The sequence below is a fragment of the Panicum hallii genome, chromosome 1 (genome assembly GCF_002211085.1).
Source record: "Panicum hallii strain FIL2 chromosome 1, PHallii_v3.1, whole genome shotgun sequence".
In the NCBI taxonomy this organism is placed as follows: domain Eukaryota; kingdom Viridiplantae; phylum Streptophyta; class Magnoliopsida; order Poales; family Poaceae; genus Panicum; species Panicum hallii.
Window position 1 is genome coordinate 27,849,660 of NC_038042.1, and position 71,570 is coordinate 27,921,229.

At 46.3% G+C, this 71,570-nt stretch overlaps 3 protein-coding genes and 1 long non-coding RNA gene across 5 annotated transcripts in view; 2 read left to right on the top strand and 2 right to left on the bottom strand.

Annotated features, from left to right (window-relative positions):
* Window positions 1–14,260: 14,260 nt before the first annotated feature.
* LOC112896661 (L10-interacting MYB domain-containing protein-like) lies at window positions 14,261–15,516 on the top strand. Its single transcript, XM_025964715.1, has 2 exons — window positions 14,261–14,832; window positions 14,923–15,516. The coding sequence occupies exons 1-2, from the start codon at window positions 14,524–14,526 to the stop codon at window positions 15,514–15,516; spliced, it is 903 nt and encodes a 300-aa protein (XP_025820500.1). The 5' UTR covers window positions 14,261–14,523.
* A 20,515-nt stretch (window positions 15,517–36,031) lies between these two features.
* Window positions 36,032–40,218, top strand: LOC112875755 (70 kDa peptidyl-prolyl isomerase-like). 2 transcript variants are annotated; one of them, XM_025939733.1, is made up of 13 exons: window positions 36,032–36,337; window positions 36,371–36,602; window positions 36,684–36,770; window positions 37,523–37,783; window positions 37,871–37,945; window positions 38,035–38,115; window positions 38,200–38,394; window positions 38,481–38,746; window positions 38,832–38,957; window positions 39,049–39,195; window positions 39,288–39,415; window positions 39,595–39,715; window positions 39,811–40,218. In XM_025939733.1, the coding sequence occupies exons 1-13, from the start codon at window positions 36,272–36,274 to the stop codon at window positions 40,015–40,017; spliced, it is 1,992 nt and encodes a 663-aa protein (XP_025795518.1). In that variant the 5' UTR covers window positions 36,032–36,271; the 3' UTR covers window positions 40,018–40,218. The 2 variants fall into 2 exon arrangements, with proteins under 2 accessions (XP_025795518.1, XP_025795510.1); XM_025939725.1 differs by having other exon boundaries at window positions 36,032–36,602.
* Window positions 40,219–66,136: 25,918 nt separating this feature from the next.
* Window positions 66,137–68,393, bottom strand: LOC112879834. The gene is made up of 2 exons (XR_003226187.1): window positions 67,865–68,393; window positions 66,137–67,009 (listed from the first exon to the last, which is right to left on the bottom strand). It is a non-coding gene; the product is annotated as an uncharacterized LOC112879834 (long non-coding RNA).
* Window positions 68,394–68,874: 481 nt separating this feature from the next.
* Window positions 68,875–71,570, bottom strand: part of LOC112903752 (U-box domain-containing protein 73-like) — a 3,425-nt gene continuing 729 nt past the window's right edge. Inside the window, exons 1-3 of the mRNA XM_025972970.1 lie at window positions 71,272–71,570; window positions 70,855–70,911; window positions 68,875–70,181 (exon numbers count right to left, since the gene is read on the bottom strand). The exon at window positions 71,272–71,570 is cut by the window's right edge and continues 729 nt beyond it. Of these exons, the coding sequence (XP_025828755.1) occupies window positions 69,123–70,181; window positions 70,855–70,911; window positions 71,272–71,570 (1,415 nt within the window). The 3' untranslated portion in view covers window positions 68,875–69,122. The remainder of the gene's footprint in view (window positions 70,182–70,854; window positions 70,912–71,271) is intronic.

Genomic DNA, 71,570 nt, shown 5'->3' on the forward strand with positions numbered 1-71,570 from the left:
ATTACCGCTGTACAGACAACGTTAACATACGTTATCAAAACAACGTATTCACGGGGGTACCGCAAAATGTGGGGGTATGAATGGCGATCACCATACCCTGCGCCTAACCATATACTCCCATCATAGTCAACCTAAGTTGATATATTGGCAGCATCTCAAGTAGGCCACTGCTTGAGAAACATCGTTCGGTTCGCATCACCGACAGGAAGGCTAACTCACCAGTTAGCTGAGGATCCTTACCTTCTTACCTCATCATCGAAAACGTCGTTACAGAATGTAAGGTTTGGTTGTGCATGAATTTAAGTTTTAACAGAAAGGTAATGCTGGAAGTCAGAGTTTATATACATATATATTATAGCCACCTTTACCTCACTTATTAAACATTACCCTAGGGCTTTCACGTACTAAGCATAGTCCTTAACGAAACCAACGTAGTTTTGCAAAATACTTTGTTGATCAAATTTTATACTAAAAACATTCTTAGGGTCAATCATATCTCCGGGGTACTCTTGTTAGCTCTGATACCAGTTGTGGCAGAACCAACCTAAATTACACCGGCTCAAGTGCGCTGATCCTTTCTTGGAAGGTAGTAAGGACTCAACCGCACTTCAAACGGTTAACCCCGTGGTCTGTCGGGTAAAGTCCCGATAAAACCACCTAACTCAGGATCCAAATAAGGTACCTCGCACGAAGGCGAGTCCAGAGATACAATCACCGATAATTTTACATCACAGGCATAATATTACATTAGTATTCAAGCATAGTAGCAAGACCTAACTAGTACAAATTTATACAAAACTGTTCAAAGTTAGAGTATCTGCAGCGGAAAATAAAACACGACACTACCAGACGTCGCGGAACGGATATTGAGCTAAGCCCAAGCTCAACATCACTCGGAGGGACCTGTGTTGGCCGGGGACGGATCCCACTCCACGGACCAACCATCAGAAAGAGCATAGGGCCAGGGCACAGCCAGAGCAGAGTCCTCAGGGGGATTGCCTGAAATATAGTTAAATTTGCAAGTCTGAGCATTCTAATACTCAGCAAGGCATACCCGTTTCATGGTATACTTAGCCATGTAGCTAGACTATGCAGGCTTTGTGAAAAGTTCTGGGTTTATCTTTTGCTGAAAAAACCAAAAAGTAGGTCCTTAATTTCAAATTTTAGCTTTCAGATTCTAGTTGATTATTAATTCTAGGTAAGCAACTATAACTACTCAAGCATGGTAGAACTTTTTTAAAAAACATCATCTTTGATCATCATAAGGTTGCTCTTATTACTCTATGTGGCAAAGGGATTAAGCAGTCTCAATCTCCGCGAGAAACGGACGATTCTTGAATCGAATTTCAGCCTTGCAAGGGTAAACCTAACTCACACGCTTGGAACATCCAACTATTGTTCCGAAGCAACCGTTTGCCTTTCATTCCAACTCGTGGATCAGTGCCACCACAAGCGACTGTAGGACCATACGCACATCCAATATGCAGGACGTACGCCTGTAGCGCGACTACATGACCGTACTCCTATCCGCTGTGTCAAACGTACTCCTACAGTGTGTGTGACTGTAGGACGTACTCTCAGACGCTGCGGAACATACTCCCGCATGTTGGTGCATGTGCGAAAAACCAAATTACGAGTGGTGGGGGGTATGTCCACTCCTCAGGCCGATCGGTTACTAGGCTTACTGCTTACCATATTTCGTGACATATGGCTAGTAATTTCAAACACTTAACCACCGCTACCACACACTGCGACCTTATCAAATTTTCATCAATACGGACGGGGTTTTTGCCAAGATCATGAATCATAATCACAACCCCATCCGTCATCCTTACAGTGGTTGCAGGAATGTAAACATTGCAACTCCTATAAAGCTCGCGAGTGACAGGGAATCACTCGACTTCTACGGGTCCTATTAGCTTAGCAGCTAGTCGGACTCAGATTCTAGTATTCAATACATAGGTTCCTAGTAATATGCAACTAAGGTTTCAATACAATTCCTGAAAACTTAAATGCACAAGTAGATATACATGAATATATAAATTGTAGTGTAGTAAAAATAGTGGTTTATGTCCGGGCTTGCCTTCGCTGGTGGGGCTGGGGTCAGAGATGTCAACACTAAAAGTTTCCGAACCGGGGTTCGGGGCTTCTGTTAGATCTCTGTTGACGTTCCCGGGGTCTTCAGAAATTCCTTCTTCTGGTTCCGGGATCAGCAAGTAATCTCCGTCAGCGAGAGTTGTCGAGTCTATATGATATGCAAACATCACAGTTGAGGAAATGCATACACTTCCATTTCATTTCATGATAAAGTTGCAATCTAATAAAAGCCAATATATCATTTATCGAGTATAAGCATAATTACCTAATTGCATTAAATGGCATGTTGAGTTACTCTAAGAAACTAAGCTAATTACATTAAGTAGCATTGGAAAAGATCCTAATTTGTCTAACCAATTCTCTTAAACATTATTAGTTTACTTTATCAATTAGACTAATGGTCTTTTTAAGAAAAAGGGTTATTATTATTAAAAACCTCTATTTTTGATCCAATATTCAAACCCTAAGTGAGGAGTGCTTATTAATATTACAAAAATTAGTATCAATAGGTCTATTTGAAATAAGCTTATCATAACATTTTTAGAACATTTCATGCAGCATAGCAATCAGAATAATTAATTCAATCAAACAACATTTAGATCACAAACTATTTTTCTAGTTTGATCTACAGCAAACCTAAAAACTTTTACAAGAAAAAAAAGTTGATCTGAATCTAAGCTACTGTGATTTTACAAAGATTTTTATCCTTATAGCAATTATGCTATAAAATAAACTAAAATAGCATTGTGATATTAAGATCTATTATATCAGAAGTTCTACACAAGATCTTGTGCTAAAATTTTGTGAACATATTACACTACTCAAAAGTAACACTCTAATTTAATTTCATAAATTTTCATAAACCAGAACTATTATTCATGAATTATCTTTGATTCTAAGCTTAAATTTATATCTTAGTCTAACCTATGCTACTACTCCTCAAACTTTTACCATGGGTTACACATGTTGAAACAAAGCTAAGGTGAAATGTTCAGCTATGAACACTAACAGATTCATGCTTGAATAAATCTTAAAGCTTTCATCAACATAAAGCAAGAACATTTAAACATCCTAGTTAGGCAATAGTTCTAGGTCTACAAATTTTACACAAAGCTATTTATCTGATATACATTCTATGTTTCCAATTTCAACTACAGAACATCTATGAATCCAAAGATCTAATTAAAGCACTCACTTTCTACTATTTAATCTACAGCATAAAATAAATAGATTCAGCTTATGATCATAACACAAAAGTTGCAGGGTTTAGTACAAAGATTCAAACAAAACTAGTTTGACATTTTTATAAATTTTCTACCATTTCTTACAAATTTTGAAAAATTAGGGATTTGAATTGAAGGGAGGGACTGGAATCTTGCAGCCAGGCCCTCAGAAAGATTTAGATTATTGCAATCGAGTCCCTAGCTCACCGGGGAAGAAGAGCCGAGACTCGCCGGCCGAATTCCGGTGACGGTGGTCGCTGGCGGCTAGGGGGAACCGGCCAGGAAGGATCAGGAGGGGCTAGAGCGGACCTTGCTGGGGGTGATGTGAAGGTCGGGGTCGACCGGAGGGGGTGGAATGACGATGACCCGAGGTGGTGGCGATGGTGCTCGACTACGGCGGCGGTGTTCTGGCGTGCTGGAGATCGGAGAGGGGTGGGGGTGTGGTCTATGAGATGCGCCGGGGTAATGTGGTTCGGGTGGTATACTTGTCGAGGGCGGGGAACGACGGATCAATGGTGAGCCTAACGGAGGCGGAGAAGAACCTCGACGGCGAGCGCCGGTAGGGGGATCTAGTAGGGGATTGGCGTCGGGTTAGGTTTGGGGAGCACCGGTAGGCCATGAGGAAGCTTGCTCGGGGATCAATTTGAGCAGGGGCAGGCTGACGGCGCCTGCCCACGGTGAGCAGAGCTCGCCGGAGATGAAGAACGGGTGGCGATGGTGGATCCGGGGCTGTGATCTTGCTCTGCGCTTATGAAGTGGTGAAATAGCACAAGAGTGAGCTCAGGAAGCTCCTGGGCAAGAAAAGAGAGAGCTTTATAGGCTGCTGGGGTGCTAGCCACGGCGACAGCGAGGTGGCGGCTCGGTCGGGCGGGGGAGCGGCGTGGCGCGCTCAGGGAAGTTCCGCAGGAAGGGGCTAGGGCGGTGTGCAAGCTCGGGGGCGACGCGTGGAGGCTAGGAGAGGCGGGGGGGGGGCATCGGGCGGCGCGGCACGGGGGCCAGCGGCGGCGCTGCTGCGCGTCAGAGGGGGAAGCAGAGGAAGAAGAAAGGGGGGCTCCAGGGGCTGATTTGCAATTTCAAAAATTCTAGGGTCCTCGATGTAAAACAAGATTTTCTCACTGTTTTATATCTCAAATGAGAAAATGGTCAAAATAAGAATTGTAGAACCTTTCAAAACCTACAACCTTGATTTAGGGTTCAAATTCAAAAACTCAAAGGATAGAGCATTATTTTAAAACCTTGGACTTAATTCAAACTTTATAAAGTTTTTGTCCTTATTAGGGTAAATTTCATGTATTTTTGGACTTAATTGCAAGTTTTATGTAATGCAATGATGACTATTATTCTTACACTTAAACCCCTAGTAAAATTTAAGAGTTACCTTTGTAATTCAAATATTTTGCATAAAAGGACTCATATTTTTGAAAAATTACACATAAGTCCTTATTTCCACACATTCACTCAATTTCATTCAATTTAATGCATACATTGCACATTCTTTCCTAATGTGTTACAATTTTGACACCTAGGGTGTCATAGCAGTGCCCGTGGCGGTGTACCCTTGTGGGCCCCCGAGCGACCCGGGCCGAGAGTGCTCAGGCCGGGGCGCTGTAGGAGTCATCGTTTAAAAGAGAGCACGTGAAAGGACTGAATTTAGGGAAGGAAACAACGTAACTGCTCAATGTTCCAAATGTTGGTGAGGATGTTGCCATAGCTGTCCTTCAGTCGGTAGGCTCCTGGCCGGACCACCTCAGCGACCTTGTTCGACTGCGCCCTCTACAGCACCAAGTTGCTAACTTTGAGGGTTCTCCCACCGATCTTCCTCTCATGGTACCTACGAACAGTTTGCTGGTAGCGAGCAGAGCGGATCAAGGCCGTCTCCTAGGCCTCCTCCAACAAGTCGACCGCATCTTGCTGAGCCTCCACGGCTCGATCGGGTTCAAAGGCTTTGACCCTTAGGGCGCCATAGTTTAGGTCAGAGGGAAGCACCGCTTCTGCCCTGTAAGTTAGGAAGAATAGGGTGAACCCCGTGAACCGATTGGGAGTTGTCCTTAGTCTCCAGAGGACGGTTGGGAGCTCCTGGACCCGCCGCCCAGCAAACTTGCTGAGCTGGTCGAAGATACGAGGCTTGAGTCCTTGGAGGACCATGCCATTCGCCCTCTCCACCTACCCATTGGTGCGAGGGTGTCCGACTCAGGCTTAGTCCATCCTGATCCCATATCCATCGGCAAACTCCAAGAACTTCTTGCCTGTGAAGTTGGTCCCATTTTCTGTGATGATGGTGTTTGGCACACCAAATCGGTAGGCGATGTCCAGGAAGAACTTGACGGCCCATTGGGAGTTGGTTTTGGTGATGGGTTTCACCTCAATCCACTTGGTGAACTTGTCCACCGCGACGAGCAGGTGAGTGAAACTACAAGGGGCCTTCCTGAGAGGCCCGACCATATAAAGACCCCAGACCATGAACGGCCAGTTGAGGTGGATGGTCTGAAGTGCCTGCACTGGCAAGTGGGTCTGCCGAGCATATAACTAACACCCCTTGCACGTGCAGACAACCATATCTGCGTCGTGCAGTGCTGTCGGCCAGTAGAAACCTTGGTGGAAGACCTTGACGGCTTGCAACCACGAGGCCGTGTGGTGTCCACAGATGCTAGCATGGATCCTGAGGAGGAGTTCCTTGCCTTGATGGGTTGGGATGCATTTCAACAGCATTCCCACCACCGATGGGTTGCGCTTGTAAAGCCCACCGTTGACGATGACGTACGTCTTGGCACGTCGGGCGATCCTTCACACCTCGGTTTGTCGGCCGGCAGGATCTCGTCAAGGAGGTAGGCCAACAAGGGTGCCCTCCAATCGGAGTCGGTCATTGACGTAGTGGTCGCTAAGGTTGTGGCCTCCACCGTGAGGCAGTTGGGCCCCCGAACCCTCGGTCGGGAGGCACCAGAGTGGGGCCCTCGGGTACCGGGTCAGTCGGCCCCTGAGGCGAATCTGGCTTGACCCAGATCGAGGGTGCATGGAAGTCGTTTAAAAAGACCCTATTGGGAGCGGGATCCCGCTGGGCTGCCATCTTGGTGAGTGTATCGGTGTTGTTGTTGTTGTCCCTCCGAGGGACACAATGCAGCTTGATTCCTTGGAGCTTGTCCTCCAACTTACGCACCTCCTGGTAGTATGCGTCCACAAGGGAGCTTTCGCAGTTGGATTCCTTCATGACCTGGTCTACCACCAGCTTGGAGTCACCGTAGGCAGAGAGTCGGGTCGCTCCGAGCTCAATGGTGATGCGAAGGCCGTTGATGAGGCCCTCGTATTTGGCGATGTTGTTCGAGACTGGGAAGTGGAGGCGGATCATGTAGCGGAGCCTGTTCCCCTCAGGTGAGATCAGCACTACGCCGGCCCCGGCGCCTGGTGCCATGACCAACCCGTCGAAATACAGGGTCCAGTATTCATGGGTGATGTCCGGAGTTGGGATTTGGACCTTCGTCCACTCGGCCATGAAGTCGGCCAAGGCCTGCAACTTGATGGCGGTGAGGGGGCGTACTAGATGTTGTAGCCCATGAGCTCGAGTGCCCATTTGGAGATCTGTCGTGTATCATCGCGGCTGTAGACGACCTCCCCGAGCAGGAATGAGGTGATGATGGTGACCTCGTGGTCGGTCAAATAGTGCTGCAGCTTCTTAGTTACCATAAGCATGGCGTAGCCTTGGTCTCGGTGAGTACCTCACTAACAAAGTACACCGGTTGTTGGATCATCAGCGCAAGGCCTGATTTCCCCCCCCCCCCTTTCGACCACAAGAGCAGCGCTGACCACGTGGGTGGTCACCGCAAGGTAGAGCAGGAGGGGCTCTCGTCGCTCGGGAGCAACGAGAACTGGGGCCAAGGTTGGCAACGCTTTAAGGCTATCCAAGGCTTGCTGGGCCTCTTCAGTCCAAAGGAATGTGTCCGGCTTCTTGAGGAGTTTGTAGAGAGGTATACTCCGCTCACCCAGTCGGGAGATGAACCGACTTAGGGCGGCCAGACAGCCGGTGAGCTGTTGCACGCCTTTCACATTGCATATGGGGCCCATCCTGGTGTTGGCCATGATTTTTTCAGGGCTGGGTTCGATGCCACACTCGGACACTATGTATCCGAGTAGCTTCCCCTTCGGAAACCCAAAGGTGCATTTTTCGGGATTCAATTTGATGCTAAACCTTCGGAGGTTAACAAACATGGCATCTAGTGTCGTGATCAGGTCTCCCGCACGAGTTGCTTTCACCACTATGTCATCTACGTAGACGGCGATCGTGGATTTTGATGGCCCAAGCTAGTCGGGCTGCCAGGACAGGTTAATCTGATCAGTAAAACACTTCTACATGCAATGCTGGTAAATGGCACCAGCATTTTTCAAACTGAACGGTGTAGTGAAGTAGCAATACGTGCCAAAAAGGGTGATGAAAGAGGTCACGAGCTGGTCGGACTCTTTCATCATGATCTTGTGATAGCATGAGTAGGCATCCAGAAAAGAGAGGATCTCGCATCCTGATGTCAAGTCGACTCTCCGATCTATGAGCGGCAAAGGAAAAGGATCCTTAGGACACGCCTTGTTAAGACAAGTGTAATCAACACACATTCTTCATTTCCCATTCTTCTTCTTTACAAGGACGGGATTGGCAAGTCAGTCGGAGTGATACACTTCCTTGATGAAGCCAGATGCCAGGAGCTTGGCGATCTCCTCGCCTGTGGCCCTACGCCTCTCGTCATCGAAACGGCGCAGGCATTGTTGCACGGGCTTGGAACCTAGTTTGATGTGAAGCTTATGCTCGGCGACCACCCTCGGGATGCCTGGCATGTCAAAAGGCTTCCATGCAAAGGCATCACGATTGGCGCATAAGAAGTCGACGAGCCGCTCACCGTAATGACGTCGTTCGGCCCTAGCATCTTTAGTTTGAGGTAGGTGTAGTTGGGACCGCCATGAATTTGGCATAGCACGGATGCCCGAGGATGGCGTGGTACTGTCACACCTAAAATATTTAATTTTAGGATGTGAGTATCTTTTACAATGTGTTCGTCTATCAATAGGGTTTTTCGAGAATTTTACAGATTTTTCTGGCAATTATTCTCATTTATCCAAGAGCTAGATCCATTTTTTTGGAAGGCTCTTAAATCTTTTTTATGTCCCAAATATTTTATTTGGATTCCTCGTGTCCAAAATTAACTCCAGAGTTTTTCTTGGAATTTTAGGGATTCTACTGGATATATTTTTCATGGTTTAAAATCTTTATCTGGACTTTTCTTGATTTATTTTAAGACTGAAAATGTGTTTTGGAAAATGAATTCTTTTTCGTTTCATCTCAAGCTGGACTTAATTTATTTTTGGTCCAATTCGCCCCAAGACCGTAGAACCGTGCTGTTGAGCTCGGCCACTGCCGTAATCTCATCATCTGTCGCGTTTTGACGACAACAAGTAAATCAAAAGCTTCTCCTTGAGGTATCGAAGCGAACACCCATATTTTCGCCTTTTGCCTTTCTTTTCCGAAGCTTAATAGCTCGTTGAAGCTGCTCACTCACCGTCGATCATCTTCCTTCACCAAGTTGGAGTTATCCAGAAGCTCTCCCGCTGGTAGTTGGACCGAGCCGTTTCTTTGTTGTCCATCCTTTTAACTCTATCGTATCCGACATACTAAAATGCCCATTCGAGTTCCCCATCCTCTAATCCTTCTCCCTCATCCAATTACGCTCGAAACGGAGCCGTAGCCCGACTTCGGTGTTTTCCAATGATGTCTCTGGTTTCGTAAGTGCCAGCTCTAGCGACCTGCATCGCCGTTGCAAGACCCAAACTGACCCACGAACAACCTAGCCCGATCCCTCCCTCCCTACCGCTCTCTCTCTCAATCTCTGTCTTTTGTTTTGTGCTCTCAAATGGCCCGTTCGCGTTCAACATCACTGTCAGCTCGTTTCCATGTTCGGCCCTTACCGGAACATGTTTCGGCCCATAACCGAACTTGCTCGCCACTCTAGTCCCGACGCCAGGTCGTTTCCTCCTTCCTTTACCTTTTCCTTCCTCTCCTTGCTCGCTAACTTATGGGGCCCTCTGGTCAGCCCTATCTCGTCTCTCCCATGGGCAATCTGGACTCAAAAACGTGTCCCAACCCGACGTGCCGCCATTCTGGGCGTGCGCAGCACGCTAAGCCAGGGATCCGAGCGCCGAGCCCCTGCGTTCCCTGCTCCTATGTCACCTCGTCCCTGCTCGCTAAACCCTCAAACCCGCACCCTCCACCAGCCAGCCTCGATCGAGTCTGGGTGCTGCACCGCGCCGCTGCCTCCTTGGCGTGCGTGCCATGCTGAGCCAGGATGCTAGCCCTATAAAACTCTAGGAGACAAGCCCGTCCCTATCTGTTCCTCCTGCATAGCTGCCTCCATCGCCTCCTCCCCGTTTCCCCTGCATCGCCGGCCCTGGCCTCCCCTCACGCCCCTGCTGCCTACACCGTTCTCCTGAGCCCGCACCGCCACTAGGAGCCCGAGTGCTCAAGTCTCCCCCGGCGCCGCCCCTAATGCTACGCCCCTCCTGCCGTGCGGCACCAGCTAGCTGCCTGTGACCCTATCTGCTCGACTCCTTGCATCGCCCCTTCTGTGCCGCCCGAGATTGAATCCCCCCCCCCCCGCCTTGCGCCACCACCAGGAAGCTCAGTGCCCAGGCCTACCGCACGCGAGAGCATCGCCGCCCCTAGCCCCCTGCGTGCCTTGGCCCTGCACGTCCCTGCAGCCATGCCCCCCGGTTGCCGCACCTCTTGCACGTCTGCTTCCATGAAGTAGACCGTCGCCGCATCTTCTCCGTCGAAATCCAGCCACCACGACGCATCTCTACTACAAGTAAGGTATAAAATCGAATCCCCTCATCATCCTTTTTCTTTTGCCCTGCTCCCCGCGCTGTCCTATGGCCAGAATTGCCGAGAATCTGGCCAACAGTGCCACCGACGGCCATGTCCAGGAACTCCCCAAGCTTTTGAAATTTAGCCCCATGAAAATCTTGTAATTCCTGCAGTTTTTCATGTGTCTTGCGAAATCTATAGAAAACCCCCTATAAGTTCAGATCTGTTCAACCCTAACCCAGCCCTGATGATTTACAAATCTAACCCTAAACTTTGATCTATTTGCGAGCACTATTTCTGTGTCTTGCAGATCTTCCCTGCTAGCCCCTATCTATAGTTAATCACGTATAGGTCCTTGCAACCTTGTTTCATGCGTAGTTTTCGCGTTTTAGATCCATTTTGATTCATTCTTTTTGCGTTAGTCTTCTAAAATCCTAAGCTATCATTTAGTAGTCTTGTTGTACCATAGTTCCTATTTTTAAAATTAAATATAGATTTAATTTGATTAATGACCTCTCATCTAGTTTTTCAATTAAAATCCAATTAAGTCTTTACTCCGGTTTTCTTAATTAATGTTAATTTGATTAATACCAACTATAACTTGTTTAGTTCAACACAAACCATAAAGTTCGATGTTTAGATGATCTCTCCAGTTTCTTTTCTAATTAATTATTTAATTAGTGTAATTTGTACATAGATAATTATATATAAAATTTGACTAAGTTCTACTTCATTTTTATTAATGCAAATATAATATGAGTTAATTATAATTAGAGATATTTTCATTTGAATATCTTTTATATTTGTTTTCCAACTAAAATAAATGAAGCTTATAGTTATTTTATTTTATTTTATAATATAAATCTTCCGATAGTTGTTTCTTTTCAACCATAGCTCCGTTTTCCGCATTTCTTGCGTTCTCGTGACCGTAGAAATGAGCCATATCCTTTTGTATGCTCCTTTTAAGCTTTCTTTTTGTTTGGTGTACCTTTACTTAGTTGTTCTTATTTGTTTGTTTGTTGTTTTGCTTGGGTTTGTTTGTTGCTTTGCTTGGGTCCGAGGCTTCTGTGATGTTAGAACGAGTGTAATCCAAAAGCTTTGAAGATTAAGAGTTTTAAGAACAAGAGTTGAAGATTTTGAGCAGCTATTCTCTAAAAAAGCAAGTGTTTCCTTGATCATGTTTTTGTCCTAATAATCGCAATAAATATAACTTTCTTTTATGCATGCATGTGTCTTAACCTGATGGATCCTAATTAAGGATATGTCTAGTCTTTATGATCATCCCTTGTCAACCTGGGTTTTATCTTTCTTGTTAGGTAGCTTCTGCTTAGTTGCTATAATTGGTTTTGGTTTGGGAATAATTTATAACCATGATGATAATAATGATGATGCTACACCTATTTTATCCATGTTCATGCTCTTTGTGTTGTTAATCACAAGATCATATGGTTAATTGGAATATGGAGAACCACCCAGGAAAACAGTTTAACCACAATACTATATGGCTCTGGTCTTGGCTAATTAATCAGAAATTCTAGCTTGTGATGATCTTACCGAAAGGGCAAGAGGGGAGTGCGTTGATGGGGTATAGCCCGGTCCTCTTGAGGCTTAGATATGATCTTGGTTAAGGCGTCTTCCTCATTAGGGAGGGTTATGACCACTGCGGCCTGAAACCTTAGCGGATTGTAATAAGTTAGGGAATCTTTGCAAAGGCCTCATAGTGAATCTCTTGCCACTCACCTCAGAAGTATTTAAGAGGCTAGCTACCTCGGGCAAATCGGGAGACACGAATTGTGGGTAATTGTACAACCTCTGCAGGGTGAAACCTGATATATTAGCCGTGCTCATGGTTAAGAGCGGCTTGGACCCTCACATGATAATTGAACTTGCAGATGAATTAAATCGTAGACCATATTTATGGTTATGGTTATGTTTCTATTATACCTCTTCTCTTTCTTTTAATGTGGGTTAGTATGAACTTATACCTTAGTAATCAGGTGCTAATAAAACTTGACCAACTAAGATTGCTTATCACAGTAAGCCAATCGGCCTTTCCTTACTTTTGGCCTTCATGTCATATAATTCCAACCACTTGCTGAGTACTGTTGAAGTAAAAATCTACACACCAAGCCTGAGAGTACTGTTCACCAAGCTCAGACCGCAAACCTTCAAAGCAAGGCTTGCCAGTCAATTTGACCTATAAATTGACAACAAAATGAACAAGGACTTAGATTTGAGAGCTTATCGGCTCGGTATTCCGAATGTCTCTCACACAACGTAATCGGCAGGCTTTGCCGATTACACGCAGCGTAAATGGCAGGCTATGGATCGATCGGCCAAATCTAACTGATACGAAAAACAACAAATCGGTTCGGGTGACCGATTGCAAGCACGTAGCAATATAGATCGTGTAAAGGAACTACTCCGACCTATCGGCCGGATTTCAGCCGACGCACAAAACGACAAATCGGCCCAAATAGCCGACTGCAAGCGTGTAATGATATGAAAGCTACGAATGTGTAACTTAAATAAAGCCACTTGAAAGCCCCTGAAACAGATCGAAATCGGCTCTATGATATTTTAATAAAATTAAGAGATCTCGCAACCGATTACACGTGTTTCAAGGCGGATAGATCTGATAAAAGCTAAAACAACAGGAAAAACCTATAATTCTAGCGGATATCAATAAAATATGAACTAATCTAGATGAGACAACAGCGATACGCTAGAAAGTCAAAACCTAGATGTAATTAGATAACTTTGAACAAATCTAAACGAAGTAACAGCGATGTGCCAGTTAACTAAGGGTCTGTTTGGTTCTGCTTTTGCAGCCTGCTTCTGCTGTGAAAAAGCAGAAGCCAAACCAAACAACCTGCTTTCGCGCTCAACTTCTCCCACCGCAGCCTACTTCCGCACATGGAAATCACGAAGCAAGCGGCGAGCTGCTTCCGCTGCGTTGGAGGCGATCCAAAGTCGGTAAAATTACCCACTGCCACTCGTTACGCATACCGATTCGTTTCTTTTTCCTCCTCCGTTCGTTCTTTTCCCTTCTCCAACCCGACGCCGCCACTGCCCCTGCTGCCCTCCCCCCCGCCGCCTCCCTCCCCCCCGGCGCCGCCCTCCCCCCCGGCGCGGCCCCCCGGCTCCCCCCCCCCACGGCGCCGCCCTCCCTCCCGGCGCCGCCCCGCCCCCGGCGCGGCCCCGCCCCCGCGCGGTCCCCCCCCGCGCGGCCCCCCCCCGGCGCGGCCCCGCCCCCGCGCGGCTCCCCCCCGGCGCCGCCCTCCCTCCCGGTGCCGCCCCGCCCCCGCGCGGCACCCCCCGGCGCGGCCCCGGCCCCGCGCGGCTCCCCCCCGGCGCGGCCCCGGCCCCGCGCGGCTCCCCCCGGCGCCACCCCGCCCCCGCGCGGCTCCCCTCCCGGCGCCGCCCCGCCCCCGCGCGGCTCCCCCCGGTGCGGCCCCGCCCCCGCGCGGCTCCCCCCCGGCGCGGCCCCGCCCCCGCGCGGCTCCCCTCCCGGCGCCGCCCCGCCCCCGCGCGGCCCCCCCCAAGGCGGCGCCCTCTCCCCCGCGGCCCCCCGGCGCGTTCCCCGCCCCCGACGCGGCCCCCCCCCCGGCGCGTTCCCCGCCCCCGGCGCCGCCACTGCCCCTGCTGCCCTCCCCCGGCAAGGTATATGTTTTTATGAATTATTCTTTTGATCTTGGTACTTGTCAAGAGAAATTGGTGATCCTTGATATATGAGATGAGATCTTTGTCTGCTGGGTACCCGTTTTGCCAATTCCCATAGAAAACCGTAGCCTGGAGTGCATGTGTTTTAGATGTGAAATTGGTGATCATCGAATGCATGTGTTTTAGATGTGAACTCTTCAGTAGAAGTGCAGCCAATTCATAATTGCACTACGTTGCAATGAAGGAATTCAGTAATCTGATTTGTGGAGGCTGTCCTCTGTGTTAGATCATTGTAGTAGATGATTTTCCTTTATCTGCTCGTGAACGATGAGTAGTTGCACTGGTCATTTTGACATCCCACTTTGGGCTCTGTCCTCCATTAGATTCCCATAGTTCTGTGAAGCACTTTGGGCTTAAGAAGCAAGTGGTACAGCTGATTGGTGAAAATTTGAGTGTTTTTCTAGTAAAGCTTCTAGTGTTACATGTAAAGAATAGATTCTGAACATTATTAATTCTACTTTTCTTGGTTATATAAGAGATGGTAATTCTAGGTTCAGTTTCACATAACTGTTCAGTATACGTCTTATGCATGTATTCTTTGGAAGTTCGTTACTGCATGCTGTTGGTGTATGCTGTTGGTGGTGAGATTCCGGTTCGGATAGAGGACCTTCTAATGCAACTATTGTTTATCTTTACAAAAGTATGGCTGAGAAGGCAGTTTGGGACAATACAAATGTGAAGCACTTGATTGACATATGCAAGGAGGAGATTTTAGCTGGGAATAGGCCTGGAGGTTGTTTCACTAGAAATGGTTGGAAGAATATGGAGGACAAGTTTTTGGCAAGGTGTGGGGTGAAATTAGTAAAGACACAATTGAAGAATAAATTGGACAATTTGAAAAAAGATTACACACAGTTCATGGAATTGAAGAATGCTGCGACTGGTCTTGGATGGAATGAGGCAAATCAAACGGTTGACTGCTCGGACATATGGTGGAACGAACACCTTGAGGTAAAATACGATGTTATTTCAATTTAATACAAACTGCACTCCTAATGTAATATGTCTGACTGAATCTTTCATTTTTTTCATTTTTTTCAGAGATGCAACAACAGTGAGAGAGGTGTGAAGTGCAATCATGTCAGATTCCGGAAACGTGGTCCAAAATACCTTGATGATTTGCATTTCTTGTTTGATAAGGTGCATGTCACTGGAGCTACTGCATTCTGTCCGGGAGATATTTCCTCTGGTGAATCCTCAAGTGACGATGTGTTGGAGGTTGCACAGAAAGAGGATGACAGTTCTGCAATCAAGCTTAAAGCTTTGAAGAAACCAAAAGCAACCGGGAAGAAGCGCAAGCAGACATGCGGAGCAGCTGAAGACAAGGAGGAGAGAAGTCCTTTTTTTAGAATGTATAAGAACACGTGCCTGAAAATTGATAGTGTAGCTGACAAGATTGGATCAAGTGTTGAAGCATCATCAGTTCAGCCATCCAGCAATGTCCCTTCTCTTCCAGATGCTATGAAGTTGGTCAAGGAGTGTGGTGTGCAGGAAAAAACTGCTATGATGCACACAGCTGCGTTGTTGATCATGAAGCCAGAATTTAGGCACATCCTTTTCTTACTTGAAACGAAAGAAGGCAGATATGACTTTATTGAGAGAGAGCATGAGAAGGAGATGAAGAAGGCTGCGTGAAGGCATCTGAACTATTATTTTCTTATAATAATTATGTTGTGAGCTATTCTATGCTTTGAACCATTAGTTGATTTGAACCATTACGTTTTGTACCACTATTTGCTTTGAACCATTACGATTTGTACGACTATTTGCTTTGAACCACTGTTTTCATGTGAAAGAATATATGTCGCTTATGTATTTTTCAATTTCTGTTTAGATGGATGCAAGCATGGAAGATTTAGCAAAAAAAGAGCAGCAGTCTCCACTACTTGTATCTCAACTATCTGAACTATCACATCATGCTGCACTTCTTGGAAACTTGGGCAGTCTATCACATCATGCATTGTCAAATTTTGATTCCTTTCCTGTCCCACCAAAAGGTACAAATGTGAGAAAATTTTCTTCCGTACATAACACTTTCTATATTCATACTAATTTTATTTTTTACAGATAAGTATTATCTTGTGGACTCTGGATATCCCAACAAAATTGGATATCTTGCTCCGTTCAAGGGGAGCACGTACCATCTACCGGAGTTTCATCATCGTCGTGGTCGTCCACCGCAAGGAAAGTACGAGATATTCAACTACTTGCACTCGTCCCTTCGTAATGTAATTGAGCGATCATTTGGAGTTCTAAAGCAAAAATGGCGTATATTAAAAGCTATGCCACGTTTCTCAACTCGAAAACAAGCAAAAATCATCATGGCTTGTATTGCATTGCACAATTTCATTCGTGATAGCTATTTGAGCGATAAAGAGTTTGATAGATGTGATGCAAATGAGGATTACATGCCTCGAGCGGCACATGCAGCAGCAGCACAACAAGGTGACGAGGTAGAGGGGCATAACGAGGTTACCATGAACAGTATCCGTGAGATGATAGCTGATGGTTTGGTTAGTCAATAGTAGCATAGAGATATGTCTTATATTTTAGTTATTTTATTTGAACTTTAAATTAGTCACTGACAAGTCATGTAAACCGAACAATCTATGTACTGCGATTATTTTGAGTATAAATATAGTATATCAGGGTTTCAGAGCTATTACAGCAGCTTTCTCAAAGCAGGGCGAACCAAACGACTTTCAGCTTTTTCACAGCTATCAGCTCACAGCAGCTTTTATACAGCAGAAAGTTCACAGCAGCTTTTTCACAGCTCACAGCTAAACCAAACACACCCTAAAGCTTAGATTTACTCGATGAACGAAAACTTACCAGCAGATCAAGTCGCTGGAATGTAAGATGTCCTCGATCAACTCGAAAGAACTCGCGAAAAGAGAAAATAGCGAAGTCGCCGACAAAGAAAGTAAATTGCGAGAGAATTGTAAAGCTTTGTTTATTGGATGTGTATCCACCCCCTTAGGTCTCATACAACCTATATTTATACCCTAAACTAATGAGTCCTAGTCGATTACGGCAGGCACGTATCTTGAGAAAAAAGAAAGAGATTTTCTAAAAATAAAACAAACGGTCCAACGACCACATCATCCTAATCCTAATCGCATCTGGAATATTCCCTCAGCACAACGGTATAGATATCATCGGCCGATCTCCAAACTGCATACGCCAGTACCTCCCAAATCGGAGCCCCATGCCCATCGGCATCAATAAAACTGGCTCATTTCTGCATCACGTGCGCTGGCTCCATTTCGCCATTTATCTTGACACCTGTCAAAAAAGGCGTCAACACATGCCCCCCAGTTTCGGAGTAATATATCTTTTACTTCGAAATCATTCCGGTCATGATTGCCTTTCCTGAACCAACACCTTGAATCGCGTTCAAACAAACCCTCATTCATGGTCCAAGCGGCATGTCAAATTCCCGTTGTGCCCTTCCAGGAAAATGGTATATATATATATATATATATATATATGGATCCCATTTCACCACTCCATCTTCTTCTTCGTCTGCATCTGTTCCACAGCTTTCCTTTTCTTTTCTCTTTCCAAGAACTCCGCCACCGTCAAGAACTCTGGCAGGGTACTCTTTTTAGGATTTCAAGAGCTCTCCTTCCTCAGCGCTCCAGGATTTGCTTTCCTCCATCGATGGCTTCCCTCTCTAAGATTCCCCAGGTTAGGCACCTTCTTCATTCGTTGTTTTCTGCCACTTTATTTCTGTACTCGTTTATGCCATCTCTCTTTTTCTTTCTTCAGAGCATCAACAACCTCGGAGGACCTTGGTGGTTTATCCAATTGTGGCTAAACACTTACATGCATAAAGCCATAGGCCTGGACTTGAGGAAAATCTCCTTCCCATCGGAAAGCTATGCAGAGGGACAGCCGATTCAGCTCCGCCGATGCACCTCCTTTGGAGAAGCTACAATAATGATAACCAATGACACTTTTGGCGTAACTGATTTCTTCAGATGCTTCTACAATGGTTTTGCCGATGAGGCTGTTATCTGCTTTGCATACCACGACGATAATCATGACTTTGAGAATCCAGTCAAATTTCAACTTGACAACTGGATCGACGATAAGTACGCAACCAACAGTTTGCAAGAAGCCATAGCTCCTAGAATCTTGCCTGCTAGATTCACATCAGGTCGAAGCCTCCCCAGCTATGAATTTTATCATTTCTTTGCCAACAAAATCCAAGCAAGAGACACTATCAAAAGTGGTTTAATCTACAATCGCTTGAAGGATCTGGAGCTTGATGCAAGCACCATTGATCTGAGCAACTGGCTGATCACACCCATTACATCGGTTCCCTTTACGAAATGGTGGTCAGAGTGGCAAGATCACCTTTTCTATCTATCAGCCAGCATTTACTGCAAAAATCTCGATGCCGATTACATAGAACCCGAAGATGAGGTGTGTACTTTTCCCAAATTTTTCAGCAATCAACTCCATTATTTCCTTTAATTAATTTCCTGAAAACCATCACTACAGGCTCCCAATATACCTGCTCCGACAATGAGCAGGAGCGGCCGATCAATCGTATATGCCCCTCCATCGGAGAATCCCCTCATCGGCCATGGAGCTCCATCCTTAGAAGGTATTATGGCAGGGAGAAAACACAAGTCCAGCACCAAGGTTACCACTCACAAACTCCTGGCCCAAGGGTTCTCAAGCCATCAGGCCACTCCATCGATGCCATCATCATCGGCGCAATCAGTCGATACCCCAACTGTAGATCCTTCACCAGGTAATCAATTCTTCCCTTGAATTCTTACATTAGAGTGATTAATATCATTTGACCCTGGCTATGTCATCAGCTGAAGAATATGCTGCAAATACGCCCATCGGTGATCTAACAAGAAGGAGAGATCCTCAAGATGACTCACCATTATCTTCCCCCTCTGCTCGAGTAACAATACTCTGATACTATCCCCCGCTTAAATCGCTTTCTGCTCTTACTAACATCTGCTGATTTATTTCTAGATTAGGACTCTGTCTCCAGCGCCCAAGAGATTAAGAACAAGTATGCAAGCGCCGGTTGGATCTTCCAGTCAGCCGACCCCCTCTCATCCAGCCTCTTCTCATGACCCTTTCGATGACGGAGCTGCTGCCCCCCAACCGATGCTCACATTGCTTCCTCCTTCTGGCTCGAACTTCGATGAAATGAGCTTGAAATAGGTAAAAAACTTTCCCACCCGATTTTATAGTACAGAAAACACTATCGGCTAATCTTGTTTGCTCTTTTCAGGAGCAGGACTCTCCAGATAACAGTATGTTCTCCTTTGCAATCGGAATAACTCCATCAGAGGAAGATCAACCATCAGCTGAACCGGTGGGGCTTGCGGATGAAATCAAGTCAAATCTTCGAGAAATCCTTCCCCTCTTGAGTCAAGACATCGGCCAACCGGTTAGATATGTTGAACTGATTCGCGCTGCCCTAAGGTCCCTGGAGGGTCAACTCCCTGAACCCATCGAAGATGCGTTGACTCCTGCGGCATTCATCAAGAGTCATCGGATGCAAGTTCTCAGAGCCCAGAAGCGTCTCACTGACCGCATCCAACAAGAGCAAATCGCCAAGCAAAAGAATGAACTTAAAGGTCATGTGGATCGACTTTTCAGGAAATCGATTCGCTGACCCGCCATCAAGCCGATCTTTAGAGAACCAAGGGCGAGTTAGAAGCCAAGCGCGATGGCCTCCTTCAGCAACTTCAACAGGTCAACCAGGAAATCGATGTTATGGACAGTGATCTATCCCAAATTCAACCAGCCGTCGAGAAGCTTAAGAGTAAGAAGCAGGAACAAGCTCGTCAAGCCTACCAATTTCACAAGAGCATTCAACCGATTCCTGGCTCAGCTGACGACGACAACAGAGCGATCCAAGAAGCCGATGATATTCGCCTGCGCGCGATAAAGGTAATCCGAGACTCGTTGGGATTACTATAATAGACCTACGCTTCCAGCCTCGTGATGCAGACACTTTTGCCCCACTGTTTCACATGCCTGTATCATGAACACCCCTTACTCTCACCCAGTCTGTGGCGTGGTCGACACTTTGCTGTATGCAAGCATCAACTTTTCCCAAACTCTTTTGTTGGTGCTTTTATTGCTCTAAGGGCGACGCGTATCGCATCGGCCATGTAACCAATCGATTTGCAATCGGCTATGTATAAATCGGCTATCAATCTGTCCGATAAGCATACTTATCGGCCTAGGCATCAACCCATATGCTAGGGTGATATTTCTTTAAGTATTTGCCATTTAATGCTTTAGGAAATTCTTCTCCCTCCAGTGTCTCCAAAATGTAAGCATTACCGGGAGCACACCGATTTATCCTGTATGGTCCTTCCGAAGTTGGTGACCACTTGCCGAATTTCGAGTCCTTGGTTCCTATCGGCAGCACTAACTTCCAAACCAATTCTCATTGGGCAAAACTTTTGATTTTCACCTTCTTGTCATACCACCTGGCTACCCTAGCCTTATTCAATTCAACATTTATGAGAGCAGTTAGTCGATGACTCGCTAAATCTTCCAACTCATCTTTCATCAGAGCCGAATACTCATCGGCTGTCAGCTGATCTTGAAACGTCACACGCGTAGAGCCTATCTTGAACTCCCAAGGCAGGACAGCCTCATGTCCATACACCAATTGATACGGGGACACCTTGGTAGCACCATGACAAGCCATCCGATATGCCCATAGAGACTCACTGAGTGTCGTATGCCATCGTCTTGGTTGCTCATCAATCTTTCTTTTGATCAACTTGATAATTCCCTTATTAGATGCTTCTGCCTGGCCATTTGCTTGGGCATAATATGGAGAAGAATTCAACAATTTGATTCCCATGCTGGCGGCAAAATCCTCAAATTCACCAGATATGAACATAGTTCCCTGATCGGTAGTAATGGTTTGAGGAACACCGAATCGATATATAATATGCTCCTTAACAAATTCCACCATATCCTTAGATGTCACCTTCTTCAAAGGAACTGCTTCAACCCACTTGGTGAAATAACCTGTCGCCACCAATATAAATTTATGATTCTTGCTAGATGCGGGATATATCTAGCCGATTAAGTTGATTCCCCATCCCCTGAACGGCCATGGTCTAATTATAGGATTCATAGCCGATGCTGGGGCTCTTTGCACATTACCAAACTTCTGACATTCTTGGCAACCTTTGTAATATAAAAAATAATCCTCCAGCATTGTCGGCCAATAATATCCATTCCTTCTAATCATCCACTTCATTTTGAAAGCTGATTGATGAGATCCACAAACTCCTTCATGAATTTCTCCCATCAATACCTTAGAATCTTCTTTACTGAGGCATTTCAACAATACTCCATCAACCGTCCGATAATATAATTCCCCTTCAAGCAGCACATATTTAGTCGCTTGGAATCTTATTTTCTGATCCACTTTTTTACTAGGGTCCCTGAGATAATCGGTAACCTCCTTTCTCCAATCATCGGCCATCAACTCCAAAGCTACCACGCTTTCTATTAGCCGATACCCAGAAGCATGCTGTGCCAACCGATTTGCATCACTATTATAAAATCTAGGAACATGCTCAATAGTTACCTTCTTAAATTCTCGCAAAAGCTGGAGGCATTCTTCATGATAAATCCTCAGAACGTCATCCTTACATTCATACACTCCAATTAACTGATTAACCACCAGCATAGAATCCTCAAATATTTCTACAGCATTGGCTTTAATCTCCCTGAGCAATCGAATCCCCTTAAGAATAGCATGATATTCAGCTTGATTATTGGTGGCAGAAGCTTCGATCGGAAATGAAAACTCAAAAGTTGCCCCCGAGGTGATATCAGCACAACACCAATGCCAGATCCAACTCCACAATAAGAACCATCAAAGAATAGAGTCCAAGGAGCGAGATCTACAGTAGCCGACTCCGAACCACAATGCTGAACAACAAAATCAGCCATGACCTGTCCCTTAACTGCCTTAGCCGATTCATATCTCAAATAAAATTCTGATAAAGCCAGAATCCATTTACCAATCCTTCCATTCAAAATCGGCAAGGACAGCATATACTTAGTCAAATCATCTTTGCTCACCACAATGCACTCAGCCGATAACAAATAATGCCTAATCTTTGTACAAGAAAAATACAAGCAAAGACATAATCTTTCAACGGGAGAATACCTGGTTTCGACATCCAGAAGTCTTCTGCTTACATAATATATTACTCGTTCTTTCCCTTCAAATTCTTGAATAAGGGCCGATCCGATGGCACGTTCATCAGCCAATAAATACAACTTAAACGGCTTGTGCCTCTGAGGCGGAACTAGCACTGGAGGATTTGTCAGGTAATGTTTGATCCCATCCAGCGCCTTCTATTGTTCTTCTCCCCATACAAACTCCTGATCGGCCTTCAACTTCAACCGCGAACTGAACGGCAGAATTTTTCTAGACAGGTTAGATATAAACCTCCAGATGAAATTAATCTTGCCGATGAACGATTGAAGCTCAACCTTGGTCTTTGGGGCCTCCACCTTGTCGATTGCTGTAATTGTCTTTTGACTGATTTCAATCCCACGTTCATGAACTATAAAACCCAAGAACTGACCAGCCGATACCCCAAAAGCACACTTGTTCGGGTTCATCTTCAAGCCATATTTCCTTGTGCACTCTAGAGTTCTGTGTAAATCGACTAGATGCTCTTGGTATCCTTCTGATTTCACTACAACATCATCAATGTAGATCTCCACAATCTTGCCGAAGAGTTCATGAAAAATATAATTCATGGCCCTCTGATACGTAGCACCGGCATTCTTCAGCCCAAAAGCCATCACAACCCATTCATACAAGCCGACATGCCCAGGACACCAAAATGCTGTTTTATGAATATACTCTTCTGCCATAAATATTTGGTTATACCCAGCATTACCATCCATAAAACTAATCACCTTGTGCCCTACAGCAGTGTCCACCAGCAAATCGGCTACTGGCATCGGGTATCCATCCATCGGCGTGGCCTTGTTAAGATTCCTGAAATCAATGCACACACGCAACTTTCCATTTTTCTTATATACCGGGACTACGTTAGATATCCATTCGGCATAACTGCATTGCTGAATAAACTTAGCCTCAATTAACCGTGTGATTTCGGCCTTTATATCAGGTAGGATCTCGGGGTCACACCATCTTGCACCCTGCTGATATGGCCGATATCCTGGTTTTATAGGTAAACAATGCTCAACAATAGATCGATCTAAACAAAGGCATCTCATAATACTCCCAAGCAAAACAATCTTTATATTCTTTCAAAAAAAATTTCAACTCACACTTATACTCAGGATCCAGGCTAGCACTGAGAAACATCGGCCTTGGTCTATCACCATCTCCAATATCAATCTCTTCTAATACATCGGCCAACGTAAACCCATGCCCCAGCGTCCCTTCATCTTCAAGGAATTCATCCATTAAGACTCATCTGAAGAACCGACTGCTTGGATCGGTGTTTGTTCATAATTGGCCATCTTCAAGAAATCTGTTTCCCAGGCTTTGCCAGAAAAACAGTGGGCTGTCTCAAAATTCCACGTGTGGGCTTCAGCCGATGCTATACTGAACGATGAATCGGCCGAGACCACCTCAATAGTATCTCCAATCCATTGTATGAGGCATTGATGCATGGTAGACGGGATGCAACAATTGGCATGGATCCAATCCCGTCCCAGAAGTAGACTATATGAACCCTTACCATTGATAACAAAGAAGGTAGTAGGAAGGGTCTTACTCCCGATTGTCAAGTCAACACATAATGCCCCCAGAGCATGGGACACTACTCCTTCGAAGTCCTTCAGCATCATGTCCGTCTTTGTTAAATCGTCGCCGCTCTTCCCAAGCTTGCACAGCATCACGTATGGCATTATGTTTACTGCTGCACCTCCATCCACCAGCATCTTAGTAACTGGCTTGCAATCAACAAACCCTCTCATGATTAAAGCTTTAAGATGCCATCACTTTTCATCTTCTGGTTTCTCGAACGTGGCCGGTACCGGCTCTAGAGCCAATTGGGCCACCGCCTCCTCCAATTCTGATTCTTCATCACTATCGACTGAAGCCATGAACTCCCTCGGCATCATGAAAACCATGTTGATAGGCGCAGCCGATGAGCTGGAATCCTGCTGATCATCGGCTTTGGGCTTAATGCACCATATCTGTGACTTAAATCCCTTTCTGTTGAGAGTTTGTTTTTCTTCTTCTTCTATTAATTCCAGCTGACGCAACCTCTGGACACACCTCTTTTGAGACTTGGTCAACCCTGTCGGGCACCATCGAGATTGACTGGCGCGTCGCGTTACTGGCTCCCTTTCCGGATCCCTGCGCATCAGCTGATCATCAAGTACTCTATCATCGGCCATCCGTTCCAGCCGATAGTGTACATGAATTCGACCTCCAGCAGGATCACGAAGCATAGTCCTACCCCCCAGCCGATCATGTACGGAAATTTTTCCTCCCAGCCGATCGTGTACCGGAGTATGTTCCCGTCTTGCCATCGGTCTACGCGGGCCGTCATCAAATCGTGGCTTCTTGTATGATTGGCCACCATGGTACAGATTGTTGCACTCAGGGCAATCATCGACCATTGGCAAGGTCAGACCCTCTTCCCAGCAATGTACGAAGAAAGGACACTTCCAATGCTCCTCTTTTTCGTGCATCTCTTCTTCTTTGCTCTGCTGCTTCTCATGGTCACGCTGGAATTTATCCAACAGCATCCGAGATGTGACTCTCTTCTGTGGTGCTGCGGAGCATTCAGCTTCTCCTTGCAGCTTCTATCCCTTAACCTCATCGGCCAATACCTGTGCACTAGGATCAACACTCCTAGATTCTTTGGCCGATTCTGATGTCAAGACTTTGGTCTTGCCCATACCTTTCTTTTCACTTATTTCCACCATATTCACAGCGAATGGGTGTTGATCAATCTTCATCGCTTTCTTGGGGACTTCAAACTTGAGCATCCCTTGTTCAAGAGCCAACTGTATTTTTTGGTGGAAACCTTTGCATTCATTAGTGTTATGAGAGGTTGCGTTGTGCCACTTGCAATATTTCATATTCTTCAGCTCCTCATCTGATGGGATCTTGTGATAAGGTTTTAACTTGATCAGCCCTTCCGACAACAGCAGATCGAAGATCCTGTCGGCTTTTGTGATGTCAAAGCCAAACTTCTCGGGCTCCTACTTCCCAAACGGACATGACACCGATTTCTTGCTGCCCTGGACCCATTCTGCCGATGCGATCGGTTCTTCTTCCTCATCAGAATCAGACTCATCGGCCAACTCGGCTAGATTGACCTTTTTCTGAAAATTACTTCTTTTCTGCTCATAAGGCTGAACTTCTCCTATCATCTGATGTGCTATCTGGCTAATGCTATCAAACTCCTGCGAAGCATATTTCTCTTTAATATGTGGCAAGAGCCCCTGAAAGGCCACATCGGCCAACTGTTCATCAGACAACATCAAGCTGTAGCATTTATTCTTGACGTCCCTGAACCTCTGTATGAATGCAGATACTGATTCATCATTTCTTTGTCTAACGCCGATCAAATCTGTCAATTTCATCTCGTAGGTACCAGAGTAGAAGAACTGATGAAATTGTTTCTCCAAATCGGCCCAATATAGAATGGAATTAGCTGGAAGCATGGTAAACCATGTAAAGGCCGATCCTGATAGAGACATGGAAAACAACCGGACCTTCAAAGCATCTTGATTCACTGCTTCTCCACATTGCAAGATGAACCTGCTAACATACTCGATTGTAGAAACATCTCCCTGCCCCGAGAATTTAGTGAAATCTGGTACCTTATACTTGTGAGGGAACGGGAGCTGATCATAAGTAGGTGGATATGGAGTCCTGTACATAGTAGATTGCTACTTTGGCCTTAAACCAAATTGCTCTCTGATCACCTCAGCTATCTTGGAGGACCAATCAATATGTTGATTAGCGATCGGCATTTGTTGAGGAGAAACTGGGATTGTTGGCTGTACTGCTGATACCATTTGTTGCGGTGCTAAATTCATCGATCGATTAGCCGATGCAACCTGCTATGTATGCTGAACAATCTGGTTAGGAGGTTGTTGGTGAAGTACCATCCCATTTGTAGCAATCGGCTGTGACTCCGATTGGTTAGCTGACTGCTGGGCGACGGAATGAACGTACGGTACATTGACTTGCCGCACTGTTCCAACGGTCGAGTCATGAAACACCCAATTTACTCCACCTAGATGAGGCAGTTTTGATAGCAGGATCTCCGTCGGGGTGACAGGGTATGGCGTCGTAACAATCTACTGCTGAGGCATCGGCTGCGAAGCCGATGCCGTATTCTGAACCATCGTCTGTGTTGCCGACGTACTCTGCGTTATCAGCTGAGAAGCCGATACGTGCTGCCGATTGGCCATCGGTACTGAAGCCGATGGACTAGCTTGTCCCATGGTTGATGAAGCAAAAGATCCCGGGGGCATACCCAAACCGGTATTTGGGTCCCATCCTATAGGAAACGGCACTGCTCCGAGAGTGGAGGTCAACGGCGGTGTAGTTGAATACACGGGAGCAGGTGAATTTGTCCTGGTTGTAGCAGGAGATGTTGATGGGAGCGTAACACCAGTGGTACTCATCTGAATCAGCTCAGAAACCGATTCTGATCTCCTTTGCCCTGTTCCACAGGCTGAAGGATCCATAGTCGACCCCATGGGGATGAAGCCCATCTGGTTAGGCTGCACGTAGCATGGCCCTTCGTAGCCCTTGAATGCTCTTTCTCCCAAAATCTTGACCACCGCGTTGTGCATGGTGTGTGTCATGACCGGTGCATGGTTGATAAACGCATGGTTCACAGCCTGGTGCACCGCATCCAGCATCTTGTTCTCACATTTGGCTTCAGTCAGGGGTTGGAGAGCAGGGAAGTCGAACTTCTTGATGATTTCACCACTCCTCGTAGTGCTGAAAGACTTGAGGCACTCTCTCCTGAATCTTTCTGTAGCTTGCTGCACTTCAGCCTTCTGATCCTCTTTGAGCTTGTCCTCGTCGACGGGGATGTAACCATCCTCGTCACTGTTGTTCTTACTCATATTGAAGCTTCTTCTATCCCACCAGGCGTGCCAAAAGATGTGTTGACATAAAAATCTACACACCAGGCCTGAGAGTACTGTTCACCAAGCTCAGACCGCAAACCTTCGAAGCAAGGCGTGCTAGTCAATTTGACCTTTAAATTGACAAGAAAAAGAACAAGAAATTAGATTTGAGAGCTTATCGGCTGGGTATTCTGAATGTCTCTCACACAACGTAATCGGCAAGATTTGCCAATTACACGCAGCGTAAATGGCAGGCTATGGATCGATCGGCCAAATCTAACTGATATGGAAAACAACAAATCGGTTCGGGCGACCGATTGCAAGCACGTAGCAATATAGATCGTGTAAAGGAACTACTCCGACCTATCGGCCGGATTTCAGCTGACGCAGAAAACGACAAATCGGCCCAAATAGCCAACTGCAAGCGTGTAATGATACGAAAGCTACGAATGTGTAACTTAAATAAAGCTACTTGAAAGCACCTGAAACAGATCCAAATCGGCTCTATGATATTTTAATAAAATTAAGAGATCTCACAAACGATTACACGTGTTTCAAGGCTGATAGATATGATAAAAGCTAAAACAACAGGAAAACCTATAATTCTAGCGGATATCGATAACATATGAACTAATCTAGATAAGACAACAGCAATACGCCAGAAAGTCAAAACCTAGATATAATTCGATAACTTTGAACAAATCTAAACGAAGTAACAGCAATGCGCCAGTTAACTAAAGCTTAGATTTACTTGATGCAAGAAAACTTACCAGCAGATCAAGTCGCTCGAATGTAAGACGTCCTTGATCAACTCAAAAGAACTCGTGAAAAGAGAAAATAGCGAAGTCGCTGACAAAGAAAGTAAATTGCGAGAGAATTGTAAAGTTTTGTTTATTGGATGTGTATCCACCTCCTCAGGTCTCGTACAACCTATATTTATACCCTAAACTAATGAGTCCTAGTCGATTACGGCAGGCACATATCTTGAGCAAAAAGAAAGAGATTTTCTAAAAACAAAACAAATGGTCCTACGACCACGTCATTCTAATCCTAATCGCATCTGGAATATTCCCTCAGCACATCGGTACAGATATCATCGGCCGATCTCCAAACTGCATTTGCCAGTACCTCCCAAATCGGAGCCCCATGCCCATCGGCATCAATAAAACTGGCTTATTTTCTTCATCACGCACGCTGGCTCCATTTCGCCGTTTATCTTAACACATGTCAAAAAATGGCGTCAACATGTACTAACCATGAGTGTACTCACGCTTGTTATAATTGCTGCTTAGAAGAGAAAGTTGATACAAAATCTTTTGAAGATGATGCTGAGTTCTAGGCCAATTTTTTGTGAAGTTTGGAGTCTTTGTTTCCAGTATAAGCTGTATAACTCTGATAATCTTTTATAGTCTTTTAGTTCTCTTTTCGTGATACTGTTGCTGATTATTCATTGATGAAGTCACTATATGTATGGAACTTGATCCTAGCATACATGTAGTTATGCATTCGGTTTTGACCTTAAAACCGGGTGTGACAGGTACGATTCTCCAGTCTACCACCTCGAAGATCATGGTCTCTGTGCGGAAGTTGCTGTGGTCACCGAACATTACTGGCAAGTCTATGTTCCCTAGGGGGCACTCCCTCATGCCCGGGATGATACCGAGGAAGGAGAAAATGGAGGCACGGAGCTTGGACTGTGAGATGCCCATGACGTCGAGGGTCTCAACATACAAGATGTTGAGGCTGCTGCCCCCGCCCATCAGCACCTTGGTCAGGCAATTGTTGCCGATGATGGGGTCGACGGCAAGCGGGTAGCTCCCCGGTCGGGGGATGTTGGGAGAGTGCTCACCCTGGTCTGAGGTGATCGGTGTGCTCGACCAATGGAGGAACTTGGGGACAGCATTTCCCGCGGCGCAGGCATCCCGATGTCGGACCTTGTGTTGATGCTTGGTGCAGTCGTCCTTAAGACCTCCGAACATCATGAGGTAGCCGTCCAGGTCGGGGAAGCCGCTCCCATCCTTGGGCGCTACTCCTTGATCTTTGAGGGCCTTTTTATCGCGGTCCCCACCCTTGCGCTTGCTGAGCTGACCTAGCATGCGCTTGAGAAGCTCACAGTCCTTGAGCTTGTGCTTGATGGGGTAGCCGTGATTGGTGCATGGCTTGTCCAGGAGCTGCTCGAAGTGGTCGGCGTTGCCCTGTCGCTTGCCCGCGTGATCGGCCGCCGTGACCATGTTGGGGTTGGCACGACGCCGGTTCTTCTTCTTCCTTTTCCCCCTGCCCTGAGGAGGGGCCCTCATCATGGTCCTCCCACTTGGCCTTGCCTTTGGCCCGACCATCAGTGAGACCGCTCCGACCGCCTCCTCGCTGGAGGCGTGGTTCGTGGCGATGTCCACAAGCTCGCAGGTGGTGCGCGGCTTCCAGCAGCCAAGCTTGTGAATGAGGGACTTGCAGCTGGTCCCTGAGAGGAACACACTGATGACGCCTACGTCGACGACGTTAGGGAGGGAGTTGCCCTGCTTGGAGAACCAACAGATGTAGTCCCTCAGGGACTCACCAGGCTCCTGCTTGCAGCTCGGAGTTCCGTCAGGGTTGCACTAGTGCGGGCGGCGGCTGGTGCTATCATCGCTGACGTATGTCCTCGCCATGCACCTCGGCGTTAGCCAAGGCCTGTGCACGCAGGTCTGATGGGGTGTGCATGTCCTCGGTCTCCACTGGGACTGGCTGTCACCCCTGCACATTTGCCATGGCGCATTCCCAAAGCGCAGGGCAAGCCAGGGGACGACACGTCACCAGTGCTGGAACCCTCGCTCATGAGGTTGTCGTCGAAGAAGAGATCATGGAACGAGGCAGGACTGTACCCCGTCATGCCCACGAATTCGGTGTGAGCGGTAGCTATGACCTGATCTTCCGGAGCTCCCTAGCGTACACGCTCGCTGCATTTGCGAGGCCAAACGGGAACCGTCCATGCGGCGAGCGTGGCGGGGACAGCGGGGTCCATCCTGAGAGTTGGCGGAAAACGTTCACAGTGAGAACAAGAGCAAGTCCACGTTACTCGCTGAATGGTTGGCACCGAGCATGAGCTCGATGCGCCGCACAAGTGCCTCGGTGTTGAGGTCAGCCAGCCGGTCGGTCGAGGTAGTATCTCCCTCGAGCGACATCATAGGAGTGGCCTCCTCGCGGAGATTGTCGAGATTGCTTTTCCTAGGCGAATGACCCTCCCTTTCATAGTCCAAAGGGGGTCTCCATTATATGAGAACAAAAGGTAGAAAGAGTGAGGTAGAAAGAAAGAGTGCTCCTTGCTTCGCCAGTCGGGATCCCCAGCTCTGTCAGTCGGGACCGCCAACTCTGTCAGTCACGATCTTCCGATGACCACCGTCCAAGTCGTGAGTCGTGGGGTGGCCGTCTTATCTTGTCCCTATGTGTCATGCTCTATCGGTCGGGGGGCGAGTCGTGCGACGATAAGTATGGTGCGGTAGTCACGCTCCGTCCCTGGCGCTATGGCCCGTCACTCCGTTGTGATAGAGGCGTGTCCGCCGCGTCGTGACGACGTTGTGTCTCGACCCTTTGCGAGGACGGGCACGTGAAATAGTGTCCCCCTACAGTGGTAGTAAGAGGGACTGTAACCCCCGTGGGGGGAGCGGTTGGCCCTGTACGGTAGTTGACTCTGGTGCATTCGTCCTTATCCTCAGCACCTGCCCACGGGACGGTCAGTGTGCGAGGTCCGGCCGGCCCTCAACCTCATTAGTCGGGGAAATCGACATGTGCGTGACTCGCACTTGGCGGGGTTCGACCGGCGTCTTAGGTCGGGACCGTAGTACGGACCTAGGCCTTGGTCGTCCCCTCAGTCGGGGACGCGGGCCGAGGCTCCAGCCTACCTGCCGGCCGATCGGGACTGTGGACCTGGACGGCCTGGAGAAAGTCATGGCCTAGGAGGGCACCTGTTTGATTCACACGTGGTCCTAGGCCATTCTAAGTGCCAGTGGGCTCGCTGGGGACCCCGGGTCCCTGGACCCGTCAAATATGAAGTAATTTCAATAAACAGGTAGAAATACATTTAAATCCTAAAAAAGATATATTATGGCATAAAAGTTAGAATAAATTATTTCCATAAACAAACATGTTAAATCAAGGTTGTATTAAACTTTCATGCAAAAAAGATAATTTTAGCTATTCATCACCTTTAATCTTGTTACAGAGGACCATGTTCATAATATACAAGTGCTCTGAAATGATAACCAAATGAAGCAAACCATTTTCTTAATTTGATTTTCTTGGTGCAACATTTTTGGCGATGTTATAGGGTTGTATTTTGGCCTCCAACAAAAGTTTGGAACCTTTATAGAAAATTTAGGTATTATTAATTTTTTAAACTACAAAGTGAGTAAGAGAACTTAAGTGTAAAGTGTACAAACATTTGAATTTATCCTTCCAAATTTACATGTTGTATTGAAATGTATGAATGCACTCATCTAAATTTTGTTTTATATTTTAAATAAGAATTTTACAACACATATAGTTCGAAGAAATAGCAATTTTAATAAATTGGCCGAAATACATTTGTATCCAAAAAAGTTATATTATTGCATAACAAATATATTAGGTCAGGCATTTGTGTTGTATCTATATATAAGTAAAAACAAGCATGACATGGAGTTAACAAACATTTGCTTGGCCGCCACCAGCTAGAAAAATGCTCCATTTCCTTGGATGCCCAACCAAACAGACAAGAAATGCTCAATTGTCTTGGCGGTCCAGCGAAATGGCCAAGAAAATGCTCAATTTTCTTGGTGGCCCAGTGAAATTGTCACCCGCTAAAGAATACACATTTACTTGCGATTAACCAGCACAACCAAAAAAACTATATTTTCTTGGCGGTTTTATTTTGGCCGCTAATTAAATTCCTTGCTGCCAATGTAATTCTAATTTGGTGTAGTGGTAAACTTATATTATTACTGCATATATACATCTTGCTGCAATATCGAACTGAACCCTGCAGGAGGCATGGCATCATGCGGAAATGCATAAGTATGATGTGCTAATGATAAGGCAATATGTGGGGTATTATCATAATGGCCTCATTTGGTTTTCTATTTTTTGAAACACAGTGCAGATGTAGACACGCACATGTATTACGAGCATCTAAAAAAACTAAGCCTACAGATCTCGAGATGGATAAAGTCACGATAGGCATCTCGTTGTCGACGAGCATGTCTCCTACCACTGAAAGAATAGCACCGGTTAAATTCTAAAATAAATATGGCAAAATACGAGCAGAGCGCCAGAGTCAAATACCAAATCCAGATGGACAGGTTCCACCATCATAAAGATTCTTATCAGTTGAGCTATGTTCACTTCGCTCTACTTCATAAGCTCTCAAATGTAATTGGGGCGGAATAAGTATGATATGTCAAAAGGACTTATGCATCCAGTCATTATATATTATATGAAGAAAATAGAAACGAAAAAAGTTTCACAAATTCAAACATATAGCTCACAACAACTCATCAATATATCTTACTCCCTCCATTCTCTTTTGATAGTCCTATTTCACCTTGGAAAAATGACTAAGGAGTATCGTTCGGTTAATCAAGTCATCATGTAGTAGGAAAATTTTCCACAAGAACTTCTCGGTATCATGTCATCAAATGCATGCACCGATCTTTTTTTAGAGAATTTACTTTGCTCAGGAAACTCAAAAGGATCGTTCATGTCATTCCCAAGATAGCAACTCGAATAGAACTATCAAAAGACAATATTTTTAATTTAGAAAATAGGTCTATCAAAAGAGAATGGAGGGAGTATATTACAACTACATGATCCATCATGACCATAGAAAAAATGAATGAGTTCACTAAATAGACCGCAGAACTATGACCCAACCGGATCGGTTCAACCAAAACATCGGTCATGCAATTGAATCAACACGAACCGTTGAACGGGCCAGTTTTTCATTGAATTGGTGAGCCAGTGAACCTTTTCAATGAACTAGTTATTGATTCGTTGCACCATAGAATACTATGGTACTGCCATGTTACCTCATATATTATGTCATATGTGCTAATTTTAGGCATATTTTATTGAGATTTGTTACAGTGCTTTCTAGGAACCTTTGATTTCGTCCCTCTCGAATTTTCTGAACCGTTGATCTCAAAAGAAGGTGTTTTATTCTAATGAGTATTTAGTAATCCTTAAGAATATCTGCAATCCTCCGCACGAAATAGATCGGGCTGTTCTTCTGCCCCAACCTGCTCCCTTCCGCTGGCTGCCGACGGCCTGCGCGAGTTCGCGTCCCTCCCCTATCCGGCCATCTGCCGATTCCTGAGCAAGGTTTTAAATAACCGGCTATAGCTGTCGCTATAGCCGGATTTAGCCTTTTGGGAGCATAAACGCTAGGAGAAGGTCCATTTGGCGCTAAGCAGGATAGCCCGCTAATAACCCGCTATAGCCAGCTAAATCAGCTAAATTACCATCTCTTAGCCCGCTAAATTTTGACTGGAGATCGAATGGGTCGCTGTCGCTTGCCGGCCTGCTAAACACAGTGCATCATTTAGGCCGCTAACTTATGGTTGTTGCATCATCTGAACTTTATGTTAGATTTGTGAAAGCATGAAGTTGAAGTCCTATGTTGTTTCTCTACATGATGAATTGATGATGTACTGAATATTCTGAAACTGTGAACTTGATTTGCAAAACAGCTAAATGGGTTAGCTAAAGCTATAGCCGGATATAGTCTTTTCTTAGCTTTTGAAAAGGTAACCGCTAAGCAGAATATTTAAAACCTTGTTCCTGAGCGCCCCTTCCCCCATCTCTATCAAAGCAGACCACGACAGCGTATTGGAAATCCCCGGCGCCAGGCACCGGGTCCACGCTAGGGCATCGCAGCGGAGGGCATGCCAGCCAGCTGGAATTCTGCGGCGGGGCTCCCCGGCCCCTCATACTTGAAAATACTCCATCAGCACCGGTTGAAGGGATGTTTCAGTACCAGGTGTTTCATCCGGTACTAAATCATTTTACAATAAAAATATATTAAATCCAGAAAAAGGCTGGGATTTTTGACCTTAACTCATGTGTACCTCCCTTTCTATCTCATCTACACAACAGATGTGATTGAGAGCAAGATACTTTTTAAAATTTGAAGTAAACCGTGGAGGACCTTTAGTATCGGATGGTAATACCAACCGGTACTAAAAGCTCCATATTAGTACCGGATGATGTTACTAACCGGTACTAATATGGTCGGAGGCATTAGTACCGGGCGGTAGTACTAACCGGTACTAATGTGGATCTTTCAGTACCAGGTGGCCACCCTAAAAAGCTTGATAGACTTCAGTCCACCTCAAAAATAATGGTATTAGTATCAGGTTTAGTTTATACGGTATTTTTAAGGTGAAATGATAGCCTTTCTTCTACTAGTGGGCTAGGCACCCTGTAGCTAGAGCTCGCCGACATGCAGTTGCCAGTAGCTAGGGTTCGTTCGATAGTGTTATTGAAAGAAAGGATAAAGAAAAAATACTAAAATGCCTTTAATGGTTTCTGGTCCATAAAATACTAGGTTCCGATCCACATCTTAGGTTCTTCGTAACAGGTTCCTCTAACTTTTTAACCATAGGACCTTTCAACGGCTCTTCAAATTTCCAAGCATTCAAGCATATCGTAAAATCCTCTATCCTATTACTTATATAGTAGAAAGCTTTCATATTTTTCAAAAGTCATGAGGAATTAATATTATATGCATAAATAATGAACTATTGGTTGGAGCGATGAACCCGTAAACCGGTAGCTTGACCGGTTAGATCTCCGATCTAATTTTTTTTCTGTGATCACAATACGGTCGCGCCTATCCTCTTTTGCACCACATACGTAAAAATTAATCATTTGTGATTTCTGCATCAAAGGGTGGTTATTTGTGAGCCGAGGAAGTAGCAATCATGAAAGCACAGAGCAACTTTTTTTTTGAAGAAAACAGAGCAACTTTTGAAAACCAATCAATAAAATACTTTGAAATATTTTGAATTAATATGTAATGAATTATATCCATATATATGTAATTCAATGATAAGCAATACTAAAATGCAACAATGTGCATTGTTCAAAATGTATCTATCCTCGCTCAACCTGAACCAAATTGCATGCCTCCAAAACTGAACCAAACCAATATATCAGCATTTTCAAACCAAAACTAAACTGAACCATATATATATTAGCTTGTTTCAACCGGAAACAATGATGTGACTGTCCATTAGTTGCTTGCTTCTACGTATTTCTATGCCACAGAGATACTAACGTCGTAGGTTGCTTTACTCAGAACGCAAATGTCTCTTGCAACTGATCAACGCTTACTCATCAATCGCAATTTAATGGGACAATTTAATTAGCTTCTGATCAACATAAACGGGACGCGAGACGAATATGGAGAACGGGTAAAGCTTACAGCGAAGCGGGACTCTGAGGTCTACGTGACTGTCTCTGCACTGCATGACGTTCAGCCCACTAAAATCCATACCGAACTGGTTTAAACTATTTATACCCATTTCTCACCGAGTTAATATCATACCAAACGAAGCCCACACCATTGAAGCTGGTTTCACCCTAAAACCATTAGCAGATTAAATCCTCGCAGTTATAACTCGAGAACTAAACCAATTTCAACCGGAAGACTAGTATGGAGTTGATCGCAGCCAGTTCATGTCGATTTTTGGTTCAAGTTGCAACCGAGCACGATGAGTTGCAGCTTCAAGATGAAATAAGTTGCAATACACCCCGATATACATATTTAATAATTTCATATATATCCATATAAGCACTATATTGGTGAATGAATAATGAATATATACAACGATCTTAAACTCTCAACCTTCAGCCAACCCTCAGCTAGTCTCGATCTGTTTTTAAGGCAAAAATGGTTCACCCATCGGCATTGGCAGCGTGATTCGAGAGAGTTCCGCAACTGCTAACCGTTGGCGGTTGGCTGCTCGACGCACGCTTTCATATAGCTCTCCCCTCATCCATTCTTCACTCACCGACGAATGGGTCAGAGCTGACTCTGGTCCTACCTGTCGGCCTCCAGCCCTCCACCCGGACGCTCAAGAACACTCTAGAACACCCACACTTCCGAGCACGTGCTCTCTCAGAGTCTCCGTCGCGCTCACAAAATCGCCGCCGGCGCATCGATCTCGGGAACCGCGAGGCGCACGCGGCCCAACGCCCCCTCACTCCAGATTCCAGAAACTCCTCGCACTCCTCCCTCCTTCTAGAAGCTTCCATTTCGGGAGAGGCCATGGACGACGACTACGACTTCCCTACGGCCGGAGGGTACGACCCCATGGCCGCCATGGGGATGGGGATGGGGATGGGGGGTTACGGCCTCGGCGGCCCCATGGGGATGGGGATGGGGGGCTACGGCCTTGGCGGCGGCGAAGACGACGAGGAGGCCATGAAGGACCTCCACGCGGGGGCGGGCGCTGGAGCAGGGGAAGGGGAGGGGGACCACCCTCCCGCCGAGTTGAAGGTCGGGGAGGAGCGGGAGATCGGGAAGGAGGGACTCAAGAAGAAGCTGGTGAAGGAGGGCGAGGGGTTTGACCGTCCCGGCGCCGGCGACGAGGTCGAAGGTGAGATTTGTTTCCTCCGGCTTGCGTTCAGCTCTTGGATTGGGTTGAATTGCGCGTGCTGATTGTGGTCTGGTCGCGCAGTGCACTACACGGGGACACTGCTGGACGGCACCAAGTTCGACTCCAGCAGGGATCGCGACTCCCCGTTCAAGTTCACACTGGGCCAAGGTATCATCAGGCTCTCCTGCCAATCTATTGTCTTGATTGTTGAATGAATCCCTAGGGTAATTGGATTCAAATTGAATGTTTTTCACTCCGTGAATTATCCAATGTACCTGGTATGCAGTATAAATATAAGTAGCAGTAATAGTAGCAGATTATGCTTTAGCATGTGCTGCTACTGTAGTTCTTCAAATGTTCATATTCATGGACGACTGATTTATTGTTTCAACATTACTGCATTTTTTTTTCCAAATAACCATTGATGACAGAGCAAACTTTACGATGATCACTATAGTGAAACTAAAGACAAGATGAGATATCTCTGTAATTGTCCGGTAAGGAAACATTAAATGATCACATCACTTCTTGGTGTCAAGCTTAATTTATATTTTAGGATAGCATAGCATCCTTTAGATTGGTGATATTTTACTACAAACTTTTAGTAGTGCTCGTTTGTGCTTGTGGTCACTCATTGATCACCATGCTAACGTCATGATTTTCTTTCAAAAGTTTCAGCTTTTGTATTATGGGGGTTTGCAAGTTTTACTTCACTGAATGAGATGAGGTTTTGTATTACGGGGTCCTGCTAGTTGTACTTCACTGGTTAGTGTGTTTAGTTTTTTTTTGAGCTTACTATTTTACTACTAGAAAATGTATTCTACATCTCGACTTGTTTATTATGCATAGCTATACTCGAAGTAGAAACTTTGGTGGAATGATGATTGTTTTAATGGAAATAATATTGTTACTCTCCACAGGACAAGTTATAAAGGGATGGGATTTGGGCATCAAGACCATGAAGAAGGGTGAAAATGCTATTTTCACTATCCCACCAGAGCTTGCATACGGTGAAGATGGCTCCCCACCAGTCATCCCTCCGAATGCCACTCTGCAGTTTGATGTTGAGCTTCTTTCATGGGCGAGTATCAAGGACATTTGCAAGGATGGAGGCATCTTAAAGAAGGTGCTATCTGAAGGAGATAAATGGGAGAACCCCAGAGATCCTGATGAAGTTTTTGGTACTGTACCATGCTCTACTCTGTTTGATTCAACATTGTCCTCTCAGCGATAAAACTTCTTAAAGGTTTATTCAATGCTTTGTACAGTTAATTATGAAGCAAGGCTTGAGGATGGAACTGTGGTGTCAAAATCCGATGGGGTTGAGTTCACTGTGAAAGATGGTACTGTACTTGCCATTTTTTAGTTGTTGCAATGTAATTCTAGCTTTCAAAGGTCAGTCTCTCATGCAGGAGTGTTGTCTTACTTCCAGGGCTTTTCTGCCCTGCCATATCGAAGGCTATCAAGACTATGAAGAAGAATGAGAAGGCCCTCCTTACTGTCAAGCCACAATGTGAGTTTTGCTGCGATGTAATTAAGAATATCAGGTGCAATGTAACGGAAGCATGGCTAACATGTGTCAATTCGTGATAAATAGATGGCTTTGGTGAGCAAGGAAGGCCAGCCTCTGGAGAGGAAGCTGCAGTGCCACCTAATTCTACGTTATGCATTGATCTTCAAGTTGTTTCCTGGAAGACAGTAACTGAGATAGGCCATGACAAAATGGTCCTTAAGAAGATCCTTCAGGAGGGTGAAGGCTATGATCGTCCCAATGATTGTGCAGTTGTCAGAGGTACATGATTATCTCAGATTGGAAATCTTGGTAACATTTTTTTCCTTCTTCTATTGGCTGCAAATGACAATGTTCTGCCTTTGCAGTGAAACTTATTGGGAAGTTGGCGAATGGTACCTTGTTTGTCAAGAAAGGTCATGATGGTGAGGAGCCATATGAGTTCAAGACTGATGAAGACCAAGTGATTGAAGGGCTTGACAAAGCAGTACTTAGCATGAAGAAAGGTGAAGTGGCCTTGGTGACTATTCCTCCCCATCATGCCTTTGGAGCTAATGAAACAGATCAAGATCTGGCTGTAGTTCCACCTAACTCATCTGTTTACTATGAAGTGGAGCTTGTGTCATTTGATAAGGTAACTGTGCAATGACAGAGCATGTTTGGCTTAACAATTACTGATCGCCAATGAAAATTGAAATCCTACCTTCCGTTTTGTGTAGGATAAAGACTCATGGGACTTGAAAAACAATACTGAGAAGATTGAAGCAGCTTCTAAGAAGAAAGATGAAGGGAATGTGTGGTTTAAAGTGGGCAAGTATGCCAGAGCTTCTAAGAGATATAAAAAGGTCATAATTAAGTATACAGTGAAAAGAACCTTTTGCACTTGTTTTGTATTATGTTAAAAATTGTACTTAAGTATGTTCTGCTCTATATCAGGCTTTGAGCTTCGTTGAGTATGATAGTTCCTTCAGCGAAGAAGAGAAGCAACTTTCAAAACCACTTAAGATCAGCTGCAAGCTCAACAATGCTGCATGCAAACTAAAACTTAAAGACTACAAGGAAGCGAAGGAACTGTGTACTGAGGTACTATGCACAGAAACTAAAACACCGTGGAAGTTACATAGTCATAATAAGAAAAATATTTACCTTTGCTGACAATTAATAATGGTATTCAGGTCCTGGAACTTGACAGCACAAATGTGAAGGCCTTGTACAGAAGGGCACAGGCACACACCTATCTTGTTGATCTTGATTTGGCAGAGGCAGATATCAAGAAAGCACTAGAAATAGATCCAGACAACAGGTAATCCTTTGCTTCTATCAAATTAAGGGCTCTGGACACGCTAACCATATACAGCACTGAAGTTACCTTCACGTTGATGGCCTCAATTGCACATTCACACCTCTTGCACATTTTTTTTTCATGCAAAAACTCATCCTGAATTCTAATACATGTAACAAGCAATCCATTTTTTCTATCAGGGATGTGAAGATGGGGTACAGGAGGCTGAAGGAGACTGTCAAGGAGTACAAAAGAAGGGATGCCAAATTTTATGGCAATATGATTTCCAAACTGAGCAAGGTTGAAGATACGGAAGGCAATGTATGTTCCCTGCTCCAGCCTCGCACCACCCTGCACCTTTGTTACCTTGACAGTAATAGGTCTAATAGTATTTTTGCTGTTGTTGCTGCTTCAAGGACCATGAAAGTCAGGGGCGAACCAAGAAGCGTGGCCTTTGGTCATTGGCGGAACTGCTTAGGAGGTTCTTCACCGCCGATGGTACAAAGGGTTCCACACTGTGGCTTGTGCTGAGGCTGTTGATTTTGGTGGTGCTAGTGGTTGCAATTTGTGTGGGTTACTACATGCAGAGTGGTGTTCAGGAAATAGACTGCATTAACTGTTAATGGAGGCTGCATTACTTGTTGACCAAGGAAGGTATATGTTCTTGCCTTCTCTGCGGTTCGTGGAACAAGTGTTTGTCGTCGTATATATACGAGAGTATTTGTTTAGCTGCGCGGGTTGAGGATAAAGGAACTGTTAAATTGTACCGATGAACTTTCCTAGTGTAATATATATTATATATACTACCAATGAAGCTTTCATAACGTCATAAATCATAATGCTATAAGCTTGTGTAGTACTCCCTATTTAAGATTCAAAAATTGTTACTAACAACAATTAGTTCAACAATATACATTAGCAGCAATGCAAAAATGGTGTTGAGATTTTCAATGGGAAGTACCCTGGTATGGTGTCGTAGATTCGTACTTATTGCCAAATACAGTTTTGAAGGTCTTGTTGAACCCATCAATATGGAGTGGCATAGGTGGGGTGATATAAAGTATAGCTGCTCAGAAGTGTTGTTGTGGTAGGTACGGCAAAATATTTTTGGCTCTCTTCATTTAGCTGCCAAAATCAAGAAGCTCGAGCATTTGTTTTTTGCCATCCTGTCCATTGGAGCATTCAGAGCAGCAGTTCTTGCAGTGATTTTCCATATAAATGTTGGTTTATAGGATAAATGCTGACAGATCAACTGTGATGCGGCTCAACCACATGATCTATCTGGACGTACTGGCATTCTTTAGGTCGGGTGGTGGGTGTGGTCTTGTAGGAGTAGAAGCAAGTTGTGACAAAGATTTAGGACATATTTGGTAGAGTTTCAACTGATCCTGATTCTCTGTGGGAGCTGATTCTCTGAGAGAAGTGATTATGTGGCTCAAGGTAGCATAAACTTTTAAAATTAGGATGGAGAATCACTTCACGTAATCAGAAGAAGCTATTTTTTTACTCCCAGCTTCTTAGTTCATTTCAAAGAATCGCTCCACAGAGAATTGCTTCTCTGAAAAACTATTTGGCAGACCTCCTGTTAGATTCAGCAGAGAATAAGCTCCGAAAGCTCTGCCAAACGCACCCTTAGCAGCAACTGTCTGCCGTCCTGCATGTTGCTGGAAGTTAACATTTAAATTCATAACGAACTGCCACGAAAGAAAATCCTATATGTTAAAATAATTAGATGTATACTTGCTTGACAAATGGCATTATTGTTAGTTTTTCGCATGATACCTTATAGAATCGGGTCCTCCATAGAAATTTAAGAATTGAATAACCATACCCGCATTCTATGATGTTTCTTTTATGAGGAAACCACATTATTCTATGATGTGGGAGCTTCCTCTAATCCACTTGTCCTCGAGTAACTGATGAAGACGGCAACTGCAAGGCCCGTTACCATTTTTTCCTTGCCGTCCATGGGTAGCTTCATCTCTTTTGGGGACAGTTCTGTATTTTCCTCAAGACAAAAAGGTTGACCTGCATATTGCGGACCAAAAACAAAATCCTACAATTTCATCTCTGGGCTCGTCGTCCCAGAGTAATTGGACGACTAATTGTGATTAGTGGCCGTTTAGTCGGACTATCAGATTCTGATCGCACTAGTCGACAACGAGTGCCTAATCGAGGTCCATGGATCGGACCGACAATCTGGGACTCTCCGGCAACAGGATTAATCCAGAGATGCATGATTGAAAAATAATCTGGAAATTAAACGTGACGATATATGTTCTACCAAAGTTGAAGTGTGCGGATTTTCTGATGGCGACCAAGTGATCCATGAATTCTTGCCGACCAGGCAAATATTGTGCAGAAAGCACATTGAACCTGTTGACCCAATGCAATGTGATGTATGCGGAGCCGGGGCGAGAGGAAAGCAGAAGACATGTCCTGCTAGACAATTGTTTTCTACCCCTGGTCACGCTAGGAGTAGTTGGTGCATGTTGATTCGTGTTCGTAAGTTGTCATGGAAGCACAATCATGACAAGCAAAGTACTATCGCATCTTCTACGGCCCACAAAGTAAAAGGTACTGATAAAAAGTACCCTGCCCGCTATTCCAACGCATACAGCCTTGGCGATCAACCTCTCCTCCTCGGTGATTAAATGCATTGACAACTGCAGGCGGGCCCCTAGCCGGCTCTCGGTTCTTGAGCAAGCTCCTTAGGATGCTTATAGATGAAGAAAAGAGACTTTAGGCAAGTGGTTCTGGTAGCTCAGCTGGTTAGAGCAAAAGACTGAAAATCCTTTTTTGTTTGTTTCAGTGGGAAGAGCAAGGGGCATTGCCCTTTAAATCCTTCAGTGGTTCGAATCCACATCTGAGCATTTTTTTTTCTTTGGAAAGGTGCACAATCAGCCCGGGGAGGGCACTGCCTGTTAGCTTGGCCGAGGGTTTGTGAACTGGGAGGCTTAGGGATCGTTGATCTGCAACGTTACGGTTATGCTTTGCGCATGAGATGGCTGTGGTTGGAGCGGGCAGATGATTCTAGGCCATGGCAGGAGCTCCCTAATGATAAAGAGCATGCGGTTGAAGCAATATGTTCCAGGCTTCCATATATATTGAACTAGGGGATGGACGGAAAGCGTTATTCTGGACCGATCGCTGGTTGCATGGGTAATACACAGATACTTGTAAAACCTCACTTATCAAATACCGATACTCCTCCGATACTTACCGGATACTGATACTCTTTTAATACTTGACAAGTATCAGATATTTTATTAATATTTAAATAAATAAAATAATTTAGATACTTTGTTGATACCTTTCTGATTCCTTCATGACACCTCGAAATCTATCCCCTCATTTTGCCATTAAATATATGCCCTCTGTACATGTAGGATGGGATGAATTATTTATATCAAATATTAAGCAATCAGACACTCCAAAAATATTTTAAGCTATGTTTATTAATTGTGTATGCGTTATTATTTTATCTCTATTATATATTTCTACAAACATAAATGTAACATATGTATCCCCGTATCGGTGTTTTTGGAAAAATTGCGTATCGGAGTATCGCGTATCCATATCCGTATCCGTATCGTAGTATCTGGGTAGCATAGCTTGCGCCTTGTCTATGTGCTGCTGTCAGTACTCAAACCAAGAAGCGGAGAACAGTCGCTGGGGCACTGCAAAATGACTGTTGTCAGGTCATCTCCTCATTTGGGATCAGACCAGAGAGGTGCTGCTTGTCAAATGGACAAAATTTGCTGGAGATGGACACCAGATAAGACCTTCTCTACTTCTTCGGCCTACTTGTCTTTTTTCATTGGTCAGCACCCCATCGTGGGGGCTAAGCTGCTTCGCAAAGTGCGCGCTCCGGCCAAATGCAAATTCTTCATCTGGTTGGTGCTCCACAAAAGATGTTGGACGGCGGACAGGCGGAAAAGGCCGCTCATCTGGTTGGTGCTCCACGAAAGATGTTGGACGACGGACGAGCGAAAAATGCGCGGCCTGCAGGATGATGATTCCTGCGCGCTGTGCAACCAGTCGTCGGAAACAATTGACCATTTGCTAATCACCTGCCCCTTTTCGATAGAGATATGGTTTAATTTTTTACGCAGGTTTGGCTGGGAGCATGTCTCCCCAACAGCTCAGGCGGGCAAATTTGCGGAATGGTAGGCTGCTGCTGCGAGGAAGAACATACAGAAGGACGGGCGGCAATGTTTTGATTCACTAGTCGTCTTGATTTGCTGGCTTCTTTGGAAGCAAAGAAACGATAGGACTTTTGATCGTCGTGAAAAAAACGATAGATGGCGTCTTAGCTTCTACGTTCGATGAGGTCCGGTGCTGATTTCAGGCAGGGCTCAAGCACCTAGAGCCTGCAGCTGCTACTTTAGGCCGGTTTTCAGGTCGCATAGACGACCCCGTGTATTTGTTTTAGTCGGCTTGTCTGAGATTGGTTTCAAATCTCCGAAACCAATCGATTTGTTATTCAAATTCTTTTTTTCTTAATAAAAAACGTGCTCAGGCACGATCGCAAAAAATCTACGGTCCACAAAGGAAAATAATGATTTCAAGCTAACATACAAGACCCTTCATCATCTTTTATGCTGGCAAAATGCCGAGCATGAGGAACGTTCTCTGCACTTCTACACATCGTCTAAGGTAGTAACACTTGCATGCACCTTCTCTTTCCATCCCTTTACATGTAAATACACGCAAATCTATGCTTTTGGCTATCAGCAGTGATGAATTGTGCTTCCTCTCCAATTAATTTAATAAAACAGTAGAGTAATTTTGCACACAACTCGTTTTGTATGTTTTTAGAAGTCAGTAACATTCTCTTGCCACCAATAAGCTCCATTAGTACTACTCCCTCCCTCTGAAATATAAGGTATTTTATTTTGTTCTAAGTCAAAATAGTCTAAATTTGACCAAATTTATAAAGAAGAATATGAACATCTAACACATCATAACACATCAAAGAAGTAAATTATCAAAATATATTTCATAATGGATCTAAATGTTCTAATTTAATATTTAAAATATTATTACTCTGTCTTATAAATTTTATCAAACTTAGAACAGTTTGACTTAGCACAAACCAAAATATCTTATATTTCAGGACGGAAGGAGTAGCATGTAAGAGTGTAAGGTTGTATTGTTCTTCTTCTAATATTCCGAGGCTTTGGACGGTTTGAACAATCATGAGCGATGAGCTGGGGAAAAGAGGAATAAAGCAGAGATAACATATATGGCACAAACATCCATATTTTTAAACCTACATACTCTCTCAGTCCAAAAAGAATGCAATTATAGCATTCAAAATTTAAGAACATGTTCTAGCTTTTAGACCAGCTTTTATGCTTTTGATATATGCTATATACTCTCTGTGTGATTTATGTGAATCTTAGAATTATTTTACAGTTGCATCTTGACAAGTTTTACCACCTTGGAGCTTTTTTTATGCTTTCGATTTTTCTACTTTACTGTGACACTACATTGCGTGGATACAAATTTTACCTTTTTAGTAAAACCATTTTGAATTGATAGTGACGAAGGTTTTTTCTAGTGGTAGAAGAAAAAAAAAGGCAGCAAGTAGTGGAAGCAAGATTTTGCGAAGTCGACAACAATCAAATTGAAGTAATCGGGGAAGAGACAAGGAGGAAGTGACAAGTGAAGTGGTAGTTCATCGTTGACACATAACAATGAGCGTTTATGAATTAGGTGACATGTAGGCACCACAGGTGGTAGAAATGGTGATTGGCAATCCACTGAGGATGAGTCGCCTCTCAGCGTGGCTCGGGTGGAATCGCTAGCAGTTGCCCGGCCGGCCCCCGTCTTCCTCCTTGTGCCCGCGCCACCGTCCGAGCGCACCTCCGGAAGTCCGCAGGAAGGTGGCAGCAGGGCTATCTTTCTCTCTGCCCGGACTTTCTTCCCCAAGGCTCCATAGCGGCGTCAGCCAGTCGAGGCTTGGGCGGCGGATCCGGCTCCGCTCTGGACCGTTTTTATCGTTCCCACCATCGGATCTGGTCGGTACCATAGTCACAAAGTTTCCCGCTCGATGGGATCGAGGAACAGAGTCGAGGTACGGGGTACGGTCCTGGCCAGAGGAATTTATAAGGCAAGAATGAAAATGACCCGCGATCCCGGGACAGGATCGGCGTTCCCGGGTCAAGGAACGGTACCTTCGACCCCATTTTCTGTGACTGTGGTCGGTACACGGCAGCTTTTGGAGGGCGGTGGTGTACTGCCAGTAGCAGGGACAAGTGGGGTGCGTCCGCGAACCGCTCGTGAGGTGGGCAACTGTCTAGCTGGCGCTCGACGGTTTGAGGAGGTGCGGTGGCAGCAACGCCATCAGCAGTGACTGTGATCGGCGAGGGGCAGTGCAACGCTATCAGAGCGTTGGACGCGCAGGCCATGCCAGGTTGCAGTGCTGCCGTCGACCTGCGCTGGTGGCATATGGTCCCATCGCTCGCCCCGCGTGGAAGTTGCCACGGCCACCAAGTCACTTTCCGGTCCGGGTGGCTGCCGAGTTTGCCATTTCCCTTGACCCCGATAGTGGCATCATCATTGCTCCATGTGGAGCGGTGGTGCCATCCGGCCAGTGCTACGGGCGAAAGCCTTTCCTGACCCTGTGCTGGCGTAGGTGGCGCTTTTGTGCATAGTTTCCTCTCCGAGACGTTGTCATGATGTCTCCGGCAACTGTTAGTGGATCGTCAGGTGAAAATCCAATTCTGCCTTGACGGATGAGGAGGTGACGGTATCTTTGATGTCATTTGGAGCGTAGCCTTGAAGGTCCTTCTATCTAATTTCGCGACCTCAGCGATATCAGACGATTCAGATATTAAGTTTCTAAGAAGATGAAAAATATGATAGTTTGGTGCTGCGTTAAGACTTTCTAAGGTTGAAACGTAAACGAAGAAGAACATTGAAGCTTAGTCTTCTAATTTTCTTTCTTTGTTTTAAATTTTTTTATATATTTCCTAAATCCTTATTTGAGGTTTAGAATCTCAGAACTTTTATAACTTTTGGTTCTATATATCCATTATGTGGATATATAGGCCGGTTTGTCTTTTTAGATAATTGAGGATGACGATGGATATGAACGTGAAGGGATATATGATGTTCAAAGGTAGCAGAGTGAGAAGAATGCGAACAAAGTGTGCCACAGCATGTACCGGTAGCATTTTGTAACGCCCATATTTTTATCTTATTTAAATTGCATTACCAATCATTCGTTTAAAAATCTTTTAAACCTTTTCCGTCGCTCGAGCTCCCGAAGCCCACCTCCCGATTTTCCGCCGTCCCAACATCGCGCAGTCTCTTCCTCTTTTTCCGCGGAGCCGCCCGTCCCTTTTCCTTTTCCACCGGCCCCGCCGTCCCGTCGCATCACCATCGTGTCGCGGTCGGCCGCGTGCGCCTGCCCGGCCGCGATCGTCGGTGCCGCGCGCGCGTCCCCTCTTTTCTTTTCTCATATTTTATTCAAATCCATTTTATTTCTCTCTTCTAATTCTCCCACTTGCTTATTTAAATTGTTGAGTAACGCAACAATTTAAATTTCATATTTTTGCTTATTTAAATTGTTGAGCTACTGAGTGAAAATTTAAAATAAAAAAAATTATTTATTTAAATGAGCACATGCATGCTGCCTGCTCGAGCTGTAGCTCGCTCCTTGCGTGCACGCGCGGGCCAACGCACGACTTGCCGCTGCCCCCGTTGCTGGCTGTGCACGCGCGCTCGCATCGCGCCGCCCGCGTCACGCCACGGCCGCCGCTGCTCGTTGTGCCACTGTGTGCTTTCTGCCCGTGCACGCCAAGCCGGCGTGCGACCCGCTGCTGCGTCGGTCCGTCTCCGTCCCGTCCCCTCGCCCTCGAAGCTTGCGCCTTGTCCCCGAGCATCCCGACCGCCATTAATGGCGAGGTTCCTGTACTACCCGTGACCCTCCCCTGTCGGCCATCTCCCCTCTCCCTCTCGGCCTATAAATCAGCCCCCGAGCCGACCCTCACTCCGCCCACGCCGCCCAAGCACCTCCCCTCCTCTACCTCGTGCTGCAGCTCGCCGCCGTCACTCACCATTTTCCGTGGACAGCCCTCCGTAGACCGTCTCCGCACGAGGTGAGGGCCGGAATCGGACCCCCTCGGCCTCCTCTCCGTTTTCCCCTCCTCTCCGGACGTCGCCATGCACCAGGGGGCCGGCGCCCATGGCCTGGCCCCCCCATCCTACCGTTCCCCTCCCCCTTCCTGTTCTGTCTCGAGAAAGAAGAACGGCAGACTTGTGCATAACCCCCTCCACTTTTCCTTCTTATGCAGTCCGCAGCCCTCCACCTCCCTCTCTTAAATATTTAATCAGAGCTCCTTCTATCTCTTTATTTCATTACAAATAGGTCCTCATCCTTTTAAACTACTCCCTAAATGACCTTTAACTTATCAATTCATGCGACATTTTATTTCGAATCAACTCCAAACTCCACCACGCATCATCTCCAAATATTTTCTCCAAGTCCCAGGATCCACATCCGACTAATATAATAGTCTTCTCTATTTTTTTAATCGAAGCTCTCTATTTCCCTCTCTTTTTTTAAGCTTGTCGGCAAAATTTATTTTTATTGTGTGATTGTTTGTGTGTCGTATCCGACGGTGTGACCGAGGAGGAGCAGTACCGCGAGCCGGAGCCCGAAGACCCGTACCTCGAGGAGGAGCTTCCGAAAGGCTTTGAGGATGGCAAGTCCAATTCCATCCTTTGATGCATATTCATTCCAGTTTTATAAACACAACCTATTGTCCTGTTTTACAAAATGCATTATTTTATTGCAAGACATGGTTGGATAGCCACCCCTTAATTGTTATGACTATTCCATGATGACCTAGGTTAATGTCTATATAGGATTTGCTCTGTTGGACGTTAACTACTGTCAGACCCGAGGCCACGGGACTGTGTACATAACGTAGTTTAAAGAGGTTTAAGAGATTAAGTCCGTCTTATCTCTTATTTATCTCGTTTATCTCTTATTTATCCCGTTTAAGTAGGAGATAGAGCTAACCAATACAGAAGGAATCTACCCGAAACATGTTCTGGTACGATTCCTTAGCTGGAGTTGGTTAGTATCTTTATAACCCTGGCCTCTCGGATATATAAGGGAGGGCAGGGACCCCTCTCAAAAACAAGATCTACAGATCACTCTACATCTAAGGCAATACGAATCACCATACAGGATATAGGGTATTACGCACCTAGCGGCCCGAACCTGTCTAAGCTTTGTGTTCCTTGCACCTTCGAGTTCCTGATCTCGGCGTCTCCTCACCAAAACTTACCACCTTGGGTATATCCCTTGGTGGGCAGCCGGTTAAACACCGACAGCTGGCGCGCCAGGTAGGGGTGTGCGTCGAAGATCCATCGGCGAGCTCGATGGCAACTTTCCACTTCTCCAAGTCAGTTCCCTCTTAGGGCACGACATTTGGTTTTGGCTCGTGGGTCTGCATCGCAGACGATGCAGGCAACTTCCGTCGATTCCTCGTCGACATGAAGCCAAAGACTTCCGCTGTGGATCCCTGCAGCGACCTCGACAAGTTCGTCGACGGGCTCGACGACTTGTCGACCCATGCTTCCGCAACAAAGATCGAGGTGGAGTCTGCTCGAGGCTCGACTTCATCCAGCGTTGTGGCAACTTCCCTTGGGTTGGATTCGTTCCAATCTAAGGATTCGCGTAACCAATCTCGACTCGGTTCACGCAACTTGGCCACTGATCTTCAGGGGGCCAACTTCTCCGAGTCTTTCTCTACATTAGAGGAGGACCTGGATTCCCTGCTCCAACTTGGAGGGCCCGAAGCCACCGCATGTCGGGGGGCCTCGGGTAGTTTTGGCGCTAGTGATCTGATGATCACCTCCACACCCGAGGGGCGCTTCGTACATTGGAGGGGGATGAAGCTCTCCGATCTACTCGAGGCTGAGGCTCGACTTGTGGCCCATCTCTAGCATCTGCCTTTCCAGGAGGGTAGGCCGTTGGCTATCGTGGCGGAGGAGTCGACAGAACTAGTCGACACGAGCTCCGATGAGCTCGCCTCCCGCCAGGTGCTAATGGCAGAAGAAGGCGAGGACGATGGGGATCTTCCCATCGTCGAATTTGAAGCGGTCTCCGAAGACGAGGTCACAGCCAACGCTGGCAACGAGAACGACGCTGATCGTGAGGCGCGGAGGGCCAGGAACAGGGTCCGCACAATCCGGCGGTGAAGGGTCAACAAGCGCAGACGATCTATGCATCGCGAGCTTGACCTTGAGTTCACCGCCGTAAGCGAACGAGGCTTCAGGACTCCGGTGGCCAACATCGTCAGGTTTACGGCCATCCTCGAGCGCAGCAATGACCCAAATGTGCGTCAAGCACTTCTTTACGCGCAGAGGGCCTGGATCCAGCTGGATCAGCATAACCCGGCGTCCACCATCAGGGATGAGCGTGTGGGCGAGAGCCGCAGCCAGGGCCACAGCCGAACGGCTGGCGGACGTCCTCGACCTCAGCCCAGTCTCAACAATGACAATGCTCGCGGGAGCCAGGCCCCTGGCGGGAGGCAGCAGCCACCTCCAGGGGGTAACCCGCGACAGGTCAACCATCGGCCTCGTCCAGAAGATCTGCGCCAGCACATAAATGAAGGCCGCGACGCGCGGTCCATGATCTCCTCTATGTGCAAGGTCCGCGAAGAAGTCGAAACCGAAGGTACTAACTGTAGCGACCGATTCCCAGCTTTCTCTACACGTTTCAGCAGCTACAAGTACCCTGAGGGCTTCAAGCCAATCGGCATCACCAAGTACGACGGCAAGCAGGCTCCTCAGCAGTGGCTACGTTGCTACTCCACGGCCATTGAGGTCGCAGGGGGCTCGAACATTACCAAGGTCGTCTACTTCCCGATGGCTTTGGACCCTGTGCCGCTCACGTGGCTGGAGAGCCTAAGCAACAACTCCATCGACTCCTGGGAACGGCTCAAGAGGGTCTTCATCGACAACTTCCAGGGAGCGATTGCTCACGCAGGTACTCGTCACGATCTTGCTCAGTGTAAACAGGAACGTAACGAGCTCCTGCGGTCCTACACACGTCGCTTCTTCGACGTCCGCGCCACCATCGCGAACATCTCGGAGGATGACATCATCGACTGTTTCTACAACGGCATCACCGACCCAGGCATCTACAGGGATTTTGGGCGGAACAGGCTGAAGACTGTTGTGGGCCTTCATGATATGATGCACGATTGCTTCGAGCAGGAGGAGAAGATGCCGGAGCGGTTCCCACGGCGCCAAGATAGCAATCTGAGGCGCCCAAATGACAACCGCAACGACAAAGGCCAGTGGGACTATTCGGGTCCACCCCGAAAACGCAAGCCAGATGATCTCATCGCGGCTGTGGATTGTCCCTCGCGGGGCAAGAAGTCGACAACACAGGAAGAGTTCGAGAAGCTCCTGTAGAAGAAGTGCCCATGGCATCCAGGTGCCAACCATGCGGCCATCGACTGCTTCCATCTCCGGAGGACGTTCAGCAACTCCGGTGGTGGTAAGAAGAATAAGAAGCCTGCGGACAAAGAACCTGAGGATGACGATCAAGAGGACCAAGGGCGCAACCTAAAGTTCCAGGATGTTTTGAAGACCGTCAACGTCATCTTTGGAGGTGCTGGGGATTTCAGCTCTAGGCGGGACTAGAAGCTGCTTCTTCGGGAGATCATGTCCGTCGAGCCGGCAGTACCACGACCACTCCGTTGGTCGGAGGTCCCTATCTCGTTCTCCCGCGACGACCAGTGGACTAGTTTTTTGGAGCCCGGCAAGTTCCCCCTGGTTCTGGATCCTATGGTGGTAGAGGTCAGGCTCACCAAGGTGCTCATCGATGGTGGGAGCGGTCTTAACCTCATCTTCGCCAGCACTCTGAGGAAGATGGGCCTGGACTTCAAGGATATGCTGGTTCCGAGCAAGTCCCCCTTCTACGGCATCGTCCCAGGTAACGCAGCACACCCACTTGGTATGGTAGTTCTCCCAGTCACCTTTGGCACGAGGGATAACTACCGCACTGAATTCATCAAATTCGAAGTGGCTAACTTCGAATCTTCTTACCATGCAATATTGGGTCGTCCGGCACTTGCCAAGTTTATGGTAGTGCCACATTACATTTATCTACTTCTGAAGATGCCAGGACTCAGTGGAGTACTCACTCTCCGGGGCGACTTGAAGAAGTCATATGACTGCAATCAGGAGGCGATCCAGTACACTTCGACTACTCGTGTGCCAAATGCTTCGGGAGAAGTACTCGCGGCCGCGCAGCAGCTCTCTCAGTCTGGGCTGGAGATTCCTTCGAGAAAGACCAGCAAGTCGAGCATCCAGTCGGCGGATGACGTGGCCCTCAAAACGATCCAGCTCCAGAAGGGTGATCCATCTAAGACTGCCGTTATTGGCGCGGGCTTAGGTGAGAAATAGGAACTCGCGCTCGTCAGTTTCCTACAGGCAAACCGAGACATATTCCCATGGAAACCAGTGGATATGCCAGGGGTGCCCAGGGAGCTGATCCAGCATAGTCTGAATGTACACCCAAAGGCTGTGCCGAAAAAGCAACGCCTGCGAAGGTTTGCCCACGACAAGCGTGAGGCGATTAAGCGGGAAATAGCTAAACTTCTCGCGGCTGGATTCATTAAAGAAGTAATCCATCCAGAGTGGGTAGCTAATCCCGTTCTTGTAAGAAAAAAGAATAATGAATGGAGAATGTGTGTCGACTACACTGATCTCAACAAGCACTATCCCAAAGACCACTTTGGGCTCCCGCGCATTGACCAAGTTGTCGACTCGACGGCTGGTTGTGTCCTTCTTTATTTCCTTAATTGTTATTCAGGATATCATTAGATTGCGTTCAAGGAGGAGGACCAAATCAAGACAGCGTTCATCACCCCGTACGGGACATATGCCTACAAAACCATGTCCTTCGAGTTGAAAAACACAGGAGCAACATATCAGCGTGCGATCCAGATGTGCTTTGCGGATCAGCTGCATCGGAACTTTGAGGCCTATGTGGATGACGTGGTCATCAAGACCAGGGATTCCGACGACTTGATCGCAGATTTGGAAGAAACGTTCAGTAGTCTGCGCAGATTTCGGTGGAAGCTCAACCCAACCAAGTGCGTTTTTGGAGTACCTTCAGGGAAATTGCTTGGGTTCATCATCAGCAATCGGAGCATCGAAGCGAACCCTGTAAAGATTTTGGCCATTACTGATATGGGGGCTCCGGCCACAATCAAGGACGTGCAGAAGCTAACGGGTTGTATGGCTGCCCTGAATAGGTTCATCTCCCGGCTCGGGGAGAGAGGACTACCCTTCTTCAAGCTCCTGAAACGCCAAGATAAGTTCCAATGGATGGAGGCTTCCGAGCGGGCTCTGCAAGATCTGAAACATCACCTTCAGTCTCCTCCGATCCTTACAGCACCATTGCCGGGGGAAGATCTACTACTTTACATCGCGGCAACAACTCATGTTGTCAGCAGTGCTATTGTAGTCGAGCGAGACGAGGAAGGCCATGCATTTGGAGTGCAGAGGCCTGTCTACTTCGTCAGTGAGGTACTCTCCGAATCCAAGGTACGATACCCCGCCGTTCAAAAGCTTTTATATGCAATTCTAATCGCATCAAGAAAGCTGCGCCACTATTTCGACGAGTACAAGATCACTGTGATTACGGATTTCCCGCTGGCGGATATTCTTCATAATCAAGATGCCACGGGGCGTATATCAAAGTGGGCAGTGGAACTGGGGGCTTTGTCAATCGACTTCAAGCCATGCACTGCAATCAAGTCTCAAGCTCTAGCCGATTCATGGCTGAATGGAGCGAGAATCAAGTCCCAACTCCAGTCGACAAGACAGAGCACTGGACCATGTACTTTGATGGGTCCCTCAAGCTCGATGGCGGCGGCGCCGGAGTTCTGCTTATTTCTCCATGAGGTGAACAATTGAAGTATGTCCTTCAGATCCTGTGGGAGGTATCCAACAATGAAGCCGAGTATGAAGCATTGCTTCACGGGCTTCGTTTGGTGATATCACTAGGGATCAAATGACTACTTGTCTATGGCGATTCTCTTCTTGTTGTTCAGCAAGTCAACAAAGAGTGGGACTGCAACAAGGAGACGATGGATGCCTATGTGCCGGAAGTGCGCAAGTTGGAAAACAAATTTTCTGGCTTGGAGGTTCATCACGTGCTACGAGAGCACAATGTTGGCGCAGATATTTTATCCAAGCTGGGGTCAACTCGTGCTCAGGTTCCACCGGGAGTCTTTGTCCAGGAGCTCAAGTAGCCATCCATCAAGTCTCCTCCACAGGTAACCATCGATGCGGGTCCCCAACAACCCGATCGAGAGGTTATGGCGCTGGGGGAGGACTGGAGAGAGGCTTTTATCGACTTCATCCGAGATCAAAGGCTATCGGCGGGAATTGACGCCAGGAGCGCAGAGGCGGCACGCGTCATGCGCAGAAGTAAGGGTTTTGTCTTAGTCGACAACAAGCTCTACCGGCGTGGTGCCCGTTCACGTGTTCTCATGAAGTGCGTCACAAAGAAAGATGGCTACGACATACTGCGGGAGATCCACGAGGGTGTCTGCGGCAACCACGCAGCTTCAAGAACACTGGTGGGGAAAGCATACAGGGCCGGTTTTTGGTGGCCCACTGCAGTATCCGATGCGGAGGATCTCGTGCGCAGGTGCCAAAACTGTCAATTCTTCAGCAAGAAGTCTCATATTCCAGCCCACAGCCTCATCACCATACTGCCATCCTGGCCCTTTGCTTGTTGGAGCCTCGATATGATCGGGCCCTTCACAATGGCGCCAGGCGGTTTCACCCATGTGTTGGTGGCTATCGACAAGTTTACCAAGTGGATCGAGTACAAGCCGATTGCCAAGCTTACACCAGATCGGGTTGTTGATTTCATCTCTGATATCTTGCATCACTTTGGCTTCCCGAATACCATCATCACAGACTTGGGATCAAATTTCACGGCCAACCAGTTTTGGGAGTTCTGTGAAAATGCATGCATCGAGGTTAAATATGTCTCTGTTGCACACCCAAGGGCCAATGGATAAGTCGAAAGGGCGAATGGCATGATAATTGATGGCCTTAAGAAGAGACTCTACGATGAAAACAGCAAGAAGGGAGGCAAATGGATACACGAGCTGCCACATGTCATCTGGGGATTTCGGACTCAGTCGTCCAAAGCCACAGGGCAAACTCCATTTTTTCTCGTGTACGGATCTGAAGCTATCTTGCCGGCCGACATCATGTGGAAATCCCCAAGGGTTGAAATGTACAACGAAGGCGAGGCGGACGAGGTGAGGCAATTAGAGCTCGATTTTGTTGAGGAGGCTCACTGCACCGCTCTTGTTCAATCTGCTCGATACCTGCAGGGGATTCGGCGGTATCACGATCGCAACGTGAAGGAGCGGTCGTTCAGCATAGGCAACTTGGTCTTACGTCGCATCCAAGACGAGACCGGCCTGCACAAGCTCAACTCAAGATGGGAAGGCCCATTCGTCGTCAAGCAGGTTACAAGACCAGGGTCATTTCGACTAGAATACCCTGAAGGCCAAGATGTCCCGAACTCTTGGAACATTCAGAACCTGCGCAAGTTCTACCCATGAGAAGATGTTCGGGGATAGCTAAATCTCTGGGCGCCTAGGCGATCTTTTTTCTCTCGAATCAATTTGGAGGCTATGTGCCACAAGATTCGGGTTGTAAATTCCTTTACGAACACATGGAGGCTACGGTCACGTGCAGTACTTATATAAATCGACTTCTTGTCGTGAATTTTATGGAGGCTACGGCCACGTTCATATCTTATCGACTTCATATTTTGACGGAAGCCTCAGCTCCGTTCTTACCTTCTACAAATAGACTTCCGCCACGACCTTGAATGGTCGCTCACTACTGCATTTATCCCAATAAAATCGATCCGTTCGACTGGTTTATACCCAGTTTGTTGGATGGGCTCGCATGAAGAGCTACCTCGACTACATCCTGAGTCGTCGCACTCAGGGTAGTTTCATTTTTTGCCTTACACACGGCAGACCCGCGGCGATGCCCGCATTTGCTCCCAACGAGTTTGATCCGCTTATCCGGTTCCTACCTAATTCGTGGAGCGCGCTCATATGAGGTGCGACCTCGACTACATCCAGAGTCGATGCACTCGGGGTAGTTTTATTTTTCTGCCTTAAGCACGGCAATCTCGCGACGGTGCTCGCGTTCTTTCCTAATAGTTTAGACCCGCTCGATCGGGTTGTGGCTAACTTGTTAGATGAGTTCCTACTTGGAGCTATGTCTACCTTCAGGGTCGCTGCACCCGGGGTAGTGTCTACTACTTAGCCTTTAAGCCTGGATTCCAATTCAGCCGAGGCACACACACAAGTAGAGACATCAAATACAACATATATACAGGGGAATGAGTACTTGTTTCTTACACCCTAATCCTGCAGTACACTTTGTACTATTTGCTCTGCTACAGGTTGGGCTTCCCGGAGGTAATCGTCAAATTGTTCCTCGGTGCAGTCCACTGCCATTCCCTGAGCAAATATATCTAGCTGCGCGTCTGGCAAGAAGGACTTCACAAACGCGAGGGTGTTGCTGACGCACGCGACCGGAGCTTCTGATAGGAATTTGAGCACCTTCTTCGGGGCTTTGCGAAGCCGCTCCAGCAAGGGCCCCTGGCTTGCTTCGCCTTCTTTTGGTGGACCCACCATGTCCACCAGCTCCTGGGCCGCTCTCCTGAGGTCTTCAAGCTCTTTCTGTCGCTGCTCGTCCTTTTCGCCCAGCGTCTTGACTTGTTGAAGGCAGTTGGTGAACTGTTGTTCAGTATTGCTGATCAACTTCTGCAGCCTCTTGACGTCATCTGTACGGCAATAGAGCAGGTTCTTCACATCAGTAAGTAGCTCTTCTTTACACATTAAGATTCTCCTAAGTTCTGTGGTGAAAAGTTTTTCAGAATCCAGGATGAATTGATAAGTGCAAGTACTCGAGGGGAGCAATGGCTTACCTTGGTGCGCTTTCTTTTGCTCTTTGAGCTGCTCTTGGTGCGCGTTCTTTTGTGCCTCGAGCGCCTTCTTCTGTTCCTCGAGTTGTTGTTGGAGCTCGGAGTTGGCTTTCTCGAGATACAAGTTCTTCGTCTTCTCGTCGTCGACGCGCTTTTCCAGAGTAGCGAGTTCTTGGTGATCACTCACAACTTCCCACAGTTTTTCTGATTTCTTCTGGGAGTCAGTGATCACATCCTGCATAAAAGAGGAGATCGAGTCAAAAACTATTCGACAACGCATACAAGCAGACGAGTACTCGGGACTTACCATGGTAAAGTCATATAGTTCCTTGTAAGCTTTCCTGAAGCCCCTTATGTTCTCGGCTGTCAGCCTTGGGTCATCCACCAGGTCGGTGTTGATGATGTTCTTGTATCCGGGCCCGGCTTTCAGCATTTCTCTGGGACCCTTTGATGTCCCGGCGGCTTCTTCAGGGGGTGTCTGCTGGGCACCTGCAAGTGCAAATGTTTTTCAGAATATTGCGCTTGGTCTCGGCAGTTAGCCGTGGGCGGTCAGATGCTTACCTGTGCCATCTGTAGGAGCGGCATCAGGGGCCTCGACTTGTATCCCGCCACCAGCTCTGGTTTTGACTTGTTGGAGCTCAGGAGGCGGTGTAACACCCTAAGGTAAATTCCTTAAGTTTTAATGAATTTATTTGGGCTTAAATAAATTTTTCCAAGGTTTTTCTTAATTTATCTCGCATTTAAAATAATTTTATAACACAAGTAATTAAAATTTATTATAGGTCAACTTGCTTGTGCATTCATGCTGGTGCATGGTTTTATTTGTGTGGGTTTGAATTCAGAATTTATTGGAATTCAAATGGATTTGTTTGAGTGGTTTGAGTGTAGAAAAGGAAAGGGAAAGGAGAAAAGAAAGGAAAGGAGAGCAGCGGGCCCGGCCCAAAACCCATCTCTCTTTTCTCTCTCGGGCCTCCCTTCCCCTCCTCCACCCGCGTGGGCCACCGCTGGCCCAAGTCCTTTCCCTCTCTCCGCGGGCCCCTTCCCTCTTCTCTTTTCCCCGGCCCAAACTCTTTCCTGAGGCCCAGCACCCTCCCCTCGTTCCTTTCTCCCGCGTGGGCCGAGCCCCGGTCCACTTCTCCTGCCCCCAGCCCGATCGCGTCTCTCCCACCTCTTCTCTCTCTCTGACCATTGGGTCCTACCCATCAGCGCCGGTTCTCCCCTCTTCTTCCTCCCCTCGCTACCGGCCGCGCCCAGCTCGCCGTGATCTCCGCTGGCCGTTCTCCCGAGCGTCCCCGAGGCTTCCGTTTTCCCCTTAAAACCACCCCGCGACTCTTCTGCGCCTCATCCCCTACCCCTCAGCCGCCCAAACCCTAGCGCCGCCGCCACGATTCCCTCCACCGCGCTGAGTTGCTGCCCCGCCGTTGACCGGCCGCCCCGTTGCAGCTACACCCCTGCAATTCTCTGCTTTAGCTTCGCCTGGTCACCAAGGTCGTCGCCAACCTCCTTTTCCCGACCCCTGCTCCGTATCCGCACCGGAATTTCACCAGGAGCCAACGCCGGTGAGAAGCTCCGCCGCTCGTTTTCCTCGCCGCCGGTGGCCCTTGGTTCGTCTTGACCCCCGTAGCACCTTCACAGGGGCTCCACGCGACGAATCACGGAACCCAGACGCTCGGAGTATCGCCGCATCGACCCCTCCTTCGAAGCGCCGCCCGTGACCATCGCCGGAGCTCACCATCGACGTCTCTGTGTACCACTCTAGCCGATTTGAACTCTCGGTGAGCACTACGGCACCTCCCCCTTTCTTTTGCGCTAAATTTGGTACGCTGTAGGCCGTATTCGAGGTCAGAACGCCAACGCCGACGTGTCCCCGCCGCCACTCCGCCATGGCCTCACCTCTGCAGCTCAGCACAACCCAACCCAATCCCCGTTCTACCCTGCTTATGCACCAGGCACGCACACACGATTGTTTACCAGGGCTTAGGTGCCAGAACCGCGGGGGCACGCGCATCGCCGGTGGCCTCTGCCGCACAGACCCGCCGCCGCCACCGTTCCCGCCGTCCAGAGACCCGCCAAGCCCAGCTGATGCCCCATGAGGGTTACGCGTGGCGTGTAGTCCATCTTAGACCCAAGCCTGGGTCGATTCGACCCCCGGACGACCGAATTTGACCAAGTCCGGTGAGCCCCCGTCACGGAGACGCAACGCCGGCGAGCCCGTCGCTGCATCGCGTGACCGCTTGTTCCTGGCCGCCCGATCCGAAAGGGACGCGTAGGATTAGATCCCATATACCCCTTCGCCCCGAGCCCTCCGATCGCGATCTAACGGCCGAGCGTCGCCTATACCGGTTCGGCCTGGCAATCTTTCTAAAGAACCCCTGAGGTTTTCTCGAATCAACCCGCAATACCCTTTAGTTCAAAAGTATTTATGTTTTAGTCCTGTTTTATTCGTTTAAGCCCCTGAACTTCCTGGATTTTGAACCCGCCGTCCAGCCTGAGGTTTTTAAGCCAGCTAGCCCCTGAGTCCATGCTTTAATTACGTTTAAGTCCTCGGTTTTTGCGCAGAACCCCTTAGAACCTCCAGTTTTCTTACAAATAGGTCCCTGGATCTTGTTTTAAGCGTAGTTTTCGTGTTTTAGCTCCATTTTAGGCGTTCTTTATATCCACGCGATCGTTGTAACGCGTAGAATAGCTTTAGACTAGTTTTGAGTGCTGTTTCTATGTAATGTTGTACTGTTTTCTTATATTTTGTTATTGTTTGCATGTGTGTGCATGTGTGGCCCATGTGTTGCTGTTACGATCGTGAGTAGACGTCGAGCCACCGGAGCAGTACCAGGAGCAGCCGTCTTCCGAGCAGTTCGAGCAGCAGCCGGGAGAGTACGAGGAAGGCAAGTATAACATGAACCTCCTATCACTTTTAAATACAATTTCATACTGCATTTTAATACTGTATACCTATAAGGACTTCCTAGCCACCTTTATATCTTTACATTTATCCTTTGGGTTGCATTTTGGTTAGTTGTGCTAGGTTGCTGCGCTATAACAAATCTTGGTCCTTTTTAATTAATTTGATTAATGGTCTTATGCAACTTAATTCTGGAGCCGACCCTCTGTGCTGTGTGCTTGAGTGGTTTGTGCGTCCTTAAAAGATGTTTTTGTTAGAAACTTGGTTTAGGGGGCCAGCACGGTGCTTAGTGCTTGGTTGGCCACTCTCCATAAGGACCGGTTCATAGAGCGACAACCTGGGACAACCGCGCAACCACAAGACTGGAATGGGACGGTCTTGACTTACTAATTAGGTCGTGTTGGTTCGGGAGTAACTTACCTGCGTGGGCAAGAGGGGTGGTAAGCTTCAATGGTCCCTGCTCCTCCGGCTTGGTCTATGCTGTGTGTCTTGTACCCCCGGAGGTGGGCCCCATCGTCGCTGATCCAGAATCCTTAGCGGTTACACCTTACCAACGTGGTCCTTTGTAACGGTCTCGTAGTGTGCTTGCTAGCCATCTCACCTAAGGAAGTGTGATGAACAACTAGCGTAGCTCACGACTTGTGGGTAAAGTTGTGCAACCTCTCGAGAGTGTAAAACTGATATATCAGCTGTGCTCACAGTCATGAGCGGCCCAGATCCTCCTTTTGATTAGTGGGGTTATCAACCTTTGATTAGAGAGATTCCCCGGGTGGTTTTGGTTTGGATGGTTCTCAGTAGTTCTTAATTAATACTGATTAATTTATTATGCAATTGGGTTTATGGTAATTCATCTACTAGTAGTAACTAGCTTTAATAAAAATTTGCCAAGACTAAAAGCTAATGCAGTTGAGTCAGCCAACCTAGAGCCTCATAGTTTGTGTTATACTTGTTGAGTACTAGTTTGTACTCACACTTGCCTCTCTACTCTTCTGTTCTATTTCGGATATCTTCGACTACTGCTCAGTGCCCGGCAACGTGGAGGACTACGTCAGCGGCTTCGACGACTTCTAGGCGTTTGTCTCCCAGTCGACGTCCCTGTGGCGCCCAGCTCTTCATGTATCCATTTTACGCTTCCGCATTCCTTGAACTGATTCTTGATTCAGTTGTAATAAAGATATTCATTTTATAATTTATACGCTTTTATTCGTGACATGTGTTGTGGTATCTTGATAATCTGTTGTATATATGCGTGACTTGATCCTAGCGTATATATGATTGCTCGATTTATGTTCTTATAAATCGGGTGTGACAGGCGGCAAGTCGGGCGGCGTCGCGTCCGCCTCGGGGGCTGGCTCCGCGGGCGTCGACCCTTCGGGGGCTGATGGCTCGGGGGCTGGAGCTGCCATGACTGGCCCCGCGCTTGTAGACTCTTCTCGGGTCGATGACCCGGGGGCTGGGGTAGTCGAGGCCGGTTTCAGCTGGAGGTTCACGGCACTTGCAGCCCTGATGAAGTTGAGTCTGTCATCATGCAAGTCGAACAAAGCAGCATGTTTATTATGCAACCAGATGCAAACTTACAGTATAGACTTCTTTTTGACGGCCCTTTTCACCCGTAAGTCCTGTCGCGGCGTTTCCGTTGCTGGCGGTGGGGTTTCACCAGCCGGTGGCGTGGTCCCCGCCACGGCGATGGTGACGGCTGCGGCGGCTGATGGGGCCGCTCCAACCTCTTCGGGCTCGGTCCTGAGTGAAGAGGTGGAAGGACTACAAAAAAGACACTGTCAGCGTATAACAATATTGATGTTCAGCAATTCACCAAAGCAGCAAATCAGTACCTGGAAGATTCGATTGCTTCAGCTTTCCACTTCCGCACCAACCGACGACCCTGCAGTACCAAAGGTAGAGCTTCGGTCAACTCCACGGCTGGCCCGGAGGAGCTGTCCCTTCTCGCCTCTCCTTCGGCTTCTTTCTCCACCAGGGGGTTCTCGTCCTCCGTGGAGTCGCTGCCATGCAGAGCCTGGGCTATGCGAGCCCTCTTTGCTTCGACAGCGGCGCTGGGGAGGAGGTGGTCCGTCTGGGGGATGTCGGGTTGCGGCGGGTAGCTGCGGTATTGTTCTGTGTGTCCTTGCAGAAGGTTTTCAGTTAGCAGTGGCAGAACAGAGTTCGTCTTCAACAAAAAGTAGTCGAATACTTACCAGTTTGGGCGGACTTCGTGCACAAAACAATCCTGGGACGTAAGGCACGGCGTCCACGTCTAATAGCAGCCGCTGGACTCGGAGGAGTGCAGCTTCATCTGGTAGTTCCTCTGCGCACATGCGAGAAGGATCTTCAGTCCCCGCGTACTCGAATCCGAGCTTGTGGCGCAGTTGGATGGGTTGGACTCGACGCTTGAAAAATGAGAACATGACGGATGCGCCGGTCACTCCCTTCATCTTATGTGCCTCTATGATGTCTAATAGTTCCTCGACTTGATCCATGTCTCTCCTGGAAAGTTCAAGATTCCACTCCGGCCTCACTACAGGTGGATTGTTTGATTTTGCTGGGAGTTGGGGGGCATGGTTCTTGATATAGAACTAGTGATTTTTCCACCCGGGAAGGTTGGAGGGAAATTTGTATGATACATATTTGTCGCCGGCCTGCTGACGCAGTTGGATGCCGGCGCCCCTGCAACGGAAAGGTTTTTCGAGGTGGGCTGTTGTTTGACGCGGAAGTGGAAGTGGAAAAGATCCCAGTGGGGTTCGATTCCGAGAAAAGCTTCGCAGAAATGGATAAAAATTGAAATGTGGCAGATGGAGTTCGGGTTGAGGTGATGGAGCTCAAGCCCGTAATAATAAAGAAGGCCGCGGAAGAAAGAACAAGAGGGGAGGGCCAATCCCTATTTGGCAAAATGGTGAAATGTGATGATTTCGTCAATATTTTCCATAGGGAAAGGTTCACGAAAAGAGGGGCGCCAGTTGACAAGATTCTTGTCTTGCAGCAACCCCTCGGAAACTAGCCTATTGAGATCATTGAGGGAACACTTACTGTATGTCCACTCCCCGGTCGACGGCTGCGCCTCCTTCTTTTTCCCTTCGATTTCTGATCTCTTGGGCGCCATCTCCGGACCCACTAGCCACGAGTTGCTCGGGGGCTGCGGGGAGAGGGGCGGGGAGATCAGGGCGGAGGATTTCGCCGGGAGGATGGCGGCGGGCGCACGGCTCAATTTGGGGATTTTTTGAGGCTCTTGGCAATTTGCAGATTGGAAGCACAGTCTTTACGTGGCAATTACCGCGGGGTTAAATAACTAGCGGTTGGGGTAAAGTTCTACTGTTGCGAAGGTCAAGAGTCGTTTCAGGGAATATTTGGAAGATGAGGGGTCATTTGGTGGATTGTTTAGATAAAATATTCGATTAATCATTTTTTCAGGGTTAATTATCCTGAAAAAAGGGGTTTTTCGAATTCATGATCTAACTTCCATCATTTGTATCATCATATTGGTAATTTACCATATCGACATTTTTAATCTATATGCCACGGCTTTTGGATCCTTATTTCCAATTCTCAGGGATTTGGATTCAAGGCTTGGGGGCTGCGGGGTACGTGGCATCGACTACTTTTTTTTTGAATTTATTCGAAGAGTAAGTAAGTAAGATTTAAGCTTAATTTGACCCTCAGCCTGATTCTCCGATTCAACCTAAGGCTCGGGGGCTACTCCATATGGAGTGCGATTTTTCAATCGCACATCATGTCAAAAATAAAATTCAGGGCATGAGCACCTCATAGCTTCGATGCAGCCAAGTAAGTACTTGAAGAAGGACCTCAGGATGGAGCTTTAGAAGAAGCCGAAGACTACTTCGAAAGTACTCGATAAGCCTGCAGTACTCAGCTACGAAGAGCTCAGGGGCTTGTTAGACCCGGGGCCACAGGACTGTGTACATAACGTAGTTTAAAGAGGTTTAAGAGATTAAGTCCATCTTATCTCTTATTTATCTCATTTATCTCTTATTTATCCCATTTAAGTAGGAGATAGAGCTAACCGATACAGAAGGAATCTACCCGAGACATGTTCTGGTACGATTCCTTAGCTGGAGTTGGTTAGTATCTTTGTAACCCTGACCTCTCGGATATATAATTGAGGGCAGGGACCCCTCTCAAAAACAAGATCTACATATCACTCTACATCTAAGGCAATACGAATCACCATACAGGACGTAGGGTATTACGCACCTAGCGGTCCGAACCTATCTAAGCTTTGTGTTCCTTGCACCTTCGAGTTCCTGATCTCGGCGTCTCCTCACCAAAACTTACCACCTTGGGTATATCCTTCGGTGGGCAGCCGGTTAAACACCGACAACTACTGCTAGAGATGTTTAGGACCTTTTATTTCCTTTCTTATATTTTAATCATGACCGCAACACGCTTTATCAAAAATAAAGGTATGAGTGTTTTAAAAGATAAAATGGGATTTCGGAAAAATAAAAGAAAGATATAACCTGACGAGATAGACGATGTTTCCTGTGTGAAATACCACTAGTGAGCTTGTACCTTGGTGGTTGAGCATGGTTGGGAGATGTCCATCTTGTCAATGTAAGGATGAATTGAAGTGTCATCTTGCCTAACCCACTTATCGTACAACCACTCGACCTTTGTGTGGGCAACGGCTTAGCATAAACCCCACTAGTTGTTCTGCTAGCCAAAAGGAGAGCTAGTGAGCAACGGGAGATCATGGAGAAGGAATACGATCTATGTGAGTAATGTCCCGGTTATGACTTTGTTGATAGGTCATTAACCCCATGGTTGCTTCCGTGTTGGCTAGTTAGATTCAGCTAAGGTGGGTAATGGATTTTTTAGGATCCGCAGCGACACTAAGGTGTTCGTAGTGCGGTACCCTACTTGTGGGTAAAGTGTACAATCTCTGCAGAGTGTAAAATCTATTCGAATAGCCGTGTCCACGGTATTGGACGAGTTACGGCATGGTCACTTTAATAGATATTTTGGGATGGTTGGTTTTGTGGCATGAGTTGTTTTGAAAGTGTCCGGCAGTTGTGCCGTGAGCTACCGTGGATGGGGAGTCCGGTAGCATTAAAATTTGGATACTTTGTGTAGGATCAACCCCACCCATTATTCGATTACTACAGAAATGTTTTGAGAAAACTCTTTTATTTTATTAAATGAACCCTTGCATGTGTCAAATCTTGCTTTATCGCAAATGAACCCTAGCCTTATCCTTGATATATCCTGTGCATGATCTTTATTATCCCGTCCGTGGGTGTGGTTGGACTTGTTGAGTACGTATGTACTCACTCTTGCTTAGTTTTTATAGAGAAGGATCCGAACTTCGTTCCTGAAGACGTCGAGTAGGTCGTCGTCCTGCACCCAACCTTGCCTGTGGTTCAGGGTCTCCACAGGAAGCTTACCATGGCGCAAGACTCTGATGTTATCTTAGATTTTGTTGGTACTTTAGTTTGGCTTATAGTTCTTATGTTGTCCCTCGTGACAGTGGTGCTTCAATGCCCGCTACCGCGATGGTTTGTACGGTAATAAACCATCTGATGTAATAAATATGTTATCAGCCTCCTGGGACTGATATTTGTATCATATTTAGTCACCTCTGATGAGGGGACGCTTCACATTTCAAATGTTGCAAATCATTCAGACACAAGACACCAGTTAATGACTCGTATGCTACTGTGTTCACAGATCATACACGCCATGTTAGCTTCCTATGCATTCTGTAAGAAGTCGACTTGTGGGCCGCGGTCACCCTGATGCAGATTCCTTTTCAATTCACTGTTTGATTTAAACCGAACTAGATCCATGCCCGTGCGTTGCCACCGGCGGAAAACAAAAAATCAATGCAAAAAGGAAGCTAACCTGCCAATCAATGAGTAATCCAAAATCATGTATTTGTATTGAGAAAACAAAAGGTTATTTCTCCAATATTATGTACATTTACATTGAGGAAACAGAGAGTTACTCCTCCAATATTATTTTCTCTATACCTCAGATCCAAGCAAAAAAGGAGATAATCATTGAAATGTTGATAGCTGATGATTGTGCTCTTACAGTGCTCTATACACATGTGACTTGAGTTCATGTCAAGAACGGTTCAATTCTCAAAGGTTTAGAAGTAGCAAGGGTAGAAATTAGAAGAGAATGGATTATAACTCGGTACATATTTATAATTCGACATAGGTTCTACAGCTTAGCAATAGATTGATGTATCAACATAGCAATATCTCATAAAGATACTTGTGTGGTACATCAATTTTATTCTAAATAGGCAGAATAAAATTTAGAATATCTGGACAGAATTGATTTTGGAGTTCCTTTTGTCAATGGTCCGCATATGGTATTCTCATGTAAATCTCTTAGAACAGACGTCTTGGAGCTCATGTATGACATTCATCTTGGTATATACAGCAATAAAGAAGTTGAACTTAATGAATGAGAAAACACCAAAAAAATAAATCGCATTATATAGAGATAGCTTAGCTAAGGTCTTAGTATTTATCAGTTGTACAGTTTGGTCAAAAGGGGCATTAATTTAGCCCATCACTGATACACTTCCTGGACAATCACAACCCACCTTGAATTAGCGAAAATATCAGCATTCATTAAGTCCAGAAGAGAATAGACTAACCAAATCAAATCTAAAATTAGTCAATGCTGCTGCTATCAGTGTGGAAAGCTGCAGGCACAACTGATGTAGGCTGAACCAGGCTTACCACTGTATATCAATGAGCCAATAGTACTAACTCTTAAACTCTGTTTTCCCTCCTATGAATAACCCGTGCCACGATTAATTCAGATTAGTCAGAAAATTTTCCACAGCCTTACACACTTACACTTACGTCAATCAAATAATGTATTAATGTTTTATGTGTGTTCTATTGGTCGAACAAAAGTAAAAGTGTCAATGAACATTTGGAATCTGAAAGAATCATGAGCCCGAATCCATTGCCCGAATCTGAGGGTAAATAGATTAAAGCAATAGAAAATGGAGAAGAAAAAAGATCCATGAGCTCCCAATAATTTATGCTAACATGATTCTGTGATTTAGCACCTCAGCCTTCCTCTCAAATCTTATTGGAATAGCAGGAAGAACAGACAGGTGATGAACTCAATGCTGACCACAACATGTTTGTTAACCCATTTATTAGCACAACTCATGGAACCTGCAGTGCTCCACATGGCTGTCGCTCTTAGCAGCTTGTAGTCATGGTGGCCACAGCTGAACCTGAAGCCTCTAAAGGACTGATCACTTAGATTGTAAAATGTACTGAAACCTGAAATGGTGAACAGCTATGTACCTGACGCAGCAGTTAGCTGGTTGAGGCAAGACTGTAAGGATAAATGAGATAGGATAGCAATAACGCAAATAATTTCTTAATGGAAAGCAAGCAGTATCTATAATATAAATGTTTTCCTTAGCTCTAATGCAGAATTGCGTGCTCCTGTGAGCAGCATACTGACAATAAATCATTCTTCCATTACAAGAGAGTAACTCCGGGGAAGCACCAAATCTAGTCTATAAGAAATTATATATTCAAATGATGGAATACACTCAGTCATTCACCTCCCAACTGTGATGCAGGCAACAGCTCGTGATGTTCCCAGACCTCGTCATCCGCTGGACCGACGAATGCTCCAGCCCTATTGCCACTCAAATTGCTCTCCCTCAGTGTAGGTTACCCACATCGTGTACCACTACATCAAAACACTAAAACAGCGTTAGACGTTAGTTAGTAAAAATCAGTTATCATTGATGCATGCATGTTGGAACAAAATAATAGAATCACAAAAGGTTGGATCTAACATTCAACCATTTAGCTTTATCTGCAATAAACCAGAAAAGTAAAGGTGACAAGTGCAAATAACAACAAAAGCTAATGTATATTTAGTTTAGCCAAACAAATTAATGCTACTTCCATGACACACCTATGAAAATGGGAATAAGGTAACATGAAGACTGAACCTGGAAGATATATAGCTCTATTCACTCATGATTTAGAAGACAGATTTTCTAGATGCCATTGACCTTTCCTGACATGAAAAAGTAAACATATCGATCTTAAGGTGCTGTTTGCTTTTTGAGCACAAAGAAAACAAAACTTTATTCCAATAATGATGAGAAATTTTATTATCAATGCTATTGACCTTTCCTCCTCATAAGGATGCACTGATGTGAAACTAACTTTGAAAATGAGTGAGAAATGTAAAGAAAAAAAATCAATGTGACTAACGAGAGAGGGATCATATATAGTCCATTGACAGGGATCGGTTTTGATCTTGGTTGCGCATAACATTCTCACTCATCTAGCTCAAAAAAAAGATACAACATATGCTGCAAAGAATGATGCAATGCATAGAACTGAAGCACTCAAATTTGACCTGCTGTCAATACTACTCTAAAAATTAGGGGCTCTCTTTCCCTGATGTCTTCCACTACAACTCAACAAGACGCAGTTGTTCTCTAAGAAATCAATACGAGCGTGCTTGAAATTGTATAAGAACATAACGTATCAGATCAATAAACAACGAAGCAAGCAGTCAGGATCGATTTGCATTCAAATACCTTGGCGGAGCAAAACTTGGTAAAGGCACTGACCGGACGTCCGACGTCGCCGTGGTCACCTCCAGCCGAACATCGCAGAACTCGACCCTACGAGCGAGCTCGCTGCTTCGGATCGACGGAGTGGGGGAGGTTTCACGCGAGGGGCCAGCGCCCGTGCCCGCCGGGGAGGCCGGAGGCATCCTCGACCCGCGGGGGATGCCAACGGCGGCTACGAATCGAAGGCGAGCAGGTGGGGATGGCGCCTGCGTGCGCCGGGAAGGCCGAAGGAACCCGCACGCGCCGGGGAAAACAGAGTGGGGGAGGTTTTGCGCGAGGGGCCAGCGCAAAATCCAGAAAAGACAAAGCTGAACGCCCCAAAAAATTAAAGTGATGGCTTAACAGAAAAGACAAAGCTGAACGCCCCAAAAATTTAAATCCAGAAATCAATCTAACTCAAAACCTAATTGTAAAACACATTGCAAAATCAAATTGAGCTCCTTCGTCACTCTCTCTAGGCCACGTCTCCGTCACTTCTGCAGAGTTTCATGGTGTTTGGATCCAAGTTTTACCAGTGGAGTCTGAAAGGGGCAGAAACTCTGCTTCTTGGTTGTGTTGAATTGATTTCCTCTTGCACTGAGCGCCCGAGACTTTATCCTGTTGCTAGCAGTTTGTGCTGTACAAGTTCTATAAATGACCTCTCAGTCCATTATTGCTCATAGAGACAAGTTTAACAAGTAGAGACTAGAGACCACTTGGTCATGGTTTTTATTTTACTCTTTTTTGTTTAGCTGCATACTTGTTGAATCTATAATCATAGTTCATCAAAAGATAAGAGGTTAAATTGTTGCACTAGTGATGACCTTGCCCCCAACACTTACTTGATGAATTTTCCCCGAAAAAATAAATATATTTCTACTGATCACTTGCTTGGTTTGTTGGAACTCAGAGAAACTTTTGTCTAGTGTCACATAATTTATGAACATTCTGATCACAAATGACAATTTATAAATCGCAGAAACCTGGACAGGTAAAGGACTAAACTCGAATACATGATCAACTTGTATATGCAGTATTCCAAATGACACAAACTTTACAACAATATGATACTTTACAGTATCCAAACGTGATCATTTGCAATTTTGCAGGAAAGTTTGCAGAGCTGAGAAGGTTTCTGATTGCACTGTTAGCAGAGCAGAGAAGGGTTCTAATTGCACTATCATCCTCACGGCAGGTAGTTCATGGTTCCTCGGTAATGCGCATTCCTCAAACAGACATGAGTTTAATCTGCGAGGGCAAATGCTATCATGAGTATACTGTCAATCTCAAAGACTCTCTCCGGTGGCATTTCCTTTGTTTTTAAGTTTCTCAAAACCTCAACAAAGTCTGGCAATATCAGTGCCGTCTCCAGCCTGCCCCTGCCTTCCTCCTCCTGAACAGCATGGTAAATCAGACCAACCGCAGTTTGAATGCCCCTGGAGGTGACATACCCTACTCCATGCTTGGTGATGACTTTCATCAGAACTGCAACACTTGAAACTATCCAATCTCGAACAGATTCACGATGTAAAGTACGCTCAAGCAGCAGCAAGCTCTCGTCAGTGACCACGCCATCTGAAAGGCACTCCACTAGCGAGGCATTAGGCACATGGCTCAGTGCTGTAGCATCATCTGTGCAGAGCGCGAGGATCGCAGCACTGGCCTCATTCCTTAGCAGGGCATCCTTTGAGCGCAGCAGCAAACCAAGCATCTCAATTCCACCTATCTCGACAACCTTTCTCCTGAAAGTGTTATACTCTGACAGTATGGCGACTAAAGAAGATACCTTGGATGTTACTGTTAATGGATATCCAAGCTTACGTGCCCTTTCAATGGTTTCCATTAGTGTTTCTGGAAGTTGCTTTTGCTTAGCGAGGATCTCCCGGTTCGGACGGTGGAGAGACAGGTTCAGCATTATTGTCACCCTCTTTTCCTCCAGGTCCCTGGTCCACGTTGACTTCCACTTCTTGTGTAGACCCATCAGCTTGGGAAGCAGATCCTGCCACTGATCGAGGCAGGGATTTACGCCTTTGGAGAATGTTGATAATAGCTGGATCTTGTGCAGACCCTGCTGCTGCTGCTCTACTGACTGCACAGATAGGTTCTCAAGTAGCAGCTGCATTTCTTCCTCTGAAGGTAGTGCGTCTTCACTGGCAACTGAGGTAGAAGTAGCGGATGGAGGAGGAATTGCGTGATCAAGGCACCATGCTGTTATGACATCGCGGAGGAGGTGATTTGGGATCGTGAGTAAACGTTCGCTAGGATGAGTAGAGGACAACTGGTGGGAGAATCTGTCAACGGACTACAATAAAAGAAGGCAAACTTCAGTGACATCATCAATTCAATCGGTAACTACTGGAACAGAAATTTTAGAATGGTATATTACACAATGAAGACTACCTTGGGTCAACAATATGAGCAATAACATATAATACACATATTGCATAGTAAATATGAACTGACAGAACTGTCCATTGTATATAATATAACCAACACTATTAGACTCTGGCAATTGAATACTTAACAGAGTTCATTAAAACCAAATATTGCAAGTCTGGAGATTCTGTCAACAGTGAGACTAGCACATCTAGGAATATTTGCAGTTTCAGAGATCACTGGTAATGGTAAAAAATAGTGAAATACATGTGGAAACCGACCATTTGTGGCTTAATTGCGACACAATCTGTTAAAGAATTCAAATAACAACCAAAGTGGTGGATAACAGTTTACCAACTTCAAAAAAATGATATCCAAAAATACGGTGGATGAATATTGAGATGTGAGAAATTATAAAAGGACATATATCGCAGTAGCATATGGGACGGAATAAGAGGTTTTCAATGAGAGAAACAGTATACAATCAGATCATCAATGGAAATTAAAAATTAGCTGACAGCAATATGACCAAAACAAACGAAGTATCAGCAAGAAATTGCCAAAAAAAATAATAAAACTGAAATGAGCATGGTGCTTACATGTCCAGACGTCAGGATTAGCGGATCAGCAATAATATCCATCTGCAACCAATTTTCCTGGAAACAAATCATTGTTGTGACTTGTGAGATTACTTTAACGTAAAGAACATGAGGTCTGGCACTATTGCAATAAACAGATGAAACTACTAAAAGGGAACTACAACCAACACAAGCAAATGTGCCTTCTTTCACGAACTATCTTTGTAGGAGCAGAAAGAATTTGAAACAAACAATGTATCTCGAAATATTGGTACATAGTAAAGCAATTAGTCTGTCCATAAATTCCAGTCATCAAGAAGCCAAAAAGGATGGCACCAAGCTACCGAAATTAATCAATCTACTAACAAAGAACCAAGAAAGACAAAGCAGAACACCATGAACCCCGAACAAGAATCCAGAGCATTCCATGATACTTACATTAGCACAAGTCCATTCGGTCTTGAACTCAGCAGGCAACACGGGTTCCTTCGCTTTGAACGAGACATCCATGAGGCCCTTCAACGCCTGCTCCATCTCAGCGAAGGCCTCAGCCCCGCCAGCTTCGCCAACCTGAATTCTCGCTAACGCGGATTTCATCATCTCCGCATAACCAGGCCTGTCCAGAACAGTGGCTTGCACCACCTGCACGCCGTCTCCCTCGGCGCCTGCTTCCGACGGATGCCAGGACACGGAGCTCGAGTCCCCAGCCGGGACGTCGGTACCCTTCTTGGGGCGCT

Bases quoted from the DNA above. Each gene is read 5' to 3' on its own strand.
- LOC112896661 (XM_025964715.1), top strand. From the start codon at position 14,524: ATGGCTGAGAAGGCAGTTTGGGACAATACAAATGTGAAGCACTTGATT. The intron at 14,833-14,922 runs GTAAAATACGAT...CATTTTTTTCAG, and splicing joins GGTGGAACGAACACCTTGAG to AGATGCAACAACAGTGAGAG.
- LOC112875755 (XM_025939725.1), top strand. From the start codon at position 36,272: ATGGACGACGACTACGACTTCCCTACGGCCGGAGGGTACGACCCCATG. The intron at 39,416-39,594 runs GTAATCCTTTGC...TTTTTCTATCAG, and splicing joins GAAATAGATCCAGACAACAG to GGATGTGAAGATGGGGTACA. The intron at 39,716-39,810 runs GTATGTTCCCTG...TGCTGCTTCAAG, and splicing joins TTGAAGATACGGAAGGCAAT to GACCATGAAAGTCAGGGGCG.